This window comes from Gouania willdenowi, chromosome 11 (assembly GCF_900634775.1).
Source record: "Gouania willdenowi chromosome 11, fGouWil2.1, whole genome shotgun sequence".
Classification (NCBI taxonomy): domain Eukaryota; kingdom Metazoa; phylum Chordata; class Actinopteri; order Blenniiformes; family Gobiesocidae; genus Gouania; species Gouania willdenowi.
In genome coordinates, this window is record NC_041054.1 from 20,778,823 (window position 1) to 20,850,911 (window position 72,089).

A 72,089-nucleotide genomic window follows, 5' to 3' on the forward strand; every position below is an offset into this window, starting at 1 on the left:
ATCTTAAAGAAAGGAATTTTAAAAAAATATGTGGAAAACACTGAATTTGGAGAAAGAAAGAAAAAAAAAAAAGGAATTTGGAGAAGAAAAAAATAAAGATTTTATAGTGCCCCACACTCCGGAGTGTAGTGAAAGTTAACAGATAAATATAAATCTTCAACATGTGATTTTCTGTGTAGTGTTTTACCTCTTTTCGCCTGCCAACAAATCTGGCTCTTCTTGGATCATTATCTTCAAACACCTGGAGACAAAACACGAGTTATTCGTCAACTGCAGTAATAGACATCAATACGGAATTTATCTTAACGTGTTTTTGAGGAGACATGGTGCTCTGAAAAAGAGTGAAATCATTAAAGATTATAAAACTAATACAGTATCATCTTATGTCCGACAATGGAACCAACGATGCAATCTCAGGCTAAGCTAAGGTTAGCTAACTGCGGGCCATTTACATGAAAGCAGTGAAACAGTTGTTCAAACCTGTCCAGTGTGACCGATGGGTTCACCGGTGCTGTGGGCCTTCACACTGAGGTGTTGAGCGGGCACAGAAGCCAGCCTCATTGTAGAAACCAGCAGCTTTGCATTTGTGAAGGACAGAAGTCTACGTAGAGCCGCCATGTTGAAAGCAACCGATTCCCAAGATGCATTCATTTGATTCGCGCATGCGTTGAAAGGATTCAAAAAATCAGGCACGTGAAATCATGCGTCGACTGCTGCCGCCCACTAGAGCGGTGCGTCAACAGGACGGCCATCTTGGACCAGTGGCAATCACTCCTACAGTTTATTACATCTATAGAGGAATGATCTGCTTACACTATTAAAGTTGTCATAAATCACTCAATTCTCAAGCAATTTTCACGGGGTCTGTTTGTAACAAACGTCAGACATAGATAGATAGATAGATAGATAGATAGATAGATAGATAGATAGATAGATAGATAGATAGATAGATAGATAGATAGATAGATAGATAGATAGACAACACTCAGATGTGCTCAGGTTTTTATTGACAACATTGTTTAAGGCTATACATTGCATTTGACTATTATTATTATTATTATTATTATTATTATTATTATTATTATTGATTGTTGTAGCCAAAGAACTGAAATATTCAAGGATGTGTGTGTGGAGATTATGTGTTAAGTGGTATAACCAGCATTTTAAATATATCCAATTACCTTGTATCATAGCTACATCTAAGACGTTTTACATTTTTTTCAACAGTTTGGAAATGGGTTAAAAAAAAAAAAAATATATATATATATATATATATATATATATATACACCACCATACTACCAATGTCAACACGACAATGACAATTGTATATGTTTCTGCTGGCAAGTGTTAATTCAATTTGTATAGCGCAATTTACAACAAAGTCCTCTCAATGTGCTTATCAAAATATAAAATTCATATTAAGAAAGAAAAAAAACCAACAAGATTCACATGAACGAGCATTTAGCCATCTAACAAAATCAACCTCATAAAAACCATTAAAGAAACATAAACAATTATTTTATATAGCCTCCATACTTTCCCAACAAGATATATCTCATGACATGACAGCGCATCTACTGTTTGTGTTGGAAACACAGAAACACGGAGAAAATGTAGTTGCAGAAAGGGGGGTAAATATAAGTAAATATGGGCTAAAATTGTTCAAAAATATTTTTAGTTTCTTGAAGGCATCGAGCGTCCCCCTGTCAGACCGGAAGTAGAAGCGGTAAAACAAGAAGAAGAAGAAGTAGTACCGGAAGTAGAAAAACGAGCTCTCGGTTCATACACGTTCGGTACCAAAGACGCGTCCAACAAGGGGCATACTAAGCCGTTTCATACCCCTTGGATAATCGACAAGGTTTGTTCACGTTTTTCTGACTGTTTTGGTGCAATGTAGTGCTTCCTGGGACAGACATTCGAGGCGTAAATGTCCGTTTTTAGCGCTAGCATTAGCAGGTCATGCTAGTCCCCTTGGCTCGTTGCACAGCTGTCCTGTATGGTTTAATGTGTCCGTATTCAAAGCCTGAGGAATGTTCTCATTTATCATCCACCTTAGACAGCCGATAGATGAGCTGTCGTGTCTGGAAACTAAATAATTAAATCAAATTACTGCCGTAAATGCGACTACAATAACAAATAACTTTAAAAACAAAAGGCACTGAGCTGTTTTAATCCTTTTTTCTCCAATAGCCTGGATCTTAAACCAGAGCCTAAATCATAGCGTTATAGTAAAATTATATACATCTCCCTTCAATACAAGTAAGTGGTTGTAAATAACTTTCACATTTATTTTTAAAATGCAATTTAACAGTTTTTCTCCCGAGCATGGCAATAAATGTTCTAGAAATTTTAAATCGAGCAACCAAACAATGAGAGATCCTTTAGCAGCAACCTTTAAAAGATCCTCCACTGTTTTAAAAGTTTGGCCTAAAGTCTTTATACTCATGAGAAGATCTATGCCGAACAAAACACAATATTGTGCACCGTATTCATTGTATTGCTTTTTTTTAAAATGGGACTACTTTACCATTGACATTACGTGATTGATGACGTCACTCGGCCCCACTACCTGTAAACATCCCATTTTTATTTATTGAAGTGAAGATTTCAGCCTGCTTTTTAGATCATTTTGTGCTTCTTTTTCAGTCAAAACGCCAATTTGTGCTGCTTTTGGTTGCTCTAGGTAATCAGGAAAAGTTAAAGATGTCAATATGTAAACCTGTTTTGTTTACCGAGAGGATAAAAACAGTGACCGCAGGGGCCAACAGTTCCAACTCTGAAGCATGATGTAATTGACCCCAACCCTGGTCTACAGTAAATGCAAATATTACAACATTTTTTTATCTCCTTGAAAAGAAAGAAGTTAATAGGATATTTAATACTGTAAAGCCTGATCAATGAACGATGGTGTGTATTGTTGTCTGTATATGTGTAAAACACTTTATGGCTTGTGTTAATGGGTGGATAATCAGCAGCCATGTTCTTTCTCCTGTCTCTCTCTTTGCAGGCTCTGAGACCATGACCCCCCTCCTGATGAAGCACCTCGTCACCTCCCTGACTCGCCAAGTGGTCCAGATGAGTCGCTTCAACCTAAACTTCTCATTATCTCCAACCAGCGCGTACAGATGTTTCTCAGCGCTCACTGTCACATCTCCAAGGACGTTGCTGCTGTCGTCATCCACGGTCTGCTCCTCCTCCTCTTCTGCTCACTGTGGACTGTCACTTTTAAAAAGGTGTCAGAATCTCCTCCTGAGCTTCCAGCCGTCTGTCGGCATGAAAACCAAGTCTGCCCTGAAGAGGCGCTGTAAGGACTGCTTCTTCGTCGTTCGCAGAGGACGTTTGTTTGTCTTCTGTAAGACACACCCCAGACACAAGCAGAGGCAGGGCTGACAGGTTCAGGATACTGGTCTGATGGTTGTGGAGATGTGTAAGATCTGTTCTACAAAAATAAATTGTAAAAAAAAGTGACACCAACGTCTCTAAAGATTCTTTGTGTTATTTGAGCAATGTTGAGGCTTTTACCAGTGTGAATTAAACAATAATCAGGAAACATCAACATCAGGCAGCCCTTCTATACTGGTTATTGTGGGTAAATGGGACCAAGTGAGCTTTAAAATACAATCATGATTTTAAAGGGTTCAACTCAGTCATTTTAATGTTGAAAGTGTCTATTCGTATGGTTGCCGTACCGACAACCCACGGTGCTATTGCTACTTTTACCTAAGTACACGTACGTAGTGTTTTAGGGTTAGGTTATAACCCTATAGCGCAACAATTTTTAGGGTTAGGTCTACGGTTCGGTTTAGTCTTAGTCACGTGACCTAAACTGGCCAATTAGGGGGGCTGCGTACAGAAATGTCGGTAGATTGATACGGCAACCGTACGGATAGCCACTGCCTTTAAAATTTGCTGTGAAAATGGAAACAGATTTTATATAGTGATACATTATATTCATCCATTTTCTGACCCCCCTGCTCCTCTTTTCAGGGTTGCGGGGGTCAGCTGGTGCCTTTTTTCAGCTCTCATTGGGCGTTGGGGGGGTACACCCTGGACAGGGCACCAGTCCATGGCAGGGTAACACACAAACAACCACTGTCACTCCCATTCTCTCCTAATGGGCTATTTAGAGCCTCCAATCACCCTAACAGCCATGTTGCTGGATTGTGGGAGTACCTGGACAAAACCCACACAAGCATGGGGAGAACATGCAAACTCTACACAGAAAGGGCTTGAACCCAGGATCCTACTGTGAGACAGACATGCTAACCACTACTCCACTGTGTGCACGCCCACATATTTTAGTCTCCCATATTGTTTATGTGATGAATTAATTGACACTTTTAAAATAATAAGTAATTAATCTACATTTTAAAACTGGCTTTTGTTAAATATTAATTTTGAAAATGTTTACTTTTACATGCATTTTCCTCTGTAATTCAGGCCTTTTCACATTATGTCCACTAAGGGGTGCTAAAGAGTTAATCTTTAACTGCAAAAAGACATTGTAACATCAGCAACATGTCCATCTCTATGTGGGCTGTACCTTAGAAGTGGGTCTAAAACTGTTTTGGCTCAAGTACCCCTTTATTTTATTCCTGAATCCAAGTACCTCCTTTGTTTGACTATAAAATCTATCTCAGAAAACTGTGAAAAACAACAATAGAGCATAATGATGGAATGAATGAGTGTTAAAACCTATTATAAATAATCTAATTTTGTAAATAAGTGGAATAAAAGTGTTTAGTGACTCCTGAATGGGTTCATTTTTATAGTTTTTCATCATTTCCGATTGTTTCCCACCTGGTGTGGGGCCACGACTGAGTTTTGTATTTTCACTTCATGTTCTAATCAAATATATTATAACATGGCACAGCTGTGTGAATAACATGTGATATATTGCATTAAACATAAAGATAAACCGCTCAATTGTAGCTGACTTCCTGATAAAGTCCTGAGGGATCTAAAAATATTTTTATTTTTCATAAACCTGCTTAAGAGTATTACAATATTTTGTTATTGCAATTAAATGGTTTCCATTTCCACTATTAGGGGCACGTGCTGCTGTTGACGTGATACCATAGAGGAAAAGGTTGATTCATTTATCTGACCTGTTTTTTAATCAATATTTAGTGGTAATATATTAAATTGAACAATACAGTCAGATGAGTTGATATTATCTGGGATTATTTGTCTTAAGAATTACTAATGTTCTTTGAAGGTTTTGTAAGAGACATCGTTGCATGTGTTTAACTCAAACCAGTCTGAAGGTGTTTGGCAACAAACAGAGTCTAGGCCAGAGACGGGCAACTTCTATCAGAGCGGGGCCCACAAAAATGTGATTGCCTGATCTGAGGGCCACGTTATCAACATTTAGAAAAATGACCAGTCAGAGCATTAATACAAGCAAGAACAAAGGGTTTTGTCTTTGTAGTCCTTTTGTGTGGGTGTTCTTGGTGTTTGTTTGTGTTTTTTTCAAGTCATTATGTGGTTTTTTTTGTTTTGTTTTGTTTTTGTTTTTGTTTTAAATTTTTTGTGTTATTGTGTTTCTCTGTCCTTTTGTGCATTTTCGCCTCCATTTTGTGTGTCTTTGAAGTCCTTTTGTATCTGTGTTGTTTTTGTAGTCATTTTCGGCCCATGTTCTCCATTAATTGGTCAGACGCTGCAATCTCCACCCCTTTTATGTGAACGCGCACGTACCGAGGCTGAAAAGTCTTAAATTAGCGAGTTGTGATCGACCATCGTAGGACAGTTTCTCTCTAACAGGGAATGTTTGGTTCGCTGAAGTCCTCTAACAGAGATTAATCCAATTGTTTAGAACTCTTACTATAGGCCCTTTGTGTTGAAGAGGTTGTTTAGTGTGTCTTTTTTGCTCTTTTGTTGACATTTTGTGCATTTTGCTGTCGTTTTGTGTGTTATGTTGGGCTTCATATAACTTCTAACTTCATGAATTACAAATTTGTTTTGCCGGCCGCACAAAATTATATCGAGTGCCGCATGTGGCCCCCGGGTTCCCAGTTGCCTATGTCTGGTTTAGTCCTTGACAACATCTGAAAAGGTTAAATGTTGTGACAAAGGAGCAAAGCAGTGTGAAGTGCATGTGAAGCACTTTTCTGCTCCTGTGTGTTGTGAGAGTGAGTTCATCCACAGTCCATTGATTACACTACAAACTACACACTACAAACTACACAACTACACACTACACTACTACACACTACACTACTACACACTACTCTACTACTGTACACTACATTACACTACTACACACTACACTACTACACACTACACTACTACAGTACACTACTACACTACACTACTACAGTACATTACTACACTACTACACACTACACTACTACACACTACACTACTACACTACTACTGTACACTACTACACTACACTACTACAGTACATTACTACACTACTACACACTACACTGCTACACACTACACTGCTACACTACACTACTATTGTACACTACTACATTACACTACTACTACACTACACTACACTACACACAACTACACTACACACTACTACACTACTACTGTACATTACTACACTACTACTACACTACACACTACACTACTACACTACTACTACACTACTGCTACACTACACTACTACACTACACTACTACTGTACATTACTACACTACTACTAGACTACTGCTACACTACTACACACTACACTACACTGCTACACTACACTACACTGCTACACTACTACACACTACTCTGCTACACTACTACACACTACTCTGCTACACTACTACACACTATACTACCACACACTACACTGCTACACACTACACTACACTACTCTGCTACACTACTACACACTGCTCTGCTACACTACTCTGCTACACTACTACACACTGCTCTGCTACACTACTACACTACACTACACTACTACACACTGCTCTGCTACACTACTACACACTGCTCTGCTACACTACTACACTACACTACTACACACTACACTACACTACACTACTACACACTACACTACACTACACTACTACACACTACTCTGCTACACACTACTCTGCTACACTACTACACACTACACTACTACACACTACACTACTACACACTGCTCTGCTACACACTACTCTGCTACACTACTACACTACACACTACTACACTAGCTCAGTGAGCAGAGTTAGATGAGGAGCTGATAAACCAGTCAGCCACACACTGTGTAGATCAGACATCTGTGGCTTTGAGCTTCACAGTGTGTGTTTGCACAGACGGCTGTAGTCAGCAGAAAGTGATGGGTGGATCAAAAAGGAGAGGAAACCATTTCAAAAGTTGTTTTAACGCAGAAATGACTCTGAACACTGGAGCACTGAATCAACTCTTTCCAAGGTGACAAAACTGTATTTCAGTATTTTTTACATTAGAATTATTCGCAACCCTGAAAAAAGGGGCAGGCGTGTCCAAAAATGGATGGCTGGATGATAATGATTATGATTGTTATAATAATAATAATAATAATAATAATAATAATAATAATAATAATAATAATAATAATAATGATAATAATAATAATAATAAATGCTTATTTGCCAATTAGCTTCTGATTATGGGAGAAACTTTAATCATGATTACAGAGATAAAACTACCGTAATAAGCGTAGTTAGATCACACAGAAAGTCCCTCTAGACAGTCAAGTGCCATAAATTCAGTACAGTGTGCTTCGCTTTTGGCCTTTCACAATAAGAGCCACTGCTGCAGACTTGTAATGAAGAGATAACCTCAACTCCTGTTTTCTGTGATACTGTTATAAGATTAATTTCCTTTTTAAAAAAGGATCTAGAATTTTTAAATAAAATAGTGGTAAGGGTGAAATGTATATTGAATTTAGTCACGTAGCAGGGATAAAAATTTAATTTTTTTTTTGTTTTAGTTTTTTGTTATTGTTTTCTTTTGTTTTGAAACCCATTACCGGAAACTCTACTGTTTGTTGATTGTGCTTGTTTTGATTTTAAAGTCCCCCTCCTCTCTCCGAGCAGTCAGCATCCGCCTCAGCGGCAAAGGACGAACTTTCTTTAAAGCCTAAACAAACACCTAGTGACACAACTTGGCGGAACAACTGGAACTTTAATTTTGCTTCTTTTTTTTTCTGTCTTTTTACAACAATTTCCTCTCGGTTTCCTGTTTGTCAACAATGAAGTCTTCTTACAGTCGCGTGTCAAGAGTGGAAACAAACCCCTTCATCCACGAGCTGAAATTAACCCTGGCAGAGAAGATAAAGGTATCACACGCATCACACAACAGCTGTGTGTTATGTTTGTCACGTGTTACATGTTTTATTTTCACGTGTTACTGTTTAAAAGGGGAGCGCGTGTGTTGAAATCGTCGCGTTCTCACATGGAACGACCGCCTATCACTTCTGACGTCACGTCACACGCCTATAATGGTGTAAATAACAATAATGAACGACACAAAACTTTAACATTTGGCCCATAGATGTGTTTATTTTATACGTGTGTCAGGATAATTAGGACTTTAAAAGTTTATCAGACATGTCACGTGTCATGGAAAAACCTAAAGAAGGGGTGTCTTACCTGTCATGCAACAAGTCATCTGATTGGTTTTCAGGATTTCCACTTGACATGCTCACTGTTAACGGTTAATACTAATGATAACAACTAGGGCTGGGCGATTTTGCCTGGAAAAAAAAAAAAAAGAAAAAAAATCTGTGATTTTTTTAAAGAAAAATTGGAGTTTCGATTCGATTTTCAATTTTTTTTTCTTCAATGCACTTAAAATTGACTGCAGACATCAGATTAAAAAGCATAGAATAATCCCAAAATAAAAAAGTAAATGAGGCTCTGTCATTCAACAATTTCAAGCTGGGGCCTGCTCACATCCGCGCTACAGTAACCCACAATATATATATATATATATATATATATATAATGTGTGTCATAAAATCAGGATTTTTAGGCTGCAACAAACACAGAAATTGGCCGTGAAATCCTGGAGGGACTGTATAATCATTTAAGTACAGTAGAAGTAAAAGTACCCATGAATATAAGTACCTGAGTAAGAGTAAAAAAAAAAAAACCTCATAAATAAACTACTCAAGTAGTGAGTAACTTCATATGCAAATTATTACTTCCAAAACAAACCATCACTCCCTGAATGAGAGGCTTGGATGCAGTCATTTAAAAATAATAATTGTTGTCTGCGTAAAAAATAAAATTGACACAAAAGAATTTTATATATATATATATATATATATATATATATATATATATATATATATATATATCAAAGGGAGTTTTTTTCTTCCCACTGCTGCTTATAATTGCTCATGTGAATTTGTTGTTTTTTTAAAAAAAAAATTATTACAAATTTTATATTTTGAAAGCTCTTTGACATAACTTTTATTGTAATTGCCGCTATATAAATGAAGTTGAATTGAATTGAAACCCCGCAATGTTTTAAACTCAATCTGTCTCTAGTCTAATTATGTTCCAATGACCAAAATAGGAAGCCTTGCTGAATATTTGGTAAATCAATTTATATTTAGGGGTCCACCTCAAGGTTGACATTTTTAAATATGTCCCATTATGAGCGATTTTTTTTTTCTCATTTATTATAGCATTTGGCTTATTTGTTTTGCTGGAATAAAATATATATATTTATTTAACAGAACTACTTGATTTGTGGGCTTGTGCACAAACTATTGTCAATATGACTTTTGACACCACAGCATCAAACAGTGGACATGTGTCAGCGACATGTACAGTATAATTGTCCTGGAACTCCTCTTAGGCTATAAATGCAGCACTAATGACACGTATGTTATCTCATAGGGGCAAAGTCACAGATGCGCCGTCGACCTTTTTTAGCACCAAAATGTCAAGGTCAAGGTCACGTCAAGTGTCGAAAACCGAAATCTTCCATATCTCTATGAATATTGATTGTACAAGTTGGATGCTTACATTTATGGATGCTTACACTGCCTCATATTTGATACACACGATGACTGTCCATCCATAAACAAGACTCAATGTAAAAAATTACGCCTTGCGTTCTCGACTGGCGCCATTTAGCACGCCATAATAGAAAAACCGCTATAATTCTCATGTACACGGTCAAGCAGCTTCGTATTTGATACACATGATGACTGTCCAACCCTAAACAAGAATCAATGTGAAAATTACCCATCATGCCTTGCGTTCTCAGAGTGGCGTTCGACGCTAACAGTTCTAGCGGAAAGACGATATATCGTGTTGACTTCAAAATAATGTTGGATGAATCTTATAAGAGGGGAGCAGGTCGCTGATGGAGAAAAACTAGGCTGTGATCAGTGGGAGGGGCCTATGATGTCACTGGAAAATCCTTTGCCATCACATTCTAAATGCTGTATCTTGGCTATTTTTCAATGGATTCGCATCAAATTCACTGAGAGTGATTTTTAACTAATTTCCCCTAAAGCTGGGTTTTTTCGACCGGCGCCATTTAGCACGTCATTATAGAATAATCGCTATAACTCTCATTTACAGCGATCAAACAGCCTCATATTTGATACATATGATGGCTGTCCAGCCCTAAACAAGAATCATTGTGAATATATATATTTATATAAATGACCTTCGCTCAAGGTCATACTTAAGGTCAAGGTCAGTCTTCTGTTTTTCCTGCAGTATTATTTTATTATTTAATTAGTAAAAAGAACAACATTAAGGGGCATTACTCAACAACAAAATACACACAATAAGATGTCTTTCACATGAACAATTCTTACAATTCAGAAATGTGTACTTTTAACCAGCTTAATGATATAGAATTTTTTTCCACAAATTTTGCAGTTTCAATTTTTAATTGTCAAATACGTATTCGTCTTGCGAATACAGGTCTTGCCTAGTTATTCTTATTATTATTCCTATTAATAATGATAATGAGCATCGGTTACTGGTATATCAAAAATAAATGAATTACCATCCCTAATTTCCATGTTGACACATTAGTTTGGATGCAGGAAGGTAGAATGAGGGAGACACATAATATCTTCCAAATGAATGCAAATGTATGTGTCTTGATGTAGATTATTCCACAGTCTAACACCACAAACAGGTACACATACCTTTCAGAGTTGAATGGATGGCTTGTTGTTTAAAGCTATTATTCCCTATTAAATTGTATTTTCCTTGAGTGTTATTTGGTAACATATTTTTCCTGGCTTAAAACAGAATCTGCACAAGGTCAGACAAATAGTAACGTCTACGGAAGCCTGGTTGGTGCTGTGCTGCACGTGGCCTGCAGGGCTTTATTTGAAAACCCCACATATACATGTTCTCTGAATGTAGGTGACTGGTTGCTGGTTCCCTGCTACTTATACAGTAAATACTAAGCACTGCTAACCTGGAACAGCACGCAAGACCTGCAGTTTAAGTGATTCTCTGGTCTTTTGGTTCCACTTATTGAAATATATCACACACCTGTCAATGGTCATGTTTGGTTATTACTTATTGTACTTGTTGTTGTAATTGTAATATCAGTAAATAACTTTAATAAAACCACAAACATCTACCTTTAGATGTTTAACATCTACTCAGATGAATACAATCTTATGCCACCCTATAAGTTTTCTTAAGTATATATTATGACCTATTTACAGTATTACTGCCACATGTGTACATGCTGTCCTGAATGTCCCTTCAAAGTCAGACCTGTATACAAACTGACTATTTGCGTCTCACATATTTGCATGTGTTCTTTTGCAACAACTCACCAGCCCTCACTGGGAAGTGTACGCTTTGAAATATGACACATAGGCTGTGTTTGTTATGGCACACTCCTTTTATACACTACAAACCCAATGAGTATATACTGTCTACTATATATTGTAATTATGATTCGGATGATGACTTCCAAGTTTCCCAAGATGCATTTCAAACCTATGAAGACAAATACCTGAAGCACACTGTGGCTAAACATCTCCGTTTGTTCTCGAAGCATTTTAAGTGAGAAAGTGACCAAGTAGAATATCAACATGTCTATGTGCATTTACGATCTGAGAGTAGGGAAAGTGTAACGGCAGATGTTCCAGCAGAAGTCTCTAACGCTGCTTTTGGCACAGCGGTTACAAAGCAAGAGGAAAATTGAAGACCGAGATGGAGAAGTAACAGAATAAAGGCACAAACGCGTTCAGGAGGAACAGACTCCGCGGAGGTCTCTCTGACTCTGTATGTGCGGCGGACTGCGTGTGATCCGCTTTCAGTCAGCGCGCAGTCAGCCCCACATACCGAATCAGACAGAGAGAGAGTGATAATAGATGGGATTAATAGCTTAGAGTAAAATAGGATAAATTGCTTGTAAACCTAAGAGTTATGGAGTTTGAAAAACTGATTTCCCAGTCTTGAAAAGTCATGGAATATTTTAAATGAAATAAATGCATTCCATACAATAACACTATTAAAGTGATCCACATGCACTAATATATTCCATAAAATTAGGGATGCACCGAAATGAAATTTTGTGGCCGAAGCCGAATAAAATATAAACGCTTGGCCGAATATCGAATGCGGTTGTTTTTTAATAGTGCATAAATAGCCTAGAATGAATTTATTGAATATTCGGACATTTTTTAGATATTCCAGTTGGCTTTGCTTTTCAAAAAAAGCACAACAAGGATTTTCATTTATATTAGCCCTTCAAATAAAACAATACATGCATTCCAAGTGCATTAAAGGGAAGGTATGATGAATAAAAAATCACTTTATAATGGTTTTGCTACAGTGATATACATCCCTTTAGCCTTATTCAGAGGGCCAAAGTTGAAAAAGTTCTGTTTCCTCCCTCCCTTGTTATTCCACATTATGTAAAAAGTCAGCTCCAACTGGGCGAGTTGGATTTTGCCCACGTTGGCAGGTGACGTCACCTAACACGCCTCCTAGAATGTGAGCTCCTCCCTCTCCAACTATCTAACAGCTAAAACAACACTGCGGTTTAATATAGAATATATATTGTACTTTATTGCCATATACTGTATGTAAATACAAACTGCACTACTGGACGCCCAAACTGCACTACTTTTTTTTACTGTCGATGGTGTTGGGAGTCACTGCTTGGAGCCACGGAACCACTGTTCACACACATCAGCTGTTAGCACTCCGTGCTAATACTACACCAGTGACACCCGACATCGCTTGTGAATTGAGGAGGAAACAATGGGGTTGTTTACGGATTCGTGGCTCACAGCGCTAACAACGGGCTCGGTGACGGACGACGGAGAGCGGTAAGCGGAAAGGAGAGAGTCTGGCTGTGTTGTGTGTGGAAAGGAGCTGCTGCTGCTGTGCTCCTGCAGCAACGCACACACACTTTTACGACTCAAAATCACTGCACTGCCTTGCTTTTAACTCACTAAAGCAAAGGCCGAATGCGGCTTCTTTTGCAATATTCGGCCAAATATATTCGGCCATCAAATATTCGGTGCACCCCTACATAAAATATCAGCCCATGAACTCTTTGATTCAGCAGCTATTGTAGCCTTTTCTAGTGTTGATGTATTCAGATTCATTTGTGTGTGTAAGAGATCTGTTTATATTTTAAGTTGGGAATTGTTTTATTTATTTATTGTTTTCATTTATCGTAATTTTTATTGTTATCATGATATGATAATTTTTTCAGTCTATATCGCCCACCCCTAATGGAAAAATAAAAACGTGTGAAGTGAAGCTGAGGTGTTTTTTTTCCCTCTGACCACGTGGATTTAAATAAACACATGAGCATGTGAACGGTATGCATTTGTCTTGGCACTTCCTTCCTTGTCTGATCCTTGACCAATATGGAAGCAACTCACATTACTGAACGCTGACTGCCTGTGGACAAAGTACCTGCTGTGATATTCCACAGTGCTGTGGTGTTTTGAGAATATCTTCGCTGTAGCTCGGTTTGATTTCCACATGTGACTAATAGACATGTGTGTGTGATTCAGATGGTGGAGTCATTCCCACAAGTTTAGATATTTCCTGAAGTAAGCCTGTATTTCCCTTGGTTAGACTTCTCTGCAAGGTGGCGCGCAATTAAAGTTAAACCTTCCTAACATGATTGTGGTTGTACAGATGTAAAAAAAAAACAACTTTAACTTTTATTTGATTGCCTTAATGCAGTGGTTTTAGAGGTGTCCCGATCCGATATCGATATCAGATATCGGTCCGATATTAGCCTGAAAACGAATATCGGATTAAAATTTATGGATTTTCCGATTTTTTTAAAACATTTTTATTTAATTGTAGAATACTGTAGATATTATGTTGACGGTTAAAATGTATGTAACCAATTGGTTAATAATAAATGGGTCAGTTTTTCTCATACCTACTGTTGCTAACTATTGTTCTCTGTTTGAGTAACATCTCTTGATCAAGCCTTTTCTAACATTCCACACTAGAAAATAAGTCATTGTTATTTTTTTATTAAAGAAAAGGGAGAAGAAAAAAAAAAAATTCCAAGAAAAAGGATTTATAATACATGCTGATATCGGATCAGTATCGGTATTGGCCGATATGCAAGGCTGCAATATCGGTATCATATCGGAAATGAAAATGTTGTATCGGGACATCTTTAAGTGGTTTCCAACCTTTTTTGGACCGTAACATAGGGCTGCACGATTATGGCCAAAATGACAATCATGATTATAATCACAATTATTTATCATTTTAGGTAAAAATCTGTATTTCTTTTGCACTACTTAAAAACAAAACAAAACATATTAACAGTTTCCAGTGCAAAATTAAGCTTTAAATAAAAATTATACCAAAAACATAACAACCCTGGATCAGCCTGTCACTGTGAATGTTCATGGACATAATATTTTCATTTAAATGTTCACCTGCACTACTCATCAATGCACTACTGCACTATTATCTTATTATTATTATTGTATTATTGTATTTTTATTTTATTTTATTATTACTATTATTATTATTATTATTATTATTATTATTATTATTATTATTATTATTATTATTATCTTGTTCTTTTATTTAGTTTGCACATATTAGTCTAACTACTCTTATATTTATGTTTATACTTCTTTTTTTCTTTATTTTTCTTTATTCTAGTTGATTGTTATTATTTAATGTTACACTATCTGAGAGAGCACAGGTCACCAAAACAAATTCCTCGTGTGTATTCATACACTCTTGGTCAATAAAATTGATTCTGATTCTGATTCTGATTCTGATTCTGAAAAAAGAAATTAACCCAAGAATTTAAAACGTACTAATGGTTAACTGAATAAATGCACTATTACAGTGTGCTTTAAATGAAATGCAACTCATTAGAAACAATTACAGCTCACAGCTCTCATCGATCTACCAAATTACTCAAATCTGCTGCTGACTAAAGGTTAAGAAAGTGCCTGATTTGATATGCAGCATATACCACATTTTAAATGTAAATATTGTAGAAGATCAGATTATTTTAATCGTGGTAACCAAAAATCAATTAAAATTTGATTATTTGTGCAGCCGTACCGTGACCCCCATTTTGATATCACTGATTTCGGGCAACCCGAAATCAGTGATATCAAAGACTTTTTCTCCTTATAATTTGTTTTTGATCGATATGCAACACAAACAGAGAAGCCAGGATTAGTACACAGACAAAATGCACCAGCTCAGATATTTTTATACTGCATTTCATTTATTTTCTTCCCTTTTCAATTTCTTTTCTTTAAGCTGCATTTATTTTGAACGAGATTTATTTTTGAGAAAGTGAAAATATACAATACAGCTATAAAATTGTTTGTGTTGTTTTCATTTGAAAAAAGTTAAATTTTAAAATGTATTTTTAATCAGTCATTTTATTTTTATTTATGTCAGTTACTAGATACTGCAGGTGACCCCATGTGACTCCACATGGGTTCATGACCCCAAGGTTGAAAAACACTGTCTTAAAGTGATACACAACCTATTACATTAATGCAATTTAAATGGAAGGTCTATAGCTGATTGGTAAAACTTTGTTACTAATTAGAGTAATAAGAAAAAGATTTTATTCTTCATATATTACATATGTAATATATTCAGTGTTCATATATTATGTTCTGATCTCACATTGCGGTAGAAGGATTTTAACATTACCAGAAAATGAGATACTGGACATTGAAAATACTGGTGGCCACAGCATTGGATGCCACTATCAGCCAGTTTACAGCCTTCCAGCTAAACAAGGAATTTAAGACACCTTAAAACAGGTAAGTCTACATTACCACAGGGCGATTGGATGCCTTTAACCTCAGTTGGAGTTACAAGAATGTAGGGAGTACTTCCTTCAGTAATCACTATGTCGCAGTTTGTCCAACATCTAAATGGCATCTCTTTTCTACTAGTAAAGTTTACATCTAATAGTCTTTAAGTTGAGTGTTTTTGTGATTTGGTTTAGGGTTCCTTCAATGATGCTGAATAGATTTCATAACATCTCCTGCCTAAACAGAAAAAAAGTTTTCTGCAATTATGTAGCTCAGTGCACACACACAGCCACTACCTGTATTTGCAGTGATAATAATGGCTGCATTCCTCCACCTATCATCATTCAGCACCGTTCCAGCTGCTTGAATGGCAGCCTGCCTTAGCTGTGTGTCGTTGTGTACACATGCACATGTACACATTTCATAACATATGTTTCGATGTACGCCTTTGCGTCATATCTCAGAAGCCCTTTCTCATAAAGCCAACCCTGATTGCAGGGTTCCCGCAGACCCTTAAAAAGTCTTAAAAGGCATTAAATTCATTAATCTAAAAATAATTCAGCCGATGGTCGATATCTAAAGCAGATTTTGGAAGCCGATATTTGAGGTCGATAAACTTTAATTTAAATGGGACATATCATGCTAAATCCACTTTTTTTGCCCTTAAATGCATTTTGTTGTATATTTGTGAGTGTTTAGAAGTACAGAAAAGTTAAAATGAATCTCTTCAGGTGCTCCGTTGATATCTTTTTATCCTGTTTTGGTCATATTTTTCAATCTGTTTCGATTTTTCTATTCTCCATTACGTTTTTTGAACAATAACGTCACAGTATTTGCAGCAGAACTGCCAAATTAGGACATCGACTCCAGGCCCAACACTTCGAGCAATCCGCCATTTTTATTTCTCGCTGCGATTTTGTAGCCCAAGCTCAAGGATGCCGAAGTTACGAGAGGATAAGTCAAAATGTTCGGTTGTTGGATGTAGTAACCCACACGCTTCATTACAACGTCTCCCAGCATCAGAACCTTTTCGAAGTGCCTGGTTGAGCTTCAGCAACCTCCCCCAGTATAAAGAAGGATTTGCCGAAAGACTTTGTCTGATTGAGGGTTCAATTCCTTCTATCTTTGGAGACGACGAACAGAGCACTTCGGTAAGCTGTAAATAACGCTAAAAAGTGTGATGATAAGACGTCCCTGTCATTGTTTTGTTAGCATTAGCAGTTGCACGGTCTTCATATGTTAGCGCTGTGTGCTCGTTTTAGGTTCATCATCTTCATTTTCATCTCGCTCCGCCGGGTCCGACTCTGGCTCGAACATGTCAGGCTGGATGGACGAGTCTTCTGTTGTTGACATTTTGTAAATAACGTGTGAATAAAAAGTTTCTGCGCCGCTAGATAATCGTATCTCTTCTATCAAACTACAAAAATGGCCGAACAGGGTGGAGTTGAACCGAGTGTCACCTCTGCAACCTGCAGAGGGGGCGGGGTATGAAGTGTCTCATTTGCATTTAAAGAGACCTCACCAAAACGAGTTGCTCTCAGAAGCACATCAGAAAAGGGTAGAAAATGCTGTGAACACCTGATTATGCATGAAAAGAAAAATACAGAAACCGTTAGAATTTTGAAAAATACTGTGATATACATTTTTGGCCACACTGGAAAGGCCAGCTCTAATGGTCTTGAATAGATCTTAGCAATTCAGAACTAATTTATGGAAATACGGTAAAATATTTTGGAAAAGTTTTGGAAATTGTGGAAAAAAATTGTGGGAATACATTTGTTTTCAGTAGTTTGGGGGTTTAGTTACTCTTTAAAAACAAAGTGTACATCAACATTGAAACTGAATTACAGTTGAAAAGAAGAGGCAGCACTAGAATTCTACTCATCAGCTTCTGTCTAACGTTGTTTTTCGAATGCTGTCTGTCAGCTTTCAAAGCCTCAGGCAAATGTTGAATGCAATTTGAATGACATCATTGGCCGTTTTTTCCTCGAAAGATACTCATGTGTAAAACCCAGAAACCTCAGCTCTGTATATTATTATAGGCATTATATTACAGGCCTACTAACTGACATAGATATAAATATTTAGTTTGATTTATAATCAGCTGTCAATCCGTTATTGCTCTCATAAAGCATTGAAAACGGCTCCGCCCCACCCCATGTCGATCTCATGCCACCTCCTGAGAAAATGTCAACAGATCCTCCCAGATGGATTTGTTGGACTCTTGTTGGATGGTGACGCACAGGAAGGGGGTGGGGAGGGGGCGGTAGTCACGGTGAGGGGTTAGAGCATCATAAATCACTTCTATTGCTGTTTATTTATTAATGCAGCATTGAAGTGTGCACCTGTGCGCCTACATATAGAGAAAAGGATATTAAAGGACAGGAATAATGAGAGGGTGGAGATGAGTCCCTTGAGTGGTGACCAACAGCCCATCAATGCAAAGGAGGAGGGAAACAGTTGTAGGAAGAGCAGCATGATAAATGGAGGTGCAGCAAAGCAAAGAGACAAGGAGAGCAGGAGACTGATGGATGGATGGTTTGATGGATGGATGGATATGAATGGGGGTTCCTTTGGGACAGAGGATTATAGTAAAACTGTCGAGGATGGTGATGATATAAAAATAAGGGCACATGATGTAAATGCAGAATGAAGAAATCATGCAACAAATAAGGAGGAGGAATCTGCTTATTCTGAATTTACAGCAGAGGATTTGACTTCGTGGTGCGTACGTACAGCTTCCCTGTACGTACGCACCACATCTCTCATGGGACTGATTTGTCAGGTGACTCTGATTGTGGGGCAGTTAACTTTTAGTTTTAATGACAAGCATGCCACCAATTTGTTACAACAGATCAGATCACTTTAAGGTCTCAGACAATGTTTTACCTTGTACATTTATTTATTATCTTTCCTCTGGCAAATTAGGCAGGCTCACAAACAGAAAATCAAGAAATCTGGTGAATCACCAACATATTTTGCACATTCAAGAGACTTAAGGGAGTTTTCAGAGGCCAAGGCCGAGACTAACAAATCAGGACCTTTTGTGAAGCGTTACCAGCCATGGAATAATTCTCTTTCAAGCAGAGGTATTGTAATAGGGTACCCGAGGATCCCTAAAAAGTCTTAAAAGGCATTAAATTAATGAATCTAAAAATGCAATTGATTAATCATGCTCTGTAATTAATTAATCTAATTATTCTCTTTTTTAATCTCACCTAAAAGTTGCTGAGAAATGCCCTAAACTTGAGGTATTTTCGTTTAAATTACATTATTGTGGCAGATCAAAACATTGATATATAACAAAGTGTCTTTATAAAGTCATTTATTGTTAGTTTTTAACAGACGAGAACAGATGCAGGCGTAGACTTTTACATTCCTCAGTATGTGAGACTATAGTCCCCAGGGCTACCTGTCATATTGATGTGTACTTCTGTCAATCTCCAAATAATAGAACATACAAATGAAATAAAACGTCATACTGTATGTAGCGCTATAAGTTAGCACATCATAAACAGAACATAAACACACCGAACTTGTTGCTTTCTATCGCTCCTTCAAATAATGATATTTATCCAGTGAGTTTGTTCATTTGTCAGTTGCAGCATGTTGCAGTTAGCACTGTCCGACTGTCCACGCTAGCTGTCTGTGCTAGCTGTCTGTGCTAGCTGTCTGCGCTAGCTGTCCATGCTAGCTGTTTCTGCTAGCTGTCTGTGCTAGCTGTCTGTACTAGCTGTCTGTGCTAGCCGTCCGTTCTGTCTGCGCTAGCTGTCCATGCTAGCTGCCTCTGCTAGCTGTCTGTGCTAGCCGTCCGTTCTGTCTGTGCTAGCTGTCTGTGCTAGCTGTCCATTCTAGCCGCTACATTTTGCACAACTTTTGCACACAACTAGGCTTTAGTTTTTTATCCTGTGTTTTTATGAACCAAAATGAACGCAAACTAAGCCGAGCAGCTCAGCAGTCTCCCATCTTGTATTATAGTTTGTGCATCAGTATTATGGGTATACCGGGAACTCTTGAAATAAGAAATGTTCTGCACTGTTTGGAGTGCCAAAAAAAAAAAAAAAAGAAGCCTTAACGGCGTAATTTTTTTAATCACAATTAACGCATTAAAGTGACAGCCCTAAAATTAAGTTCCTGTAAAGCAAATTCTGACATTTTCTTCTAAACACATTAAATAGATCATAAATCCATCCATCCATCCATCTTCATACCCGCTTATTCCTGTTTATCAGGGTCGCGGGGGTCTGCCGGTGCCAATCTCCGGCTCTCATAGGGCGCTGGGCGGGGGTACACCCTGGACAGGGCGCCAGTCTAGGTCATAAATGTATTCCTAAAAACATGTACAAAGCCATTCAACCATTTAGAATTTAATTGTGGAGCGAGGCTTCAAAGTCTGTGTTTCAAATTTCTGTGTTCAGGATTTGATGGGCGGGTCAGAAATCATAGCCACGTTAACGTAACGGAGTCCTCATTAGCATAAAACCGACCCTTTAAAATGTACAAGAAATTAACCTTAAAAAAACCCAATATCATAATGCGAAGACGTGTATTAGCATGTCACAATTAGAACTTTATGTTTGCTTCCTTTATATATTTTCCATCATTTGCATGTGTGTGTGTGTGTGTGTGTGTGTGTGTGTGTGTGTGTGTGTGAGTGCACAGGGATTAAAGCTGATTTGAGAGCAGAGGAGAATTGCAGATACCAGTCCGTGTTGAGACACAAACAATGTGCACTTGTCCAAATAAGACGAATAGCTCAAGACTATCCGGTTTACAAAAGATAAAAAGCAGCAGGAGTCAGACGACATGCTGCGGCAAGTCTCAGTGGGATTAGCTGAAAGAAGATCTGACTGTTTAGTTGGTTTAATAAAAGAATATGTAGAGAATGTCATAGAACATAATATTAAAATAAAATCAACCTTTAAATTGACCGTGGCTTGCTGAAAGGCGCAAAAGAAAGGCGTGTCTAAGGGATTGACATGTATTACGATTCTTCTTAAAGTGACAGATGGATTACGGGTCATTCCATGTCATTTCACAAATGGCCCACGTACTTCTATCTCAAGAAATTCTGTACATTTTTTGTTTGATCAGATTGATTCTTTTTGAGATATGGCCAATTTAGTGACGGGGTATGTGCCGATTTTCGTGCTTCCCTTTTTTTTTTTTTCCATTTTCAGCTTCAAATATTTCAGGAACTACACCACATAGGAAACTGAAATTTAGTATAGTAATACAGCTTCAACTACTCTCTCAGAATATATAAAAAATATCTGCTATAATAATATCTGGTGGACATGACAGCCCCTCAGATTTTAAAAAAAAAGTTTAGAGGCTCGAACATGTTTGGGTCTTCAGTAAACAGCTTAGCATATGTCTAAGCTCCCTGTAATTTCATCAGCTTTCAGCTATTTACATAGACTGTTCACATCAACAATGATTAGTCACATAAATGCATCAGTTCTTAGGTGACAATCTCTTGAAATCCGAAAAAAAAAAAAAACAAAAACTGATCTCTTTTAATTTGTAGTATAAAAAATGACTCTTTCTTGGGATATAAAACCATTTGGAGCCCAACTTTGGGCTATTTTCACTACTCTCAAATATTGAAAATCCTTTACATGAGGTCATTGTAACTCACCTCTGTGTCTTAGAATCATCACATACCACACTAATAACCTGAATGCACAGCATGACGAAAACCTGAAGGCATTTGAGCGTCACCTTAAAAAGCCACACGAATTTTTGGGCAAATCTTAGGTTGTTTTTTTTTCTCTCTTTGCAGATAGCACTGATGTCTGTTACAGTTTTTCCTGTTCGGCTGCTACTGGTTTCCTTTCTCATGCTGCTGGCCTGGCCCTTCGCCTTCATCGCGTCCCTGGGTCGGTCGGAGTTTGTCATTGAGTCACAGTCTTGGTGGAGAAGGTGTGTCACTGAATGTAAAGAATGCTCATGTGCTACTTAGACACATGAAGTTACACGTGCACGGGGAAAGTGTGGTTTAGAACAGTGTTTCTCAAATGGGGGAATGCGATGGCACTACAGGTGGTACTTGAGAGAAAGGGAAAGGAAAATAGACAAATGAAAGCTTGAAAAATATGGGGTTTTATAATGTTAATTTTTAGTTAGATAACCACAGTGAATATTACCAGCAACTCACAAAACGACAACAAAAACCAACGCATTCTCACTCCCACTTGTCACATATCGACGTTCGGGAGGGTACCTCAACGGTCGGCCCGTGGAGGTACAAAACAATTGTTTTTATGACATTTCTCGTGAGAAATTTACTCATAACTTGTGGTTATGGTTCGGTTAGGTTAGGTTTAGGGTTAGAAGTCTTATTTTGAAAAGTTGCGATGAAAGACGCAACACCAAAAGGGTCATTCCGGAACGTCGATATGTGACGAGTTGGGAGTGAGACTGGGTTGCAAAGACACACAAAATAAGAGAAAAATGTACTGAATAGTAAAAAGATCAGACAAGCAACAACAAAATGACATCAAAACACACACAAAGAGAAAAAAAATACTAATACCAGCAACACAAACACAACAAAGACACACTAAATGAGAGAATAAATACACAAAATCACTACAAATACCCAAAAATAACAGATAACATACAAAACTACATAAGAAACAACCAAACGACACCAAACACACACATACTGAGATAGAATAATTTGAATTATATCAAAAACACACAAAAACTATAACAAAAACTGACAAAATATGAGAAAAATGTACAACAAAATACATAAAATGACACCAAAAAGATAGAAAGGACCTTGATTAGAACATGAACTGTAAACACAAGGGTCAGTCTTGGTCCCACATCAGGAGGGAGATGACCATACATGATAAAAACTATAGAAATAAGCATGTGCGGAAAATATGTGTTATCACTCATTCATTCCATAATTACGCTCTATAGTTGTTTTTTCAGTTTTCTGAGCAAAATGTAGTAGTCAGACATAAGGGGGGTACTTGCATTCAAAAGTAAGAGAAAGGGGGAACCACTGGTTTAGAACAAGCATAGAAAGACTTTGTCAGCAACTGCTTTAACGCAGAGTCTGTTCTCAGGTTTGTAGACGTGTGTCTACAAGTGATCATGAGAGCCATGTGGTTCTGTGGAGGCTTTCACTGGATCAAGGTGAAAGGAGAGCGAGCGGCTTCCTCGGACGTTCCCATCCTTACCATGGCCCCTCATTCATCTTACTTTGATGCCATTCCAGTCACCATCACCATGTGCTCTATGGTCGCCAAAATGGAGAGCATGAGCATCCCAGTCTGGGGTAGTAAGTCGGACGGAATTTCATTGTTACTCACATTCCTGGTGTGTGCCAAAAAGCTCTGCGAGGCAATGATATGTGTGGGAGTTCAAAACCATTACACGAAAAGCAGTAGCTTTTTAATCAAAACACAACGTTTAGTTACCCACGATTTTTCATTTCAATATTTCCCATTTCCGTCACTTTACACTTGTCCGTTTTGTTTCCGTGTCATCCTCTTTCCCTATTTAGATACTTTACTAGCTGTTTAAAACTAGCCTAAACAGGCTACTTAGAGTTAATGGAGTCAAATACTGTTTTTGCAGGGTTCCCGCAGATCCTTAAAAAGTCTTAAAAGGCATTAAATTCATTAATCTAAAAATAAGGTCTTAATTGTCATTAAAATGTCTTAAATCAATGTTTCAAAAGTCTTACATTTTAACACATAATAAGTATGATTTTATGATTGGAATTGATCTCACATTTCAAAATAAATGGTAACATTCGTTATTTTAAAAAACATGTATAAACAACACGGGAAATGTAAATTTAACAAAAATTGCCTCTCCAACAAGGATTTTCTTGATGGATTGGTTGTTAATTTATGGATTTCTGGCTAAATTTGTAGTCGCCTTATGTTTTTGGTGTGATTTTGATTATTTTAGCATTTTTTTGTGTATTTTACTGTCATTTTGTGTATATTGTGTGTTTTACTTTGGGGGCCGCCAGTTGCACGTCTGCACTAGTCTAGAAAAAAATGACCCTAACTCTATGTAATATATGTGGCGTTTTTTTTTCTTTGGCAATAAAAAGTCTTAAAAAGTCTTGAATTTATTTTGACTAAGCTGTAGGAACCCTGTCTTCACACTTCTGACTTATGGAAGATGTAACTCGTGTTAGCTACAATGCTAGCCATCTGTTTTATGGGAATAAGAACATGAAAATGCGTGATCATGTCCCAAGACATGTCAGTGAGGTTTTAGTTTGTGTCATATAGAATTCTGAATGAAATTATGACCAAGTTTGACATATTGTTTTTTTTTTTTAACACTTTTCAATTGTTTCTGGGAAAATTGCGTTTAGATGTGACATTGTCCCAAAACATGGATGTGAGGCATTTCTGTGTCATATTTAGGCCTGATTTTAAAAATAAGTTCAGGTTGCCTTTTCTGGTTCAGAATGGGAATTCTGTATTTTTCATCAAAATCAGAGACCCCAAAATACCAAAATATCACCAACACATGAGAAAATATCAATCAGTTCCCATGCTGGTACAAATGTAACCGTTCACGCATCTTCCCATCATATTCAGCCCCATCCTTATAGAGAATAACACTTTGATTTTGAAAAAAAGAAGCCAAAAACATCTCTCCATCGCGGCTCGTGTTGCAATGGTTAGTGTCACTCTAAGGGGCGGATTCACTAAAGGTTTAGGGGTATTAAAACGTCTCTCCACGCGCTAATGAGGGGTACAAACCCCAGGAAATCAGGACCGCGCGTCTTCTGTGTGTCACAATACGCCCACAATCCATTTAGCGCATTTGCCTCTGATGAATATGTAAAGTAGGTGGATCACAGAATCGGTGCAAAAAAAATGGGAGGAGGAAATGCAAATAAATTACTGCAGTGGATGCAATGCAATTCATCAAACCTGGAACTGTTTGCGGTGACTGTTTCTGCGCCGAACAGTCACAATTTAATTAGTAACTGTTTTTTTTAAAATTGCAATTATAATTACAACATAAATGTAATTAATTAGCAATTACGCAATTCCAATTATAATTGACTCCAACCTTGCATCCTGTTATGAAACCCTGCCTCTTTGTACTCTCAGCTCTGATTGGCTACATCAGGCCCGTCCTTGTGTTACGGTCGGATCAGGACTCAAGAAGAAATACTGTAGAGGAGATAAAACGCAGAGCCCAGTCAGGAGGAAAATGGCCTCAGGTGAGATACAGTATGTGATTGATGTACGTAAACGCTGGTCTTCAGCTCATAGCACTAGAAATCCTAATTGTGACAGTTTGTTTACACCCACAAAACAAGAAACTGCAGTTCATTTCAGTTGGTTTAACATGTGCATAATGTCATTATTGTTTATCTGTTCCAGATTATGATTTTTCCTGAGGGGACGTGTACCAACAGGTCGGGTCTTATCTTATTTAAGGCTGGTATGTGCTCAGTTTGTTATTGCTTTAAGCTTGTCTCTAAGCCAAATGGAAGGCTGTCGTCTTTTTACTTTTGGTCCTCCTGGACCCTAAATCCTGTGAGAAACATCTCGGTTGTTTTTTTGTTTTTTTTTCAAATAAAAAAACATTTTTCTCTCCAATGGACACATAAGTAAGCTCATAAAAAAAGAAGATGTGTATTTATTGATCAAAGGTAAAAACTTTGGCTTTTATGTCGAGGTGACACACACTGTCATAGCTTGTTTTTAATTCCACAACCTGTCAGTGTGTTTCTTACTGTGTTGGACAGGGTTGGGGTCAATTATAATTGTAATCGCGTAATTAGCAATTATTTGCAATTATGTCATAATAATAAATGTAATTGTAATTTAAAAAATCTGTTGCCGTCATAATCGTAATTAAATTGTAATCGAGTTCAGATAATTGACTTTGTAATTGTAATTGCCATGAAAATTGTGTAAATATAATAATGTAAAATATAATTTAACGCAAAACTGGAACCATTTACAGTTGTGTGTACAGTTTACACATATGTAGTACAGTTAATAAATATGTTTCATAGCAAGCTTTGCACATTTAACCATTAATTAATTAATTAATAAATTATTCAAAACCTATATTTCATTGATTTGAAGCACAAACAAGGTAACCAATAGATAGGAAATAAATTAGATGATAGATACATTGTTTTTAGTGTTTTTACAGCTGATTTAGGACCAGTTATCTCAGAGATGCTAACAGCAAACACAGAGGAAGGTTACGTTTTATTAGGTTATTTATTTCCGCTCAGTAATTTTGATTCTTTGTAATTGAACTGAACCAAAAATGTAATTGACTCCAACCCTTCTGTTGGCTATGTTCACGCTCTGCTATTTCTAATATACTTTTATATATAGATATATATCAAGATATATCTATATTTTTTTACTTGTTTTTATTTATAATCACCCCGTACAATCACAAAACAATTGTATTTAATTTATCACAGAATTCAGTCCAGTGTCCTTCTTTACCAATGTTTCCATATTTGAGCATAGATATAGCAGATGAAAAGCACAGTTACCGTAGATGTATTGCAGGTGCGTCCTACCCAAGCCATCCTCTAAAGAAGACACTACAGACTATTGTGCAACTGTTTGTTAATAAATGAACCTGTGTGGCATTTTTCATCAGCAAATTTAACCCAGAATTGTCTTTCTGGTCAGACTTGATGGAGTTAAAAATATCAAGATTAATATTGTATATTGCCATTTAGAGAAAAAATATTGAGATATGAGTTGTGGTCCGTATCGCCCAGCCCTGCCTGCTAAAGCTAAACATGGACCACCCAGTTTATGGAAATATGAACTCGAGACAGAGCATGGGGGCGGGGCATTCACCGGTACATTCATAGACTGTAGAAAATACATACATAGCACTGCACAAAGGATGCTGAAATGCTCACCTTTGTGGGCGTGTCTGTTTACATGTCAATCACGGCAGAGAGTTTCTTGGAGGCGTGGCTTCTCCAGCTCAGTGCCGTGGGAACGCGTCATCAAATTGGAGCGAGGTGTTTGTGCTCACCCTGCAGTAAGAAAGGAGCAAATCACCCTCTAACTAACGATTGAGGGAACCTATGAAAAAAAACACTTTGAACATGTGTTTGAAGCCCAAATATCACTTTTATCATGTTTAAAGCACAGAAAAGTTGATTTAGCTTAACATGGGTTCATTAATTTCCTTTTCAGAAGGTGAAATCGATCGTATCATCATGTTACATCAGATTATTTGCAATAATTAACATTTCCCTCTCTTTGGTCTCCTGTTTTTGAAGGCAAATGCGTGTTGTTTCCCCAAAACATGCACGTACGGCTATAATCAGGGTCATATTGCCATGTTTGCTTGATTTTATTAAATAAATAGGTAAATAAAGAATAACAATATCGCCTCGTCTGTCGCTCCCACATCACCAGCTTGTTGTACAAGAGACCAACTGTTTATTTGCCGATGTCCTTTTGCCACCTGGCCAAAATAAAGCTTTACAAAAGTTTCCAGTAATGTTCTTATTTCTTAAAGTCTTCTTACTGATGCTGTCGCTTTTAGCAACTTTTGTGGTTGCTTTTATATCTTATGTATCCTTTTATCTATTCATGCCCTCTCAAAGATTTTTGGCTGGAGTGTTTAGTTTTTTTTTCTTTCTTTCTTTTAACTAAAAAACACATCAATCATTCTAGTAAGAACCGTGTATCTTCATTTAGGCTTGTTTTTCTCTTTCTGGTAGATCTTTTGATCTTATGCCGCTGCAGCTGGAATGATGAGGCAGTGCCTGCTCATTTTTTTATTTTTTTATTTTTTTATATATATCAGCGGAGCACTTTAACATAACCTGCTCAGGAGCAGCTTAAGCATCCAAGTTACCATGGCAACATGTTCAAATTTGAGCTTTGTGTCACAGAAAACCTTATAGATACCTACAGTAGCTAAGCAGAACTCCAGCTGTTTCATAACACCTTTATTTACAGTTCAATAGAAATGTTATATTAAAGATTGTCCAGCAGATGTCACTGTATTTTGCCTTTTCAATTTCCAAACATTTCCAAAAAAAAAAAAAACAGTTTCTCAAATAATAATATATAATAAATCAATCAAATGTTATGTATAGAACACTTTTCATATATACAATATCATTCAAAGTGCTTTACATCATTAAAACCTTGCATACAATATATATAAAAAAAAAAAAATACCCACAGGAATCCACAGGAAACCCCACAATAAGATAAAAAAAACCACAAAGTGTTAAAATAAGGACAATGTATATAATATTTCACTTGTATAAAATGCAAAATTATCTTACAGGCTAATGGGATGTATCATAGATGTATCATTTTGTGATATTATGATATTCAAATGCTCTTTTGAAGTGTAAATTGTTTTTTTTTTTTTTTAATTTATGTCTTCCAGGGGCATTTATACCAGGACTCCCAGTGCAGCCAGTTATACTACGCTATCCAAACCAACTGGTAAATCTTTACACGCAGTCGTCTCACCTGTGATGTAATGTTCATCCACCTCAGCAGCATGTCCCTCTCATGTTCAATGACTTCATGTTTAAGTGGAGTGATATTTCATCCTCCTTTTGGACACACACACACACACACACACACACACACACACACACACCACACACAACACACACACACACACACACAACACACACACACACACAACCACACACGCAGTCAATAACAATTACGTTCTCAATTACTAAAGTTCAATCACAGTAACTGAGCCTGAAATAAATAACCTAATACAAGTTAACCTTCCTCTTGTGTTAGCTTTCTGTTAGCATCTCCCATGGTAACGGGTCCTAAATCAGCTGTAAAATACACTAAAAACACATATTTGTCATTTAATTTATTTCTTATCTATTGGTTTCCTTGTTACGTTTCATAATTAATGAAAATATAGGTTTTAATATTTTTGGTGTGGGCGTCTGAGCCTTGTTTTGTGTCAGTATTCTCGATTTCAAATTTTTTTTATAATGGTAAAACGTGGAAAAGCTCGATATGAAACATATTTTAGTAATTGTTGACTACATACTGTATGTGTATAACTGTACATAGAACTGTAACATGGTTCCCCAGTTTTGTGTTGAATTATATTTTTACAATTGCAAAGTCAATTATCTAAACTAAATAACAATTTAATTATGATTACGACTGCGGCAGATTTTTGAAATTACATTTATAATCATTCCATCCATGTAATTCATAATCAATTACACAATTACAATTATAATTTACCCCAACCCTGGTCGTCGCTGCACTGAGAGCGATGGGGGTTATATTGTAATTAAAGCACTCAGTGACAGGATTTTAGTTCATTATACTTTACTTAAAGTTTTCTACATAAAGGCTGACATTACGCTGTCATTAGCATGAATAAGGTGTCATTAAGTGTCGTTATTTACCCTAACCATAACCCTTTATTACCCTAACCCTAACCCCAATAGATCCCTCCACTTAACCCACAAAATGCCAACATAGCTTCAAAGGTGTCATAATTTAATGAATGACACGTAATTACATCTTAATGACACCTTATTCATGCTAATGACAGCATAATGTCAGCCTTATGTATAAAATGTCAAGTAAAGTGTTACTGAAGTTTCTCTCTCAGAATCTCTACCTTTACTGCTGACAAATTTGTTTACATGCATTTTAATGTCTCGTTAAGTAAGTAAAGTTAAATAATTCTCATTCTTGTTCTTCTAAAAGGTAATATTTTGTTAATTTAAGGGGTTCACATACCTTTACAACAAAGTTGAGCTAAAATTTCACAGAAAGTCACATTAAGGACAGGAACAAAATCAAAACAGAGTCAAATAAATAAACATCTCACTCCTCTGTAAAGTGCAGGTTAAAATACAAACTAATTCACAAAATTCTGAATGATTTCAGCATGGATGCAGGCTGAAAGTGTCTTTATATGCAATATTAAGTAAATATCAGTAATTCATTCAAGTGGGGAAAAAGCCACGTGTCACATGCATGTATTGAAATACTTTTCTTCATGAGGTTGTGTGTATGGATGTTCTGAGATGTTTCCTTCCCTCTTGTCCACAGGATACTGTTACATGGACGTGGCGAGGTCCTGGAGCGTAAGTGAACATACGTGGCTTCAGCCCGTTTGGTTCCTTCCTGGTCCAATATTTCCACTTCTTTGCCCTCAGGTTGAAGATCCTATGGCTTACTTTGTGCCAACTACATAACCGGATGGAGATTGAGGTGAGGCTTTGTTTACCACTAATAAGTTCATGTTACTTAAAAAATAAATTATTCAGTCAATAAAAACTGCACTAAAAAACAAATGGTACCATTGCTAAATGTTGTGCTCAGGAGTCAGAATCAGTAGTAAATGACAGTTTCAGTTCAACAGCAGTGTTCATTTTGTTGATTAAAAGTTTTTGTCATAGTTTTCGTCAACTGCACATTTGACAAGTGACAATAACTAGAATATGGCTAATTTAAAAAACAAACAAACATGTGAACGAAAACTAAACGAAGACACAGTCGTCAACATCCCACGCCAGATTGGTTGTCATTATGACTCACAACCTTTTCCTAAATGTCCTAAATCTAAGAACTTAGATGTATACATAAGAAAATATTATCACATCAGAATATAAAATTACTATTTTAAACTGTTTCTAAGAACAGTTGTCCCCTTTAACTCGGACGCTCAAACCTACCGGTATATCCCCCTTCCACACTTTGTGGCGGGGGATTATAATATTGTTCTTCATGGACAATCACAACTAAGTTTATTTTTTGGAAGCTATCCAATCAAACTCCTTTTGTTGCATGAAAGGCGGGACAAGCCTTAATACTTCTATATCAGGTGGATAAACAGTAATTAAAGCTTAAAAAAAAAGAGCTAAATTATGATTATAGAGTACGACTAAGTAAAAAAAAACATGCATCAAAATATAAGATTTTTTTACAAAATGTTTAAACTTTCAGCCTGTATATTTTAGGCAACAAAAATCTTAATGTTTTTTAATTGACTATAACTGAAACATCCCCTGATGAATCCGTGTACCCTTCGTTCTTTTTTGTTTTAAATAGAAATACAGCAAAATCCAAAACCAGACAAGCAGCACTTTTCTGTTTCAAAATTAAATTTTGTTGTGTTTGTGTGATATTTGGATATTTAAGAGAAATGTGGACGAGAGCTTCATGTTTTAATCTCACCACACAGTCGACCCACAGACTGGGTCGGACTTTTTCTCCTTGACAAAAAAGGAGCAACGCATTAAAAAATAGAAGTTAAAAAAAAGGATGTTACGAAAAACATGCACATGATATGTGATTAAATGGACCAGAAGTGGTGTAATGAATCTACTGGTGCTTCTTTTTCTTGTGATCAACTTTCGTGTGTGTTGACAGCTGCTGTTAGTGGCTGGCGGTGTTTATAATTGTGCAAAATACATATTTTTACAGCCCTCAAAATAGCTCTAATTGTTTTTGCAAAAGTGTCAAATGGTAGAAGTTCTAACATCTATTGTTCCTCACAGTCAATAGTCAGTCGCCAGTTATTTGGATGCTATGTGGACCGTGAGCAGCTTGTGACTGAAACATCCACAGACTGCATGAAAACAGGAGCAGGACTAAAACACTGCTGTAATAAATCTTAAACAGTCCTATTGTGTGCGGAAAACGGGTCCAGAACCTGTGGAGGGAAACCAGGTGCAGTGGACTTCTGTTCTTACTCTAATTTCCCCCCTAAATATCCAAATATCTCACAAACAGAACAAGGTATTTTTTTTAAAACAAAAAAACGCTGCTTATCTTGTTTTCATGGTTTCTTCTGCGTTTCTGTTAATCAGTGGATAACAGGATTTTATTTTTCCGTTTTGTTTGTTTGTGCAAGCCAATAAAGAGAAACGTCTTCAGTCATTTACTTAAAAATTAAATCATCTTGAAGCAACAAGAAGGAGAAAAAATATAATAATGAGGGGGGGGATCAATTAAAAAAAAAAAAAAAAAAAAAAAATCTTGTTTTTGTAGGTTCTGTATTTCTGTTTTGATTTTAAGTCAGTAAAACTAAATAACCACACTGTTTATTTGTTATTTTGATTTGGTTTTAAAACGGAATAACCAAAGAACAAAGGGTACACAGATTTTGATGGCTGAAATTAAGGTAGCACTTTAGTGCTGAGTCGCCTCTTTCTCTCTCTTTCTCTCTTTAGTTCCTACCTCCATACACACCATCCACTGAGGAGAAGAACAATCCTACTCTATTTGCAGACAACGTCAGAAAGCTCATGGCTAAGTCAGTGCGCTGCCACCTCCACCTGTTGTATTGATAATATGAGGAATAAGTGAGAGATGGTGAAGTTAGAAGCGTTTCCCCCGGTGTTGACAGGGCGTTGGGAGCTCCTCTGACTGACCTGTCCTTTGATGATTGTGACATCAGCCTGTCACAGTCACATGACCCACTGTGCATCGTGGATCTCAGCAGCCTGCTGGAGTTCAACCAGCTGATGAGTCGCTTACGGTGAGTAAAGGTAGGCTGGACTTTACTAGAAAGTGCACATAGACTGACATCTATTGGTGGCAGGAAGTGAACACAGCCACGTTTACGGATACAAACATGTCGTATATTTGCTTTGAAATATTAACTGGAGGGAATCTTATTGAACCTTTGCCTCAAACCTGATTAGGAAAGTATTTACTTCTGTCCACACTGGTCTAAATGTTTTATTTACACGAGGCAAGGCACATTAATATGTATCACACCTTTCATACACATGGCAATTCAATGTGCTTTACATGATTTAAAAAGTGCAACTTTTGGAAAACATTAAACAGAGTTTAAAGATCAAAAATAAAATCATTAAAACAGAGTTTAAAAATCAATTAAAACATTGAATATAGTTTAAAAATAATTGAAAAGGGTTTAAATGTCAACAAATCAAATAAAAATATTGAAGAGTTTAAAGATCAACAATAAAATCAATGAACTCATTAAACAGAGTTTAAAAATCAATAAAAAGATTGAAAAGAGTTTGAAATCAACAATACAATGAATAGAACGTCTCCCTCTCAGAAAAGGAGTTTTTAACTTAAAAATGTTCACATTGGATGCTGATTTCAGCACTGCTGACAGTTTGTTCCATAAGATGTTTATAATGTTTTTTTATTCACAAAGGTTGAGCATTAGAAACATGTTCAGTTTATATAATTTTACGAAACAACTCACTTAAAGCTCGTTTGTGTCCCTGTTCAGAATACGTTTGAATAAGAGGCGTATTTGCAATATATTTAGTAGGGATGTAACGATTCACTCAACTCCCGATACAATTCGATTCACGATACTGGGTTCACGATACGATTCTCTCACGATTTTTTCATTTACAAAATGGGACTGTAGACAAATTTTTTTTTTGGGAAAAATACTGTATTTTCATTGTCAAAATAATTCCTTGATAAACTATTCAAAACAATGCAATTTAACTAAAAATAAATCTTGAATTAAATAAATAAAGGAATAATACAAATGAAAATGAAGCCTATTAATTTAAATTCTGGTTCTATAATAAACAATGCAAAAAGTGCAACTGAAAATGTATTTTGTGCCTTAACAATTGGACTTTAAAAAAAAAAAAAACCGTCATTGCACTGATTTACGTCATATTTGTTTGGACCAGCAGAGGGCGCTGGTAACCCAGTGGTCGGTTGGCATGCAGATATCTTGCAGTGAAGAAGAGAAGCTATGCTAGCAGACAGAGCTAATAGAAAAACGTGACTTTTACAGATATTCAAGTAATATTACAGATATTCTTTCAGTGCTAAAGGGGTAATGAATCATTTATTAACATATTTAAGAGTAGAAGGCGGCCAGAAAAAAAGTAGTAGCAGACTCCGCCCGCCGCCAACACTTCCGGATAGCGGTTAAAAAAGGTACTGCGATTCAATTGTCAGAAAATCGATATCAACCGTGATACCTATGAATCGATTTTTAACTGCCTTACGATTAATCGTTACATCCCTAATATTTAGGAAGGATTTTGCATTTTAAGGTTAATATTGTGTTTTACTTCAGTTAATAAAGACGTGTGATTCCTAGTGATGTTGAAGCAAACTTTAAGCAGGGTTTTCTGAATGATTGTTGCAGGTTAAGAGCAGGAACGACGCTGCAGGTGTTGGAGGAGCAGGCGAGGAGAGCCAGAGATCTGCAGGGAGCACGACTGGGTTTGGAAGACTTTGCAGAGTTTCTCAAGCTTCCAGTTACAGACACGCTTCAACACGTCCACAGCCTCTTTGATCAGGTAAACATTAGGAAACACAGTGTCTCATCTTCGAAACAAGGTGAAAACAAGATGTGAATCACACTGTTTAAGATGAGCCTCAAGTAAATATAGAAGCTGTGAATCAAAACTCACGTTATATATAAAGGCACTACTTCTCCATCTGCCTGTGACATATTCATTGATTAACAGCGTTAAACAGTAATCTATAACTCCTGTCATGTTATTGTTACATGTTTAGTTTTTTGTCATCACATTCAATATTTTCTTTATATTTACTTATAATAGTTTTCACTTTTCACGCTTTTTTGTTTGCCTTGTGTTTGTTGTGAGTTTTTAAATTAATTTATACTTGTTGCTGCTTCTAAAAATAATAATAATAATTTAATATAATATTTTCCTGATCAAGTTCTTTTATTTGCATTCAGGCAAACTGTTACTCAAAAACAATCATATCATTTCAATATATTTTCAGGACATCTCATGCACTTGGGTCTCAAAAATTATTTATTATTTGTTCAAATAAATATTATGTATTCAAACATATTTTTTTCTTCTGATGCAATGGTTATTATATTGTTCATGTTAATAATGAAAAACTAATGAACTAAATTATTATAAAAAAACATTTTCAATGAAAAAAAAATCACTGAAATAGTAAAAAAAACAAAAGAGTTTTCAATAAAAAAAAAGTTCACTTCAATCAAAAATAAATATTTTCAATCAAAGACTGTTCAAAAAAAATATCCAAATGATTATTTTTGAATTTTTAATTGAAAATGTTTCTTTTTTTATTGACATAAAATGAAAATGTTTTGTACTTAAGTGTTTTTTTTATATTTGGGCCATATTATGGGTAGTACATTTGTTTCTTTATTATTCAATTAAAAAAATTAAATAAATAAATAAAAAAATACATTTTCAATCCAAGAAAAAGTGTTTGAATGCAACACAAATTTGAGCATTTGAACACTTTTTTTCTTTGACACAAATCTACCTCCATAAAAGTCTCATAAAGAAATAAATATATATATATATATAATTATATTGTAAGAAAGGGTAGCCTTTTAAATTAAAACAGAGATCAGATTTTTTTTTTTTTTTTTAACATTCCCACATGCAGTTATGGGCTAATGAAAATAGTAAAACAATTTATTTTGATCAAATTTCAAGAGACTGTCAGTCAAGAACCAATGCATTATATGTGACTAATCATTAGTCACATATAATGTCTCAGGGAGCTGAGACATATGAAAAGTTGTTTACTCAAGACCCAGACATGTTCTAGCCTCAAACCCCAATAAACTTTTTTCCAAATTTGAGGGGCTGGCATGTCGACCAGATATGATGTATAGCAGATATTTCGATATATAGAGAGGAGGTGGAGCTTTATTACTATACCAAATTTCAGTTTCCTATGTGATGTAGTTCCTGAGATTTTAGAAGCTGAATATGGAAGAAAAATAAGGACGAGCAAAAACCAACACATACACACCTCATTAAAATGTCTCAAAAAGTTTTCATCCAATCAACCTAAAAATGTACAGTGTGCCTAATGAATATTCACGGAACAATAAGTAAAAATCTTTTGAACCAAAGTATGTTGGCCAATATGACCCAATAGATCTCAGTGATTTTTTTACTTTTATTGTATCTTATTGGACACTGAAGAAATCCACTTTCTTTCCCTTTGCTTTGATAAATCACTGACACCCTTTATCCCCAGCACAGTGATGGACACATAGACACCCGGCACTATCTCGTTGCTCTTTCTACCATTCATCGACCGTCAAAGCCAAAAGAAACCCTTAAAATGGCCTTCAGGGTGAGTAATTACTGTTTTTCCTTTCAGCTTTGATGCACACTTCCTAATATTATACTCAAACATGTATGTGTGCAGATGTATGAGAACGAAGACAAGGGAGGAATCCTAAAGGAGGAGCTGGCTGATATCTTGGAAATCATGTTGGGAGTGAAAGAAGTGCAACTCTCAACACTCGGATGCTCAGAAACAGGAAGGATCACTTATGGTGAAAACACAATCATTTAATAAAACAAATATATATTAAGGCTGCAACAACATATTGATAAAATCAATCAAAATCAAGTATTTAAAGTGTTCGCAACAAATTTCATTATCGATTCGTTGCGTTGTGGGATTTATGTCACTGACCGTGAAGCAGAGCCGTTTGATTCACCTGCACCACGAGTGTTCGTGTATGTGCGCAGAGTGTTTGTGTGTGTGCGCAGAGTGTTTGTGTGTGCGCGCAGTTTGTTTGTGTGTGCGCGCAGAGTGTTTGTGTGTGTGCGCAGAGGGTTTGTGTGTGCGCGCAGAGTGTTTGTGTGTGTGTGCGCAGAGTGTTTGTGTGTGTGCGCGCGGAGAGTGTTTGTGTGTGGGCAGAGTGTTTGTGTGTGTGTGTGGCAGAGTTTTGTGTGTGTGCGCGGAGAGTGTTTGTGTGTGTGCGCGGAGAGTGTTTGTGTGTGCGGAGAGTGTTTGTGTGTGTGCGGAGAGTGTTTGTGTGTGCACACCACGAGTATTTGTGTGTACGCAGAGTGTGTCTGTGTGTGCTCGCGCACAAGTGTTTGTGTGTGCGTGCAGAGTGCTTGTTTGTGCGCGTACGACTTTGTTTATGCGCGCACCACGACTGTTTGTGTGCACGGGCAGGGTGTTTGTGTGTACGCAGAGAGTGTTTGTGTGTGCGCGCGCACAAGTGTTTTGTGTGTGCGTGCAGAGTGCTTGTTTTGTGCGCGCATGATTGTTTTGTTTATTCGCGCACCCACAGTGTTTTGTGTGTGCAGGCCGCAACGAGTGAGTGTGTGTTGGAATGTGTGCGCGCGCACGAGTATTTGTTTGCGTGCGCTAGTGTTTGTTTGACTTGCGTGCGTGCACATTGGTGCGTGAAAGACCACTTATTTCAGTTTAATCAGGTTTAAGCCGGGTTTTGAATGCGCTTTGTAGATAAACTGTGATAGAAATCTGATTAATCGATGATGAAAATAATCGTTAGTTGCCAGGTCTATTATATTACTGTATAGGATTTTTTTTTAACAAGGTTTTCCAATTATTCAGTGGCATTATCCAAATGAGACTGTGCTGGAGATGATTGACGCATCTGCCAGTGTATCCCCCTACTTATCTGTGCTGTCACCATCCTCACTTGATTTCCTGTTGGCTTCAGTGAAGAAGATTAAATACCATCTGTTAGATGGAATTGTTATATCCACCATCTGCCTTTTTCGAGAAAACTGTCAAAAGCTTCTTGTACAGCTCCTGTTTGTCTGAGAGGCAATTCCTCTTTTGTTTTTAACCATTAAAGAATGCCAGCACACATACCATCTGCACAAATCTGCTGAAAAGCAGCAACAAGCAAAATCTGACCTGATAATTCCTCACAACGATCGCTATTAATTCACTAATGTTTCAAAGTACGAGGTTCAGAGACATCTAGTTTCAACATGTTTGCAATCAAACCTCAGCATAAAAAAGCATGTTTAAAATCATAAGAAACACCCGTTTACCTGTGTTTTTTGTGTGTTTCTCCTCTTAGATGAGTTTTATCATCCACATCCGCAGAGTTCATCCACACTGGATTGGATTGACTTTTTAAAAACAATCGCCAAATGGGCAAAAGCAGGAAGTGCACAGACGACTAGGAGGCTGATCTTCATCTTCATCTGAGGCTGTGATTTCTCTAGATTTGCCTTTAAGTGTAAGGTAGATAACGCTAGAAAAGATAAGACGCTCTGCTCCTTCTTTTGCACTAATATATGGTTGGTTTTAAAAACACACTTTCTAACAGATAATCATACATTGAGGAGTGCAGACGGTGACGGTTATTGCTGAATGTAAGCATTTTTATATAAAAGCAAAGAAACAGTTTTGAGCTGCACAAACAAAACCAGACCATGGTTTTAACCAGGATTGGGCTCACTTATAATTGGTAATCGTGTAACTAATATTGATCACAATTATGGCGTAATATAATCGTAATTGTAATTTTTAAAAATCTGTCACCCGCTGTCATCGTAATGAAATTGTAATATAATTGAGTTTGTAATTAACCATGGAAATTAACTAAAAACGGTCAATTTACAATTTATGAAACGCAAAACATGTGTATGGCTTACACGTACAGTAATGTAGTTAACATATTTAGTTTTTCCACTACCTGTCCAGTGAATTTTCACACCCATACATGTAGTTAAGGTTAGAGTTAGTTATTGCTGTTGGACTTTTACATAATATACTATAATAAATGCACTAATATAAATGTAAAAAGGCTAAAAATGATATTGTACACATAAACACAATCATCACAAAGCTATATGAATAAGGTTAGTAAAATTCTAGTTGAACTTTTGTAATTGAGAACATAATTGTAATCGAAACTAACGGGAAAAATAATATTCATTCTTTACTCAGAATTGGAAAAATTGCTGGTTATTGTAATCGTAATTGATTTGTAATTGAAAAACCTAATTGTAATTGACCCAACCCTGGCTTTACACAACACATTTTTGATATTTGTCTCCAGAAAATGATTTACAGAAAATTATTGACCAAGTTTTTGTATCAGACACTTTATTTATTTGTTAAATACATTGATAATGGCTTGACCTGTCTCTAGCGCCACCATCAGGCCAAAACTTTTGAATTAGATTGAATTTATCATGAATAGTTTTTCACCAGGGTTGGGGTGAATTACATTATTCAATTACAATTACATCTTCAAATATCCATGTTCAATTACAACTAAGTTAAGTTTTTCGTGTGACCAGCATTTTTTTAGTTACAATTAAAATTACAATTATAATTTTTCCACTGAAAGTCAATTGCAATTACATTCTCATTCTCAAGTTCAAATGAAATGAATCACACTTACTGAGCCTTTAATAAATAGCCCTGTTAAACCTTTCTGTTAGCATCTCTAATGATGGATGATGGGTCAGTTTTGTTTGTTCTTATTCGGTCTGGTACCCAACCCTAACTGTATATGTGTAAGACATAGACCTCTAACAGGGTTCCCCAGTTTGCCTTTAATGAAATTGTAGTATAATTATGCCATACATTGTAATGAATTATCATTTACACCATTACAATACAATTGATCCCAACACTGGTTCTCATCCAAATCTTCTGACATTAACTGACAACATTAATGAGCACAGTAGTATAAACCTACTGGTTGTGGTGAAGATATGACCTTTGACCTTTCTTCTTATGACCTTTTTTGTATCATATTTAAGGTTATTGACTACAAAGTCCTCTGTATTCTCCTCCAAATTGACCCCAGGCAGACACTAATGTGTGCAATACGTGTTCAGCACATTAAAGAAATATCATCATGATAATGTTATGCTTTTTCAAATCCATCAAACCCATGAAATTAGGAAAAGTCATGAAATATGAAGCAAAAATAAATAAGGTTTTCTAATGATAAACATTGACCCCAAGGATAATAGCAGGGTTAACTGACCTTTACACTGACTAATCTATAATGCATATGTCTACCCTGAACAGAGCTAGACTAGATTCATTAAAGATAATATGTACGTAGTTAATATCTAGTAAACTACCTCATCATACTGTTTGCTTTTTGCTATTATGACGCAAGCTATTGTCATTTACCTTCACCATGTATTCATTCAGAATACCAAACATATTCATATCATATTACTGTATAGATGAAGGTTTGGATGTGATATCAAAGAGCACACTTGTAACAGCTCATCAACTGCCATATTTGGTCAGTAGGTGTTATTTCATGCATGCTGTAGAGAGATTATGAACTATAAATAATGTGAACATTTCTCTGTGTACTCTTACTTTGACCGTTTCACTCTGATGAATGTTTATTGTCAATAATCAGGTAATTTTTTTTTTAAATATGTGTGTTTGTTCAGAATTCCAAAGGTCTCTATAATGTCACAGATGTAAGTTGATCTAAAGTAAAAAAAACAACAACAGAGAAATCAACAAAAAATAATGCTGCCATGTTTTTTTTTTATTGCCTCCACTGTCCACTGTCCTTCCTCATTTTTCTAAAATAATAAAAGCATGTTTACTTTTGTATGTCCTTGTGTTTATCTTTCCCACTTAAATAACATTATTTATTTTATATGAGTTAGTAGGAGTCAGGGTTGAGGTTAATTACATTTTCCAGTTACAATTACGTTTTTAATTATCCTTGTTTCAATTACAATACCAGCATTTTTTTCCATTTACAATTAAATAAAAAAAAAAAAAAATGTATCCTCAGAATGTCAATTATAATTAGGTTCTCAATTACTAGAGTTCAATTACAATTACTGAGCGAAATTAAATAACCTAATAAAGGTTGAGTTGTGTTAGCTTTCTGTTAGCATCTCTTATGATAACAGGTCCTAAATCAGCTGTAAAAATATGCTAAAAATAAATATTTATCTAATTTATTTCTATATTTATAAGTGGTAAAATGTGGGAAAGCTTGATCTGAAGCATATTTTAATAATTGTTAGCTACATACTGTACATAGAACTGTAACAATGGTTCAAAAGTTTGGCGTTAAATTAAAAATTGACAATTTTATAAAATTGTATTGACAATGACAAAGTAAATCATCTAAACTCAATTACAATGTAATTACGATTACGACAGCAACAGATTTTTTAAAATACAATATAATTACACACCATCATTGTAATGAATTATCAATTACGCAATTACAATAATAATTGACCAAAACCCTGGTAGAAGTCGTCGCTGCTGCGATACACAACTTTTTCCCACTCGGTGAGGCTGTACCATTACATATTGTTGCCTTTGATGTTAATATCTGCACTCTAGGGTTTCTTTGATATTTAGTTTTCCCAACTTTGATCACACAAAAACAAAACAAGTGTTTCGTTCCTGAGTTTCCTCTGCTCAGGCCACATGGTGGAGCCATCAGCCTTTGTGAATCACAAGTAAGCTCATGCACCAGTGCCCACCTGATGGACAGGAAAAGCATTACCTCATCCCTTCCTTTCATTCCTTCAGGTAAAAATAGACAGATTAAGGCTGGGCTTTGATGAGAGGAACCGACAGAGGAGGTGTGGAAACAGGGAGAGAGCGATAAAGATGGAGGGTAGAGACTAATGGATCGTTCTGCTCTAAATCCAATTCCTAATAGCTAGAGGGAGGGTGGGTGGGAGGGAGGTGGGAGAAGAAAACAGTCAAAGAAAGAAGGAGAGGGAGAGTGAAGATATCAAGTCGACAATTAAGACTTGCCTTGGGGGTCTAAAGAAGAAACTAGCTTTTGTTGAGAACATATAAATTGCTCATTGAGCAGAGCCTCACTCAGATACTCCTGCCTCATAGCAATGAGCATTAAAAGACAATAACACATAGCAGCACATACTGTAGCAGGGATGGAATGTGTGATCCATCCTCAGCATCATCCTGACCAAAGCCAAATCCCCTCCACAGTAAACACATGATTGTAGTCACAGAAACATCACAATGCACCCCCCTGAGAGCCTTTGTGCTTACTTTACTTTTCAGGGTCAAAGTTTCACTTCAGAGCAGTTCATCTTATTTATTTTTGATGTGCAGGCCAAGTTGGTCATTAGCCAGTGTTTGTTCTTCCTTCGTATGTTATTTTGATGCTTTCACAGATGAAATCTTGTGTACTTGTGTTGAATAATGCAGTTATACCCAGGGACACTATGGTGTAATGTAAGATTCAAATATTATTCACTTTTTAAAAAAATGCCAAAAACAGAATATTTAGTATATATCACATAAATGGAGGTAGATTTGTGTCTTTATTATTCAATCAAAAAATAAAGCATTTCAATGAGAGAAAATTAAAAAAACATTTTCAATTAAAGAAAAAAAAAAGTTCAAATGCATTTTTTGAGGCTCTTTTTTTTTGCATTAAAAACACTTTTTTCCTTGATGAATTTTTTTTGCATTTTTTTTTTATTAAAATGCTTTATTTTTTAATTTAATAATAATAATAATACCTATAATATGGCCCCAAATACAAGAAAAGATGACTTCAACTTCAATAGTAATAATAAAAAAAGCATTTTCAAACAAAATAAAAAGCTTACTTTAATCAAAATGAAATATTTTCAATCAAATAAAAAATGAATTTAAATTATTTAAAAGGGTTTTTTATTGAAGTGATTTTTCTTTTGATTTAATTATTATTTTTTATTGAATAATAGACAGTTCTACGTCCATACAAATATACCATCATCATATATATCATTGAATAAAATATGGACCATAAAACAAGTTTTCACCTTCTACAAGTGCTATTTTTGAATACTGTTTCTCCCCATTCATTAACACCAACATGTGCTTTCACTTTACCTTGAAGTTTGTAAATGTGTTGATGTTCCCACGGAAACAGTTTTCAAAAATGTGTCACTCCAGGGTGAAATTTACAATAGACATTAGCAGTGGCTGTGATATTTACACCCCTGTAGCAGGAAGATCAGAATAGATGAAAAACTATTATATATATATTTTTTTTTTTTTTTTTAATTTTGTGATGAACTAGTGCCCGGTCCAGGATGTACTCCCCACCTAGCATGATAATTAATGAATGTTCCTACCACTTGGTTAACTGTGGAAAAAAATAGCTAATGATTCAAAGTAGAAGAAGAAGAAGAAATAAGAAGAATACGATATGTAAATAATACACACAGCAAAGATAGTGGATCAAGGACAGTATAAATATTTTTGACATATCGTTTTTGTCGACAATTTTTTCGTGACAATAACAAGACTATAATTTAAAAAAAAATAAAAAAAATACATTGAACGAAAACCATTTCAAATATATTAATATTTTCGTCAATTAATAACAACTAAACTATAAGTTTGTCACATGGGACGAAATCCAATCAGAAGTCATGTGATCAAATCTGTGACCATCAAATCTGTCTCTGTGTATTTACAAACATTAATATCGTCTCATACCAGGTTGATAATGGTCACTGAATCTTCAAAAAGTTGATATTTTAACTGGCTATATCTGTAGCAGAATTAGCTGACTAGAAACTTAAAGCAAAACTAGTAAGTTGTGCTTAGTGCGCCCCCTAAAGGTTTCCTTTTGATTATCCCACAGTCAAAAACTCTGCACCCCACGCCACAGCTACATGCTCACCTTTGTTCTCCCAAGACGATAGCAACTGATCACTGAAAAATCCTAATACAACAGTGACACTAAGGGTGCTTTCACACATACAGTCCCATGTGACCATGTGAACAGGATGAGGAAGAGAGACAAGTAAAATAAATGAATGATGTGGGAATAATACGGAAGGGAGTGTGGACATGTGTGTGATGTGTTTGTTTGTGTGATGATAAAGCTGCTCTGAAATGGATGGATGGATGGATAGATAGATAGATATTTGTCTGTGTGCGTACCTGTTGCGCAATCACACACACCGTCGTCGTTGCGGGGCCATCATGTGTGTGGTTGCTGTGTGTTGCTGCTGAGCTGTCACTGCATGGAGTTGCTCCGTTCCTCAGACAAAGGTCTTCTCTGCTTTTTTTTTTATTGGCTCCGCCATGATATTCAGTTTGAGAAAAGTTAATTTGTAGACAACCGTGTGCAGCCACAGGTCTGGTCATAATCTAGCATTAGTTTGTATTGGGTTGCCATAAAGCAGTACGTCTTGCCACTTCCACTTGGCAGGGAAAGTTGCAAGTGTGGTTTCTGGCCAGAGACAGCAGGGGGAATGAAAGACCCCCCAATCGCCCCATAAACACTTGTATTACCCTCACAGGAACTATGAGAAGCATTTATTAAGGTGAAAAAGTACTCAGTTCCGCTTTAATGTCATTTAGTTCACTCAAACTAGACTATAAGTGAAATGAAATAGTCCCTGATAACTACATTTTGACTGAAATTCTGGGTCAGAATTTCCCCGAGTAGTTCTGCAACTGCAGCGTCAAATGACGCTGATGCGCATTTTTGACGGAGGAGGAGGAGGCTTGGAGGCTGAAAGAAGACAAGCGTGGAGGCATACGTGGAGGTCTCGCACTTAGAGTGCAAATCGGGCTGCGCTTTTTCATTCAAGTCCGACCCGAACCCCACAGGAATTTAGATATTTATATCTGAGCCCGACCCAAAAAACAGAAGTTAAAATGTGACTGTTTCCTGCAAATACAAGACCTGACCTAAGCCTGACCAGACCCCGACGGAAAATTTTTTTTTGTTTCTAGCTTGTTTCGTCTTCTTCTGTAATCCACAGTTGAATAGAGGAAAGTTTCACTCAAATCGCCAGTTTGTGACAAAAAGTTGAGAAAAACGACTTTCTCTGAAAAAATCTATTAGTGACTTTGAAGCATTTTTTTTTTTTTTGCTTTAGGGACACGTCAACATTGGTTTCCTTCTACAAAAGGCTCTTGATGGCAACATTACTATTATTTGTTTTCTATGTCAGAGTTGAATGGATTCCTTACTGTATTTTGGCATTCCTCCAAGTCTCCCCTGTCATTCTCCACATACGCAACTTCCTCCTCCTCTCGGACACGCCAAGTGTCAGCGGTTGCTCTCGTTTTCTCTCACCATGACGACGCTCTCAATAGTCCACTTAGTTCCACACATGCTCTGTCGAGTGTGAGCTGCTGGAACTTCAGCATCAACTCGCCCATTTTCTGTCTCGTAACTCCTTTCCTCTCCCTCTGAGCTCTGCCCATTACGGGTGATCTCTCATCCAAAGGTGTGCTGCTGCCACCTACATGTCACCAGTTGGTCACCTACATCATTGTGCAAGATCCAGTAGATATTCACCGGAGAGGTTCGTCACACTGTCCTCCGAGCAACCCCAGCCGAAAGACACATTAACGTCACTAAACCAATTCTCGTCTATAGACGTGAACGGCACTCAATGAGTTAGTCAGTGAAAAAAAGTCTGGGTCAGGCTTAGGTCAGGTCCTCTACTTGCAGTAAACAGTCACGTGAACAGCGAGTAAATAAATAACCGTGTCACACTATTAGCTGCGCTGCTAGCTCCCGTGCCAGCTTAGCTGATGACTGCATTTACCTTAAAAGTCCCATGTCCTGCTATTTTTCACCCATCTCAATTTGTTCTAAGAACCACAAAAAATAGTCATTGAGGTTTATTTTCTCAAAAAAGAGTTTTTAGCCTCTGAAAAAATCACTTTCTGAGCAACTCTACACAAACCGGCTCATTTGCGGCATATTCATGAGTGGGCGTGTCTAAAGACGGGACACTAACTTCCTCCTCCCCGCACGATTTTGTAGGGCCAGAGGACGGCCCGCCCTTCTCCCACCCACTCCGTAGCCGAGCTCATGCTGCTTTATAAACACGAGACAGAGCGTGGGGGCGGGGCGTTCACCGGTACATACATAGACTGTAGAAATACATACATAGCACTGCATAAAGGACGCTGAAATGCTCACCTTTGTGGGCGTGTCTGTTTACATGTCAATAACGGCAGAGAGCTTCCTGGAGGCGCGGCTTCTCCAGCTCAGTGCCGCGTCAAATTCGTCATCAAGTGGGAACTCGTCATCAAATTGGAGCGAGGTGTTTGGGCTCACCCTGCAGTAAGAAAGGAGCAAATCACCCTCTAACTAACGATTGAGGGAATCTATGAAAAAAACACTTTGGGCATGTGTCTGAAGCCCAAATACTGTAGCACTTTTATGACATTTAAAGCACGGAAAAGTCAATTTAGCGTAACATGAGCCCTTTAAGGGCCGACATGTCACTATAGAGTCGTATTTCTTTATCCTGCCCTATGCTCCTTTGGTGTTTTATAGATGTTAGTATTTTGGCTAATTCTCTGAGTTTTTCCAAACATATTGATTAAATTATAGACTTAAAAATGTGGTTTGTATCCTTGGACATATGCTACACTTTACAGCTGTTTTCTACCTTTTCATTTACAGTAAGTCCTCCCCTATAGCACAAAGTTAACACAAACAACAGTGAAACTATCTACTGTTGATAATGGGTTATTGTCATTTTATGGTCTGAATAGAATGTAAATCATTATTATTTCCTATGGCCCTTAGATAACCTGAGTTCCACTGAGCTTTAGATGTGACTGCATTCTGCTCAACTATTCCCCGCTGAAGTGAAAAATGTATTTTCAGAGGCAAGTGATTGATCACCCTCTGAACAAAAATGTCAGCTTACTCAGCTCCGTGTTGTGGTTTCAAGTGCTAATCAGCCTATGGAGTTCATTGGGGGGAAAAACACATTAAAAACACCAGCGGTGCAATCTTTATTAACGAGGCATCCCGACTGATGTCTCTGTTTAAACAACTGAACCAACAAACATGTCACAACTATTTAAACTACTCTTTATTCAGGGGATTATTATACAGTTTTGCCACTGTTTCAACTCGAATGAACTCAACATTTTTTTTTCTCCTTTGGACCTAAAAACCTAGAGAATGATCGGCACGCCTGTTATGCTTAAATTAATAATCGTATTAAGTGCTAGTAGTTTCCAATTATCAGTCATTTCTGCATCTGTTTGTCAGCACAATCTCAAATGATTTAATATCATAGTTTGAATTGAAGAGACGCCATGAAAACCAGCTGTCCCTGTAACCGGGATCCCATATTGATAGAAGCCAGGCTTTGAACGTTAATCGAACACACGGACAGAAAGTTTCCCAGTGAGTTACAGAAAGTTCAGCACACACGGGAGTTGAGATTAATCTGAGTCTCACGTCACAGCGTTTGTCTAATGAAGCAAACCTGAACGGTCTGCTTTAACTCCAGTTGGAGCTCAGCACCTGGGCATATGAATGAGCTCCCAGCTGTGCACAGAGCGTCATCTGTTGAGCTTCTCTAATTGGTCTTTATATCATGGAATAATTCACCAAGCGCTCTGCATCACATATGTTTACCAAATGTTTTTTCTTCTTCTATGCAAAACACTAAACTATCTCCTCATGAACGTGACTTTAAAAAAAAAAAAAGATTAATTCTCAAATCTCTCGTTAAACTTGGTAAGTTTACAATCCATATATCTCACTATATATCTCACTATATATCTCTACTAGGAGTCACCCAAAGTACAGTCCTAGGCCCCCGCTCTGTTATCATCTCATTATCATTATGCTTTAAAAAAAAAAAAAAAACATCCCAGATGAATCAGGAGAATAATGCATGAACTCTCTATAGACCTCTTACACCAGACATAGGCAACTGGCGGCCCAGGGGCCACATACGACCCTCGGTCTAATTTTATGCGGCCCCCAAAGTAAATACACAAAATGACAAAAACACAAAACAAAAGCAAGAACACATTTAAAAAGATAAAAAAAATAATTTAATTATTGCAGGAAAATACAGTAAAAGTCAAGAAAAACACAGAAAATACTCTACACTACAAAATGAACAAAACAACAAAAATACACAAAATGACTCAAAATATTATACACAATTACAGGAAATGAAAACAAGAGTAGACAAAAGGACAGGAAAAAAAATAAATAAATAAAAAATTACTCCACAACCCCACAGTACTAACAAACAAGCAAAACGACAACCAGAAATACACAACATTAATCCAAAAAAAAACGCAAAATGAAAACACAACAACACAATGACTCCAAAAACACATTTTACAGGAAGAATACACAACAGGACTACAGAAATGCACAAAAAATAACTATAAAAACTCTGTCTTTTCCTGTGTTAATACTCAGATTAGTCATTATTCTATATGCTGACATGAATGTTGGATCATGTGGCCGTTCAATTAACAACACGTCCCGAGGTGGTGAAAGTTGCCCACTATCTGTCTTACACCATCAAGGTGGTCTATGGAAGTTTGAGCATGCAGTTAAATCAGTGATATCACTTTTCTTTGTACTTTTCCTTATTTGTGTGGTCGTTTAAAAACGTTTATTTTCATGTTTAGTTTGACGCGTTCGCTGTTTAGACCGGACAGACCTCACCATTTAGTTCGGTTTTACAGTCTCTGTCACCACACCCAACCATTGGTGGTTAGTGACTGTAGTGTTACGCTCTGAGTCACATCTAAGTGTTTACATGTTACGTAGACGGCGCTGCATAGTGAAGTCACCTGATTACTTAGCCGCTTCACTCACGTCACATCTTGCCACGACACATAACTAATGAAAATAGATAAGTTTAGTGAAAGTTAGGCAGGCAGGACACGTGGATGGACTGGTTGTGGCATACATTAACACACACACACACACACACACACACACACACACACACACACACACACCACACACCACACAACACACACACACACACACCACACACACACACACACACACACACACACACACACACACACAAAACTACACTAAAAAAAGAAAGATACAAAAATACACATAACTCCAAAAAACATACATTACAGAAAAATAAACCAAACGAAAAAAATATAAAAATGAGTAAAAAAAACCAACACATTTATCATGCGCATGTCTCATAGAATTAAATCAGGGAAATTGCACACGCTATTTTACTTTGCACCTGCAAATATACCCCTTTATAATGCTACAGAGTATGTTATTATGCCCATAATTGACAACTCTACTTAAGCTCTCACTATATAAATACATACTTCCGACGGGCACTGTACTAGTACTAGAAAATCTCCAAAAAACAATCTATGCTATGCTAACTAATACGGCCCCCATTTATCAACCAGTCATACGTTCAGATCAGAGCGTACAACAACATTCATGCTACAGTCAGATCTCACGTCAGGTCTGAGCTTGTGTACGCAAATCTGAGTGTGTGGATTAGTGGTGCAGCATAACAAAATCTGACTGAGACTGAAAATAATTATTAAAGCAACCTCAGCTGTCATTTAAGCATAAGCGGACATTCGGAGGGGGAACGCTGCTGCATACCCCAGAGAAAGTGTGTGACATTATATTAACCTGATTTGCACAACATTGCATTGGTGAATGGAGTGATGTCTGATGAATGAGTGCAGCTTGAGAAGCCAAAGCTAAACCAGTGGCAGCACAGCCTCCGTGAGGGCAATGGGGGTGACATGCAGGACCTCATTCATCACTTTAACAGGTAAAGTTTACATAAAACTTTCACAAATGCACTGTAGTGTTTAATCAGTAATGTGTCGAAGAATCCTAGGGACAACATTTAGTCATTTAAATATGTATTTTAAGGCTTTTTAAAGGATCTTTTAACGTGTTACTTATTGCCTCCAGCGTGCGGACAATTGAGGCCGATAAACGTCATATTTAAGGATCTCTGCCTTATTAATATGAGGGTTTGGTCGCTGCGTAGCGTACACGGCAGTCGGCATGGGCTAGTGCTCACCAGCCTGACTTGTCCTTGTCTTGATCTAAATGTAAAGCATTTATTTTCCTCTATTCACAGGCATTAAGCTTTTAGGTTATGGGTGAGAAACATTTCATTTAAACCATCATTAGGCATTGGTTAAAGGTAGTGGATGATGTTTTTTGACTTCTACTTTTGGGTGGATCATCAAGACTATTGGTCCTCCTAATTGTTAATCATTCTGGTGATATATTTACGTGAGTAAGTCGTATGTGCTCGTATTCGTGCCCGGTGCACGCCGGGTCCTTTGAAAATGGATTTTCACTGACCGGTGGCGAGTCTGACACCGGTAAGTGCAAATCTTCTTTTGGAAGGTAAGCTTGCCACCCCGATGCCGACTCCAACTTGTAAACAGAGCTGTGCACGAGGAAAACTGGGCTTGTGCACGCTCTCTCTCGCGCACAAGGCGTTCCCTCTTGGAAGCAGGTGAAGGTGTTGCATGTGAAGAAGGCGTTTTTTTTTCTAAACTTTCGGAAAATCGCCCACTATACCTATTAAGTTAGCTATTGAGAATTTAATTCAAACCTCATGCCCGAGTCCGTTCCATTACAGAAATTCTGTTCATGCTGTAACCCTAAACAAATTCAGCCGCCACATTTATTTGTGCATTTAAGCATAAAACCTGGGGGGACAGAGCTTTATCTGTCGCTGCCCTCACCCTCTGGAACTCCCTCCAGAGTCACATCCGCTACTGCACCGTCCTTCCATCTTTCAAATCACTTCTTAAAACTCACCTGTTTCACTCATATTTTCTTTAATCACTGTACTTGTTTTTATGCTGTAAAGTGTCTGAGTGTCTCGAAAAGCACTTTTAAATAAAATGTATCATTATTATTATCATAAACACCGGATCATCTGTACCATGGGATTGGTCAGGTTAGGTACGAATGTTTCATAAATCACGTGAGTTCTGTCGTATAACCAAACCATTTTCCAACGCAAGGTTGATAAATAAGGGCCTATACCTCTATTCATAATTCTCTCAAGCCAAATCAAAGCATCATGCACCTATAATTAATATTGTACTTTTTGGCTGTTGTTTTCTTATTGTAAATAGTATATGTGGTATCATGTTTTCTGTTTACCTGCCTTAAGACAACGGATGAAATATAGCTATTGTGCCAACTCCAGCATATTTATGTTGACGCTGTTTGCCGACACATTGATTAAAGCAGAACTAAGTAACTTTTTCACCTTAATAAATGCTTTTCATAGTCCCTGTGAGGGTAGTACAAGTGTTTATGGGGTGATTGGGGGGTCTTTCATTCCCTCTGCTGTCTCTGGCCAGAAAACCGCACTTGCAACTTCCGTGCCTCCGACCCAGTGGCAAGACGTTCTGCTTTTCGGCAACCCAATACAAACTAATGCTAGATTATGACCAGCCCCTACAAATTCACTTTTCTCAAACTTAGACCATAGCGGAACCAGCAAAAAAATGGCAGAGAAGAACTTTGTCCGAGAAACGGAGTAACTCCATGCAGTGACGGCTCAGCAGCAACACACAGCAAACACACACACTGTCGTCACGGCAACAGGCATGCACACACATTCAAAACCCAGCGCTTCATCAGGCAGCACACACAAATTATCCATCCATCCATTCATCCATCCATCCATCCTCAGAGCCGCTTTGTCAGCACACAAACACATCACACACATTTCCACACTCCCTTCCGATTATTACTCCCACATCATTCATTATTTTAGTTGTCTCTCTTCCTCATACTGTTCACATGGGACTAATGTGTGAAAGCACCCTTAGTGTCACTGTTGTATTATGATTTTTAAGTGATAGGTTGCCTACCGTGTTGGGAAAGCAAAGATGCGCATGTAGCTATTGGGTGATTGCGGGGGCAGCAGGTGCTACTTTTTAAGGGCGAGATTGGGCCAACATTGATGTAAGAATCCACCAAACAAGACAAACCTCAATTCTCAGTTTAATTTGATTGTAATAGCCTTGTTTCAACCCATAGAGGGCAGTCACCCTTACATTTTTACAACAAAATACGCCAAAATGAGACACTACTTTATACTAAATATATTTGTTTTCATCAGAAAAAAAAGTGGTTGTGGGGTTTAGTTACTTGTTTGTGTCTACAAGAGTAATAGCAATAGCAGTTGTATGAAAGAGTTGACTCAAGTCTCTGTCTTTGCTAATTAGCGATTATATTTGGTTTCCACCTGTTTAGCCTGCACATAATCCACTTCTATATTCCCTCCCGATAGTATCATGATCTATAAACAGAGTGATGTGGGAGGAATGTATGAAAGAGAATCTGAGTCACTTTCCATCTTTCCATGCGCCGATCTGGGGACATTAAATCATTTTATCATTCATCATGTCCTTTATGTTGTATGTTTTTTGACTACATCAAATGTCAGGTGAAAGGATCTTGTAAAAGAGAACAAGAACAGACATCCTGCTGTTTAAGTCACATCAATTCAACCATATTGAAATTATTACAAGAAACAAGCACCACAGGCTATGGAGCTTCTTCAAGATCTTTTAGGATGTGTTTTAATACAAATTACATACAAAAAGCAACAATAGTTTACACATTTACACAATAAAGTTTGATGAGCAGTTTTTGGATTTTACATTTAGAAATTTTAGACGACAGCATCAGAGAACGCATGTGCGCAATGTGCCTCACTGGATGCTTTGTAAAAATGGTTGACGGGCTGCACCAGTGTGTTATCACTGCCCTTTATGTCTCCCTTCTGTGTTAATATTTGAAAACGGGGGGGGGGGGGGGGGGGAGAGCATTTGATCAAGGGACCCTTCACCATAAAAGTCACACTCTGCAGTATGAAGCCCATTAGCCGTTAAGACAAGCAGTGTGGAAACACTCGCATTCATAGAGATGCAGACAGCGAGACTACGTGGCTGGAAGGTTCAAGGCAAGTACCAAGGAAATAAATCAGAACTTCGCTGACAGATTGTCAGTGAGCTAACGGGATGTAGAGCCCATCAGGTAGATCCTGTCAGCGGCATCAGTGAGCAGGCTGGGCTTTCTATGGAACAAGGACAATTACAGAGATGAAAAATGTAGATGGGACTCTGCAGACATGGATACAAACAATTTCACAGAGGTTGTTTAAGTGCACACTGTTCCTAGTGTTATCTCCTACTATCAGTCACCTACAATAAAGATGGTGCAAATCTGTCATAGAGTTATATACTGTAATTATAAGATTACAGTTTACCAATAATTTTCCAATTATTTAAATCAAGCATAATGAACTTAAAAACCAACCATCACAGATTCCCAATACAAAACGTGTGAGCATTGTTGCCTCTTGGTGCAAAAATTGAGGGTTCAAGTTCCATTGGTGGCCCCCCGCTTCTCTGTCTGCCCTGCGATAGATTGGTATCCTTCAGGGGAGTTTGCACTGCTTTAAGCTCTATTCCCAATGGGAAAGGAAAGCTCCCGCATCCCCCTGTGACCCTGTACAGGAAAAGTGGGTATAGATCAAAAGATAGATAATCAAGTCTGAAGAAAATTGACCATAACCATTAGAGCCAATATATCTTTGTCACGAGAATGCTAGTTATGTTGGCCCTCATTTATCCACCTTTGCGTGATAACGGGTGTAAATTTGAGTGTACTTTTGGTTGTACAAAAGGGCAAACGTTTGATTTATGAAGCATTTGTATCAGACCAATTGTATGATAAATCAACGCCCAATTCATACCTATTCATACGAGGCAATGTGGGTAAAGGACACAATGACATTAGCTGTGTTTGCCATTACCCTTGGAAATGGACAAAATCTAAATAGCGCAATAAAAACTTGTAATGGAAACACCTGAATTTCTAAAAAAAAAAAACAGTCAAATATCCCAACAAGTTTTAACGTTTTCATAAGGAAGAATTTAAGATGTTTCGATATTGAAATGTGTTGCAAAAGCGCCATGGAAACTTTTTCCCCAAATACACGTCACAGAGCGTGATGTACATGGTCACATGACCACTTCTCTCCGATGGCGCGGTATGTGTAAACAGAAGAGGAGACCGGGACACATTTTAGCATTATACTTAAAATTGATATCTGGAGTTTCTGATAAATCTATGTTTATGTATGATTCTTTTGAAATGCAAAAAAATACCTAACTAGTCTTTTACTATGGTCTACTGCCGGTGGTCATTCATATACTTTAAAGTATATAAGTCCCGCCTTCCTTCTATAGACCCCTATACAAATGGAAACAATCGCGGAGTGCGCCCAGCAAATAGACTTTGACTTCATGTTTTTGAGACTGTCAGCTGTGCACGGAAACAAGGTCTGTTTGCTGTTGCGTCACAACAGCAACCCATTGCAAATTTGTTATGTTTCACAATGCGCTTGCTGAAAAGTAGAGGCATGGCTTCTGGTAGATTGCAGAGGCAGAGGGAGGAGGTATAGCTGTTGAGGGCAGGACACTCAGACTTCCTCTCAGAAACTCCGGATAGCAGCTTTAAACATCATCATTGCCACATTAGACGTGAAACAACAAAGGAATACAGAGTGTTATAAAAACAACGTTCATTGGAAACACATTCAAAGTGCAATTATACTTTGTCGACATTTGGAAACATTGCTTTCATTTTGAAAAGATCTGTAATGGAAAGCCAGCTAATGACTTGAGTAGAGCGGGATTCTAACCCCCCCAACCCTTTGGTTATTGAGATGACCCACTCTACTACTGAGCCAACATTGTTTGGTATATCACTGCCACAAACACAGCGAGAGCTGTTAAAACACACTGGCAGTGAACTACAAGTTTTTGTATTTACATTTACACAAATAAATATTTTCTGTTTAGAGGTGTTTGTTCTTTCTGGCTTTTGAACGATATGGCTCAAAATATAGAGGGAAAAAAACCCATCTATATTTTCGCTTTTTCTTTAGGTTATTAGAAGTTATTGGCTCCCAGAAGTTTCTTAAACCAAGTTCTCTGAAATACTGTAGTTGTAAGCATCTTGTCCTTCTGAAATGTTTCCAGGTGTGGGCTTTGTAAAGCTGATTAGAAAGCAGATGCAGGCTCTAATCTATCACATCCAGTTAACGGAGTCTCATTCCCGGACAGGTCGTCATTTAGCCTCCAGCGGAGCTGTCAGTGGGACTGAGGCCTCTGTGTGCTTGGTGTGTTAGCGTCCATCCAGCCTTCAGCATCACTCCTTTTCACCACAGCAATAATTACCACTGTCTGAGGGTAACCAACAGTGGCGGATCTCATTATGCCATGATATGGGTCGCGTCTGCATATACAGGCTTGCACACACAGCCTATTTACATATGAATGTAGCCAGTTTTGCACGCACACCACCCGCGAGTGCACACTCAACCATCCACCCACACACACACAAACATGGCATTTTCATATAAAAGCGCTAATGTGCGACACACACATACAAACGCACACACACCAGCCTATTCAAACATGCACCTCACACATATGGGCTACTCATAAATTTAGACACTTCCGTCAGAAGGCCCTCGCCAGCCGACAGGGATATGAACCCAATATAGCTTCCCAGAGATAAGCCAGTGACTCTGGAAGCAGAACTAATATTATTTGCACGGTGTCGAACGTTTATCTGGCGCCGCCTGCAAAGTGATGGTTCGGTGTCACTTTTGTTTAATAATGATGTGCCAATAGTAAATGCCTGCTGGCTGGAAACCTATTACAGTTCAAAGATTACCAAATACAATCTAATTTGGAATATTGCATTTTGACAGCCTGTGACTGGAGGAGGTGGGACGTAATGCGATATTTTCTTCCTTTTAAAAATTTCCAATTAACATTTTTAATGCTCAACAAACCAATGGCGACTGCAATATGCAGAGGTGTTTGACTGTGTCAAATCTCCTGATGGGTTTCAGCCAATGAACAGGGAAAATAACTCAGGCACAATGCAAACTTTTGATTAGCTGAACGTGTGTAGGCTCTCCTGTCGGCTGACTTTAAATAGACATTGTAAGAATTGGTATTTACAAAAAAAGACAATAATGGAGAGGGAACACTGTCAAAATGATGATATCCAGTGAACACAGGATTCCTCATTTGTTGTTCTTATCGGGGATTAGCTTCTCTCTAAGTGGAGCATTCTAAACGTACATGACCTACTAATATCATATAGATTTAAATTTAAGCTAAAATTACCACTCATTTCCATATACTTCCACGAGTGTTTGCACTAAGGAATATAAGTACTAAAGAGACCTTTTCCTGCACATTTCCACTTATTACCTGGTATTTCCTTAAAATGTAATAATAATTCAAAACACTGCTTAGCACTTTATTAGAACTAGTCTTTTCACACCTGGAGCCATGAATTGGAATTTTTTCCCCAGTTCTAATAACTTCACCGATCCACCCTTAGGGGAAATTCATTCATGCAGCTACTTGAGCTGGCATGTTTTTAGGTCTGTGGGAGAAAACTGGAGTGCCTGGGGTAATGAAATGTAAGAAAAAACAAGCAGAGAATGGCCAAACTGGCCAGGCTGAAGCTAGTGGTTTTCAAGCTTACGTTTGTTCCTTTGTACCTGTAGGAAAATCTTGTTTTCTAATGAAAAGCAGTATTTAATTTAACATTTATTGCACACATTGACACACAGCCATACAATATGTGGTTTGTTGTTGTCAATCAGAATCAATTTATTACGACTGGCTTTCCTGATTCTCTGCATCAACAGAAGTAAGTAGCGTCAGCGGATGAGACCCATAAGATTTTACTCTTTGAATGGCAGTTCCTGGTCATTGTGTCCTTGGGCCAAACTAACTTGTATGTAAATGAATTTGGTGAGGGGTGAAAAGACTAAGTGAAGAGTGGCTGCCTATCTTCTTACTAGACTGGCCCACGGTGGCAATAGTAGCTTACCATCACTTTTATCACTGAATGAAAATAGGTTGCTGGAAAATGCTTTGAGTGTCTAGTACAGAAATCACCAACCTTTCTGAAACTGTGAGCTACTTTGCAGGTATTGTCTATTCCAAAGGGCTAGCAGTTAGAAAAGCACTTCTTAAATATTTATAATTCCGGCTAGTTATTCTTGTCTTCTTTTTGAATAATATGTTATATTCAGACTACTGTTTTTCACATCAAAGCAGTCAGTAGATGCCTCTGAAGAGGACTGGCAGTTGACAGTCAAAACATGTCAGGAGATCAAAGTAAAATTCTTGAAAAACAGCTGTCTGAATAAATGAAAGCTTAACATATTAAAAATGGGAAATGTTGAGGTTTCAACATGAAACACTTTAAATCTCCTAATCTATGCAATTGTTTCATTTTCGTTGATTTTTTAATGGAAAATCCACCTTGCATTTTTAAGAATATATCATATATTATACTATATATATATATATACATATATATATAAAAACATACCACTGACCATGCACCAGATCCGCAATATACATTTGTCACAATGTTTCAGTGAAAATAGACATTCTAAGATGGTTAATTTAATACTAAAACTTTCTCAGCAGTATTTAACTCCACTAAGTACTAACTATATTTCTCATATGTATTTATCTTTCTGAGTTTGAATTCTGGAAAGTAAATCAGATTTTAGATGGAGCTCATTGGTCCATGTGGGCTACCAGGTGCCTGTGGGCACTGTGTTGGTGACCCTTGGTATAGTAACTAGGAAAGATCTGGAGCTGCATTGCTTGATGTTTTGATTCATACTGCTTTGCTATCATAGTTTGGCATAAAGAAGCCGTATGGTTCTCTGTGGTGTGATGGTTTGTGCAACCGTCTAAGAGGATATAAATGGTTGGTTTAAAACCCTGGTGTTAAACTGCAGATGGTTAGTGTTGGACCAGACAACAAAATTCCTCACCAGGGGCCTCATTTATCAACAGTTCATATGCACAAGTCTGTGTGACGATGTGCATATCAACATTTCCACCCTAAGTATGGCATTTATTCACTTGTACTGTGTGTATACAAACAGGTGTAAATTCATGTACAACTCTTACCATGCACACAACCGAGTGGTAAAGAAACTACAAATACATCGCAGAGAGAGTCACGGAGTGTTCAGCAAAGTAAAAAATTCTGTTTCCTCTAATTAACACAAGTTGTCAATGAATATAACAGTACACATTTTGAATAATTGGTGTAACAGATTATAAAACACAGCTTTGGCAAAACAAGTAAAAAAATAAATAAACTTGAAATCCCCAGATCGAGGGAGATTATCAGTGGTCTTCTGGATCATCCAAATGCTCTCTAGCAAACTTCAGAGAGGCCTGGACATGTACGGGCTTAAGCAGAGGGACACGTCTGGCACAGCAGGATTCGAGTCTCTGGTGGCGTAGTGTGTTACTGATGGTAGCCTTTGTTACTTTGGTCCCAGCTCTCTGCAGGTCATTCACTAGGTCCCCCTGTGTGGTTCTGAGATTTTTGCTCACTGTTCTTGTGATCATTTTGACACTACGGGGTGAGATCTTGCGTGGAGCACCCAGATCGAGGGAGATTATCAGTGGGCTTGTATGTCTTCCATTTTCTAATAATTGCTCCCACAGTTGATTTATTCACACAACGCTGCTTACTTATTGCAGATTCAGTCTTCCCAGCCTGGTGCAGGTCTACAATTTTGTTTCTGGTGTCCTTTGACAGCACTTTGGTCTTGGCCATAGTGGAGTTTGGAGTGTGACTGTTTGAGGTTGTGGACAGGTGTCTTTTATAATGATGAGCTCAAACAGGTACCATTAATACAGGTAACGAGTGGAGGACAGAGGAGCCTCTTAAAGAAGAAGGTATGTACTGTGCGTTATTTGGCCCATTTTGAGCCCATTTTTGGGATCAGGCCGAGTCTCTGCTAAATCACGTGTGCTGCATCATGTAGTATACATGGGGTCACGAGAAGCAATTAACACCTCATGACCAGCTCCCGATCAGCAATCGTATGGTCGCAAGAAAATCAAACCTGTTTGAAATCCTGGTCACCCCTCCACTGTTGAAGCAGTGCCACGGACCGGCTTACCTCAAACGCTCACACTGCACATGCACATACACCGTAGGACCGCTGTAGAATTGACAGACCATACTGCCCACGTCTGTCCAGCCAGTTCCTGGTCCATCACATCGCCGCCTTTTCTTTTTTTTAAGCTGTTTGTGCTGAGATTCGCAAGTGTCTATCCACTTCTGGGTTCTTCTTCTTCTTCTGTGTTAATGTCTCAGAGCAGCTCAGCCTAAAGTGGTTCTCGCATATCACCCATTTTCGGTGAAACGAAAATGTTTTAAGTGTGTATCGCGTACTGATATTAATGAGCCAACATCCTTTACCCTCCGCCATTGTTCAGAAACGTGACCCCAGCGCTGACGATGATAGGTTAGCGTTGGCACTACGTCACCCTGCAGCTCAGCAAATCAATCATTCAGGCCTGTACGATGGTACGTCACAGCCAGACAAGATGGCGCTGAGCATATTCCACAGACATTTTTAACAAACTTTACCTTTAAACTTTATCTTTTGATAGGGCTTGTAATTAAAATTCACTACAGGTACCCTTTAATCTGTGATTATTTGATGCAAGTGTTTGGGATGTTTGTCAGTTTTTTATTTTATTTATGGCTTTGGTTGTGTCTAAAATCCACTGCAAACGTCCGATCACGCATTGTTAATATGTTTAAAGCACTGACGTACAAGGCTTTTAGTGAGGACCATAGCTCCTCTCATAGGTCACGAGTTAGAGCATAAGCGTAAGTTTGCTTCTACTCCAAATAAAGTGGGGTTGAAATTTAAAGGTCCATATCTCCAATATTGAACCAAAGAATAGTTGTTCCCCTTAGATTGATATGATGGATCTTAAAACCACAGAGCCAAACTCTCTAAAAGGAATATACTGGAGTTGTTACTGTACTGTACATAATGGCAACTTGCATTTGAGCATTACGAAGCAACGGACGGTAAATTTTGTTGCCTCCGATATCAACTCATCCATTGCAAATGTGCAAATTGAATCACACATTCATGGGAGGAAAGAACTATGTTTCATGTTGAGACATCAGTGTGGTCAACCGAAACCGTTTTCCAGAATTTTGATGAGCTCATTGGCGCTGTGATCGCCTGCTGCTGCTTCACTCTTAATGGAGCTGCGTGCAGGTTTAGTTCTTTTTAGGAAGAAAATGTTAATTTCACCCCAAAGGCATGTAATGACAAACGTGAGGGGAAAACACAATCGTAGCTGCATTTCTGCAATGCTTTAAATCCACTCACAGAAGCTTCAATGTCTGACTTTTCACTCAATTCACATCAAAAGGATCATGTTTTCTGGCTTTAGTTTCTTTCTTCAAATCATAACACCATTGCTAATGTTAGCACTACTAAAATCACATGATCACATGCATTTTACAATGGGATAATGAAGTAGAAAAGCGGTGAAACGAGATAGGAAATGAGAATTTCTATGAGAGTCTTTTATCTTATCGTAAAGAAGCACAAGCAGAAATCTCCTGAATATGGACTGAACACTCCCACAGTCTAAAGCAATGTTCTCAAATGGGGTTACGTGTACTCCTAGGAGTACGCATTGGCACTACAGGTGGTACTTGAGAGAAAGGAGTGTTGAAAATGACAAATGCAAGCATTAAAAAATAAGGGTTTTAAGATTATTTTTGGTTAAAAATGATAATCATAGTAAAAATTACCAGGCAAACTCACAAAACACACAAAGAAACTAAATGAGAGAAATACACACTGATCACTACAAAATACCCCAAAATAATAGAGAAACATACAAAACAAATAAGAACCAAACGACACTAAAAACACACACACTGATATAGAATAATTTGAATAATATACAACACACAAAAATGCCAATCTTTGTGTAGCACCGAGTTAGTGTGATTCAGTTGCATCAAGCTCCACAGCCTCAGTTAGGATGAGAGGATAAATTAGTGGACTGTTAGTAATGAGGTGTTTAAGTATATATTAGGAGCAAGCAGGTCAGAAAATGGTTGATGGGGTTTAGTGATCGATCTGATGCAGAAAACATTCATAAACACTACTGCTAAATGATTTATTTTCTTTCAGCCGTCTGCGCATGCTGTCGAAGGTCAACAATATGTAGTGAAATCTTTTTGCGACAGCAATGCACATTTTATTATTACAACTAAATAAAAACATTTATTTTATTACAGAACTGTGACCATCACCAGCCCTCCCTAAGGAAGGATAAGAAACACTTTATTAAAGGGAGGATATAAAAAGACAGGGCAGTGTTACACCTAGGTGAGGGAGAAGGGAACAGGGAAGAGGGAGTCAGGGGGTGCGGAAGAGACTATTTTAAGATGGGAGTGCAATGTGATGTAATAGTTGTGCATATTGTGTTGTGTAATCAGTTCAGCTAGTCTGGTGACAAGTGTGGAGAAATGTTTTGAAACTTAGTATTACTATAGTTTTAAGTATTTAGGCTAAAGGACTAAAATATTGTTTCCTGATGCAGGATATTTTAATCCCAGCTATAATTAGTCAATAATGACATACAGTGTTACTTTTCCATCTTGATTTAATTGCTAGCACTTCTAACCACAGAAAGACAACCCTAGGTTTACCTTTCAAGGTGGAGAAAACTGACATTTTTTGAGAGGTTTCATGTTCACTCAATGGTTCAGTGTCTCACCACACAAAAACATTTATATAAAGGTAACAATTTTAAATGAAATTGCTCATAGGAGCGAGAGAGTGCAGTAATCTATTGGCCCTTTAATACATACTGTACAGTTTGAAGTGGGGATAAGATGAATTAATTAAATTATAGTGTGCAACTGTGCATCGCGGTTATTTACATTCATCAGGGTTGATTTAGCTTTTACTACACTGTAGCACATTTCAGTAACATCACACCCAAGTTACCATTGATAAAATGTGTGGCTAGACCAAATGCTATGCAGCTAGAGATAGAAGAAACCAGTGAAACATCACTATGGATTTCTAATATTCAAAGTTGAGAATCGATAACAAATATGAACATATTTTAATTAAAAAAAAAAGTTTTTTTTTTTTTCTTTGTGATTCCTGTATAACAGCAAAAAGTAGGTTCTTAACCACATGGGCTGTTTGGTATCGGCCCAGACATTTAAAATTATGTGATAAAAGGAATTATTTTATTTTCATGAATGTTCCTGGTAATTTAGTTTTGAAAAACTGCCACATCCACATAAACTCACACAACTTCCGCACTGGACTTCGTGTAGAAGTCCAGCAGTCGCCTTCAAGCACTGTTTAGTACAATTGTTAATTCTCTGCTTTTTCCTTATAAGACACAAGTATACATGGCGTATGTATGAAGGCACTGTAACTTTCCACTTTAAAGTTAATCAGCATGAGTTGGTTGGTTATTTTGTGCAAACCAATAGCTGCATTTGCATTCATTGTTGCAACAACTGCCTGGAAAACTGCAACAGAGTAAATGCTAAAATGTACCACTTAAGTCTTGATAGCAAGGTGATCAATAACGCAAAGTTAGGACAAAATCAGTTTTCTTGCTTGCAGACACAGCAGCTTCCTGTTTCACCACAGCAGGCCAAACGGACTGTGCCAATCAGACGAGCCGTGATCCTTCAGCTGCTTCTGTGACTCACACTAGAAATAATTGGAGCATATCAACCCATCTCAAAGCACTGTCACCATGTCCACTCTGCAACCTCCTCATACACATAATGCCATACTTTTAATTAGAACATGTTTTTAAAAGAACGTAACTAATGAGTCCACATACGATCCATCTAAGGATTTAAACATTCAATAACAATTCAATTGTTAAACAGTTAGAGCCAAACAACTGTATAGGACATCTTTGATTCTTTGTGCGTGTGTGTCAGTGAATGACGAACATTACGCGCCTTGCTCCTGTTAGTGTGTGAAAAGACGAAATGAGTCACACTCACAGCTGTGACTCATCTGACTAAAGTAACATGGCGTACTCATACAAACCAAAATACAACTCTCTCCCACACACACACAAATCGTTATTGAAACTGACATATAGCACTTCTGTTCACACTGGTGTGTTACAGTATGTAACTAATAAAGATTTTCAAAAATAATAATCTCTTTCTCCAAAAATTGTACTGAAAATAAGCCCCACAAAACAATAAATAAATCAATACATCTGGTTCGTAACCAATGTAATTGTGATGTTCACATCAAATAAAATAATGATTAGTAACTGAAAGTAGTTTGAGGAGGAATTTGTAAACCTTATGTTTCACTACTGTGATGAAAAACAAATCATGATAAAACAGAGGACTATGTATAGTGACAATTGGAATATCAAACACTGGAATAGCACTAGAGCTGGGAAATCATGGCCAGTTTCCTGAATCGTTTGATTCCAATTATTACGGTTTTTAAATGATTAATCACGATTCGATTTAGTGTTGACTGACTGACTACTTTTTACTTAGATATTAATGAGATGGTTCCGAACTTCAGACTGAAGTTGGGGCGGCTTAGCAAATGAAGCTTTGTCTACATCTGCCACGTTTGCAGTGAAAGCACTTTCACGTTGCACAGGTGCAGTAGTGGTTGCTAACGCCAAACTACAGTATAGTGCAAGACTATAGACCCCTTAATGGCAACATGGCTGGAGGCAAAAACAGGAAACGCCGCTAGATAAAGCATAGACATATATAAATATAAATACTAGCCAGCGTAGCTCAACGGCGGCCATCTAACCTCAGACAACTGATGTCCTGACATTCTGACGCGCTCTACAGTAGCTGTTGGAAGGAGAGTGATCAGCGATGAAATATTGATGGATTTACAAATGATTTGCCTTATTACAAACCTTATTATATGACATAGGATGCTTGTACATGTTGAAATTGACGCTTGCCATTTGAAAATTGAGCAAGTTAGAGTTATTTAAATAATACATGCACCATTGACATCGATGTAATGAGCGGGGCCAGCTGTCTGAGGTAAGATGGCCGCCACGTTGCTACTTTGCTCCCCATTGTCTAAAGTTTCTGTCTCTCACAGACCTGTAACAACTTCTTTAAGAGGCTCCTCTGTCCTCCACTCGTTACCTGTATTAATGGCACCTGTTTGAGCTGATCATTATAAAAGACACCTGTCCACAACCTCAAACAGTCACACTCCAAACTCCACTATGGCCAAGACCAAAGTGCTGTCAAAGGACACCAGAAACAAAATTGTAGACCTGCACAGGCTGGGAAGACTGAATCTGCAATAGGAAGCAGCTTGGTGTGAAGAAATCAACTGTGGGAAAAATATATTAGAAAAGGGAAGACATACAAGCCCCACTGATAATCTCCCTCGATCTGGGGGGCTCCACGCAAGATCTCACCCAGTGGGGTCAAAATGATCACAAGAACAGTGAGCAAAAATCCCCAGAACCACACGGGGGGACCTAGTGAATGACCTGCAGAGAGCTGGGACCAAAGTAACAAAGGCTACCAATCACTAACGCACCAAGCCACCAGAGACTCAATCCTGCTGTGCCAGACGTGTCCCTCTGCTTAAGCCAGTACATGTCCAGCCCTCTCTGAAGTTTGCTAGAGAGCATTTGGATGATCCAGAAGAGGATTCGGCAAATGTCATATGGCCAGACGAAACCAAAATAGAACTTTTTGGTAAAAACTCAACTCGTGTTTGGAGGCGAGAGAACACCATACCTACTGTAAAGCATGGGGGTGGTAACATCATGCTTTGGGGCTGTTTCTCTGCAAAGGGATCAGGACGACTGATCCGTGTAAAGGAAAAAATGAATGAGGCCATGTATCGTGAGATTTTGAGCGAAAACCTCCTTCCATCAGCAAGGGCATTGAAGATGAAATGTGGCTTGGTCTTTCAGCACAAAAATGATCCCAAACACACCGGCAACGAAGGAGTGGCTTCGTAAGAAGCATTTCAAGGTCCTGGAGTGGCCTAACCAGTCTCCAGATCTCAGTCCCACAGAAAATCTTTGGAGGGAGTTGAAAGTCCGTGCTGCCCAGCGCCAGCCCTAAAACATCACTGCTTTAGAGGAGATCTGCACGGCGGAATGGGCCACAATACCAGCAAGTGTGTGAAGACTTGCAGAAAACGTTTGACCTCTGTCATTGCCAACAAAGGGTACATTACAAAGTATTGAGATTAACTTTTGTTATTGACCAAATACATATTTTCCACCATAATTTGCAAATAAATTTATTAAAAATCCTACAATGTGATTTTCTGGATTTTTTTCTCATTTTGTCTCTCATAGTTGAGGTATACCAATGATAAAAATTACAAGCCTCTCATCTTTTTAAGTGGGTGAACTTGCACAATTGGTGACTGACTAAATACTTTTTTGATCCGGGAACCCTCGAATCATGATTTTGGTCTGTGTATCATTTGGTTAAACTCCGGTTGGATTCTGAAATGACAGAACTTGGTTCTGCGTTTCTGTGAGCCTGACTTGGTTTTATCCCAGAGTCTGAAAACATGCTTAGTACTTGACTGGATCTGAGCATGTAAGTGGTGTATTTTAATAAATTTGCATTTCCCTTCTGACAAGAAAACTTACAGTTCCAGCAAACAGATAAACCATTTATTTAGTTCACTATTTCATTGTTGCTAATGTCATTTTAACAAACACAACAGAACAAGGAAACGTCAACTGACCACACTAAAATTAGCATCATTGACAATATGTCTGCAGTGTACTTTTATTCTAATAATTACAATATATAAAAACTACCCAAAAAGACAAATAGCTTCTAAGGTGCAAGTGCATTCTTCATTGACTCGTCAGTTACTTACTGCTGCTATGCATTTCTGCAAACAAAAAATCTGATTGGTGTAAAAGAAAAAAAAAATGAAGATGGGGAAGTGAGGGACCAATAGGTACTGGGTCTTTGTTCGAACTTCAAAATAGAGCACTTGAAGCCCAACTGTTGCCTAGAGACACTGACTGAAAGCAATTACATATTACAGAGGAGGGAGACAAAGGTGATAGTTTCAATGAAGGGACATTAGAGTGTGTGTGTGTGTGTGTGTGAGAGAGAGGTGAAAAAGAAGCTCATGTAAATTAATATGTAGATTTTTCATTGGATTTATGCAGTGCCACCATATTAATAAAGATTGTAAAGAGTCAACAAACACAATCCATGTTATTTTCTATTCTGACAACAATTACAATGTTTTCTTTAACATTGCACTAGTGAACAGCACAACAGTCAACAGTGATTTACCAAAGGTGAACTATGAGCCCCTCCTCAATTACAAAAACAAAACAAAACAAAAAAAGAATTTGAGTAAGGGAGCCATGACTACATTACAAGTACAATTTCTAATTTAGTTTTTTCAAAAGTCTGTGTGTTTTTTTTTTTAAGTGTGTATATATATATATATATATATATATATATATATATATATATATATATATTATGGTCTGAAGTAGAATTTCGTATATTCCAAGTTGTGTCCTTGCAACTTCTCTCACTTAAAAAAGAAAACCGGTGTTGTGCCTAGTAGGACTAGTTAAAAGACTCGTGTCATGGGTCGTCCAGGGTCAGCAACCCTATGGTTTCTGAGGCAACAGACACCTCTGCTACAGTGTCTGTCATTGCCGGGAAAAGAGAAGAGTCATTTCTGTTGCCACGGGCAATTCATCCAATATGCTAACCATCCAGAACAAATACCCCAATGGTCATCAGGCTCATTTACTGAAATCTCAGCACTAAAACAGAATCCTTTATTTTTCCACCATGTTAAAGTGAGCAGGAGTGTTACATGAACTCAGTACTCGTATCATCTTTAGTTGTAGGAAACCTGGGAAAATATGTCAATAAGGAAGTACGTTTCATGACGTATATGATGACGAGTGCAATAACTCTGTAGTGACTTTTTTTCCACTGACTTTAAAGCAAGGCTTCACTGATTCATTATGAGCTTTTACAACCACAACAGTCTCCTGTCGTTTGCAAGGAGAAGATACAATTGCTCTTTAAATTGCTGGAGGTTGCCGACCCCTGCCCTACTTTAAGATGCTCAGCTATTGAGAGCCATTGGTTAAAGTGTTTTGTTTGTTCAAATGCACCATAGTCCGCGATAAATAATGCAACAACCATTAATGTGCGTTCACACCGAATGCGACTGAAGTGATATTACATTCAAATCAAGGTAAATGACGCAACCTCAAGTTATCCCCCCTCAAGCAACGTGACTTGTGTGATTTGAGCGACTAGATGAAGCACAACCTCGTCGCTCAAAGTTGAAAAATGCTCAACTTTTTAAAGCGACTTCACTGTCTGTAGAGCCATGCAGCAGCCCCTCCCTCCCGCTACAGTGCAGATAGCTGCTGCGGAGGGCTGTGCTACACTTTCTCAATTTATCGGGGCAAAATTAAGTGTTTAACTTGTTGAAAGTCTACATTCTGAGTGAACGCATCCTTTAATAACTCTGTAAGTTGACCATTTAAACCGTAAAAGCGGAGCTGTCTATGATAAGTGTCGTAAACATACGACTGGAGAAGATGTGATCAACCCCCTCTCTCTCTCTCGCCCCCCTACTGGAGCGATGAAGTGATGGAGTGACCAAAATGCGCCTTTATCTTCAAGGGACTCATCCTAGGCGATTGACGTGACTGCAGTCGCGTTTGGTGTGAACGCACTTTCACATTTACATTTCAGTGCAGCTTGTTTGATTTTGTACCAAAAAACGTGTGGTGCTTGTATAAATTAGTATCAATAAATGGCTTTTAAAATAAATACTTTGAGTCTGTGGGCCACTGTTTGCATGAGTTAAACTGAATAAGAGAAAAACACAGCTGTCTCTTACTCATTTGGTTCCAGGATTAGATTTTTCCAAAAAACTATACGTAAACAATTTTTGGCAACAAAATGAGCTTAAGTTCAGAATTTCTCTCAACGGAAAGACTAGTGGTTAAGGAAGGGTGCTTGTAATTGGAGGGTCTCCGGTTCGAATCTCAATTCGGGCCATCACTATGGGATGTTAACCAAGCCCCTTAAATTTTGTGTTTGTAGCTCAAGTATATTATTCTTGTTATGCTCCTGCTAACCCAAACAAGCCTTTAGAACTAAACGTTTGTACCCCTGTAGCTCCAGCTGATCTATTTATGAAGCGGGTTGCACGTTTTCTACCTTTGACAAAGTGAAAGGCATTTTCCCCTTCTCAACACAGGAGACTTAGTGACTACATCCCCTGGATCTTCAATCCACCCCTCTTGGACTCCCAGGTGGTTCCTCTTCCCCTGGTCTGTGAACAGCTTCTCCCTCAAGTTGCACTTGGGCCAGAACCAAAACAAGCATCCCCATGCCGTCAGAGCACAACCCAGACACGAGAGGCCGATCCCGCCGAGGGTGCTGAGGTGAAGCCCCTTGTTGAAGTTGATGGCCTGGGAATCCACAAAGAAAAGGTCTCCTTCTCCGAAAGACTCGATTTTATGAGGAGTAGAGTACCCGACTGACAGAGTGGTGACACCTGCAGTAAGAATCAGCAGACCCAGGGCCAAGGACACCTGAAGGGAGAGCGGTAATAAAAAGCTGATGTTGAAATTTGTGCAGTCTTGGTGCTTGTTTTATTGTATTGGTGGCTTTTCCCGTGATCGCACTCTTTACTTCTTGTTATTAAAGGTCAATGAGTTGTTTGTAGGACAGGAAAATCCAATTGCTGCACAGGAAGGCATGCTTGTACAAATACCACCACACCACTATCTGTTCATCATGCAGACAGGCTCACACACACTGCAGACTAGAAGTGTGCCAATACATCGAGATGGCGATTTGACACGTGACGATTTGATAACGATTCATAAATGTTAAAAATCAATTCTTTTTCATAATAATAAATGACAGGACAGCACAGTGATAATCGTAATATCAAAATAATCACTGAATAATCATTGATTAATTGAATTGTAGCACCCTGAATCGTAACTGAATTGTGAGATGGCACACCGCTACTGCAGACTGCACGTTTCTGAGGCTTAGCCCACTTTGTTCATGTGGGAAGCTTTAAATAAACTCCACTTCTTTAAAATCCTTTACCTTCCAGACAGCAGAGCTCCTCTGAAGGCCTGACCACCGGCTCTGGATGGACCCCTGACCCTCCGGGTCTAAGCACTCCTCATAGAAGTGGTGAAGATAGGATCGAACCCCAAAATGAAGGCAACGAGAGCCAGGCTGGAAGCAGAGTGAATCCAGAATACAGGAGGAATAAAACATGCATATTGCAGCCTACATTTCTAAAGTTTGTGTACCAACCTAAAGCTTTAGAATATGAACTGTAATGGACTTAATATGTTAAGGTTTCAGTTATTCAGACAACTGATTTTCAGAAAATTAATTTTGATTTCCTGACATGTTTTGACTGAACTGCCAGACTTCTTCAAAGGCATCTACTGATTGCTTTGCCATTTCCTTGACTTACATGCAATAATTCCAGGAAGTTCAATACAATATTTATTACATACAATATCATTAATAATTTCTCATGATTAAATTCTTTTTAGGACCAATTAAAACTCTACAAATAAAGCCCTATAATCACCGTCCAATATAAACATTGGGTCCCATAATCTAAACAAAAAGAATGATCCAACTAAAACAATAGAAAAAATTAAATGAATGAGTTGAGGGGGCGTGTCCATAACGGCCCCAATATTACTGCAGGGTCCCACATAATACCTCATTTAAATTTGAAAAGCACGTCAAATTCAACAAACTACTTTTGGCTTTTTAAAGACATGCCAGTAAAAAAGGTTTAAAAAAAAACAAAAAAAAACTAGCTTTACTTGACAAAATTTGCCGCTGAGGGTTATACTATATACTGTATATATATATTTAACATATATATATAAATTTGATGCAACACACTCATGCCAGTGTGGATGGCGAAGTGCGCTGTAAAAAAAAAATCCTGGTGAGAATCCTGTATCATTTAGAAATTATGTGACCAGTTGTTTCTAATGTTGTAAAAGCTGTAAAACAAAGCACCTCTAGTTGGAGTTCATGTAATTTTTTTTGTATAGCCATGAAATAGTATATTGCTCAATATTTCTGCTTTGCTAGTTCTTCCATCTGCAATGAAGCTAATTGGATGTAATAAATACAATAAAATGAAACTCGATCCTCCTTCCACGTATAAGTGAAGCGCACCTCACTGCTGGAATACTCTCCTCCTCCTGAGCCGGAAACACAAGCTTTGGGGCACACGGCCATGGCAACGTGAACACCTGCAACACACAAACACATTTGGACAACGGATCAGTGCACACAGTCTACATGTAATCTGCCGATTATCAATTTTCCTCTGCCTGCAGAGATGCAACATAAATCTTGGCGCGTTGTTGGTCGTCTGCCCCAATTATTGTCGCCGAGTGTCAGCGATCGACGGCTCCAGCAGCCCTGAGGTGACTGTCACCACCCACGGATGAGTCAGACATATCCAAGTGCACTATATTCATGTCCCTCTGTTGTTATTCTCTGGAGCCTATGTGATTGATGCACTCCTTTTTTTAGCTTTCAAACAGTTCGTCTGAGCTCGTGCGCGTACGCGCACACACACACCTGTGATCCAGATGACCAAAACAAGCAATGATCAAAGGACAACAGTGGGAATATTGCAATGTGAGGGCATTAAAGGAGAGTGAAATAACACCTAACTAAGTCCAGCTAACGTCATTATTTTTCAGTCCTGCAGAGTGAGAGTACAAATCCACAGAGGTACATGAAAGGAGATGTTGTAACTGACATAAAAGCCTTTTATTTATATGTAATGTAATTTTTATTCGTGCTTTCCATCCTTATAAAAAAAACAAACAAGTGGACATTAGAGATGTAATGATAATCGTATAGGCAGTTAAAAAATCGATTCATAGGTATCACGGTTGAAATCGATTTTCTGAAAATTGAATCGCAGTACTTTTTTAACCAGCAGAGGGCGCTATCCACAAGTGTAGGCGGCAGGCGGAGTCTGCTACTACTTTCTTTCTGGCTGCCTTCTACTCTTAAATATGTTAATAAATGATTCATTACCCCTTTAGCACCAAAAGAATATCTGTATTATTACTTGAATATCTGTAAAAGTCACGTTTTTCTATTAGCTCTGTCTGCTAGCATAGCTTCTCTTCTTCACTGCAAGATATCTGCATGCCAACCAATCACTGTATTACCAGCGCCCTCTGCTGGTCCAAACAAGTCTGAGGTAAATCATTGCAATCACGGTTTTTTTTTTTTTTTTTAAAAGTTCAATTGTTAAGGCACAAATACATTTTCAGTTGCACTTTTAAAAAGAAAAATAACTATTTATGCAGTTTTGCATTGTTTATTATCGAAACCAAAATTTAAATTGATAGGCTTCATTTCATTTGTATTATTCCTTTATTTTTTTCATTCAAGATTTATTTTTAGTTAAATTGCATTGTTTTGAATAGTTTATCAAGGAATTCTTTTGACAATGAAAAATAAAAGGAAAATAGTACCCTATTTCTAGTTTTTTCCCAAAAAAAAAATTTGTCTACAGTCCCATTTTGTAAAATAAATCGTAAGAGAATCGTATCGTGAACCCAGTATCGTGAATCGAATCGTATCGGGAGTTGAGTGAATCGTACATCCCTAGTGGACATTGTTTATTAAACGTGTGTGCCTGTGGACGCCCCCTGCAGCTGCTGAAAATATTTAATTCTTGTTAATTTAAAGCAGGGGTCACTAACATTTCTGAAAGTGTTGAGCTACTTCAAAGGTACTAAATAATCAAAAGGCTTTGATATACACTTTTCAAATACTACATTTTCACAGTTTCACTTTAAAAAAAAGGTAAGATAATAAGGAAAACTAGCAGTAACCTAAAATGGTAAGAAATCTTTCAGCATGCGACACCATTTCTTAATGCATGCAATTGTTTGATTTTCATTACATTCACAGGAAATCTTTATGTTCCTAAGAACTAGCCGCTAACTAACAACTTTTTTAACTAATTGTAAAACATACAATTGATCAAGTTTTAAATATTTTAGAATGTTTAAAAAAACACATCTCACAATCTGCAGCTTCTTTAACAAAATCCTATCGGCAACACTTTTGCCTCAATGTCTCAGTGAAAATAGCATTTAAAGACGATTCATTTAATACAAAACGTATCAAATGCAGCATGTATTCTATTAAAGCTTTGACTACGTTTGTCACCTGTATTTATCTCTGTGAGTTTGAAGCCTGGCTAGTGAAGTTAGTGTTAGAAGAGGCCCACTGGCCCCGTGTTTGTGACCTCTGATTTACAGTATTTACACTAACCTGCCCATAAAAGCAGTTTTTTTTTTCTCCCACATGAATCTTGAGGACGATGGAGTTTGATTTGCAGA

At 37.6% G+C, this 72,089-nt stretch overlaps 4 protein-coding genes across 6 annotated transcripts in view; 2 read left to right on the forward strand and 2 right to left on the reverse strand.

The window, feature by feature from the left end:
• Positions 1-651, reverse strand: part of ndufs6 (NADH:ubiquinone oxidoreductase subunit S6) — a 3,730-nt gene extending 3,079 nt beyond the window's left edge. Inside the window, exons 1-2 of the mRNA XM_028461047.1 lie at positions 481-651; positions 188-241 (exon numbers count right to left, since the gene is read on the reverse strand). Of these exons, the coding sequence (XP_028316848.1) occupies positions 188-241; positions 481-651 (225 nt within the window). The remainder of the gene's footprint in view (positions 1-187; positions 242-480) is intronic.
• A 2,248-nt stretch (positions 652-2,899) lies between these two features.
• Positions 2,900-3,392, forward strand: mrpl36 (mitochondrial ribosomal protein L36). Its single transcript, XM_028461928.1, has 2 exons — positions 2,900-2,909; positions 3,010-3,392. The coding sequence occupies exons 1-2, from the start codon at positions 2,900-2,902 to the stop codon at positions 3,390-3,392; spliced, it is 393 nt and encodes a 130-aa protein (XP_028317729.1).
• A 4,611-nt stretch (positions 3,393-8,003) lies between these two features.
• lpcat1 (lysophosphatidylcholine acyltransferase 1) lies at positions 8,004-39,275 on the forward strand. Of its 3 annotated transcripts, none has more exons than XM_028461041.1 (14): positions 8,004-8,256; positions 21,995-22,134; positions 23,295-23,509; positions 25,317-25,429; positions 25,593-25,653; positions 28,615-28,673; positions 30,279-30,313; positions 30,386-30,440; positions 32,405-32,487; positions 32,581-32,712; positions 34,333-34,486; positions 36,192-36,290; positions 36,366-36,495; positions 38,014-39,275. In XM_028461041.1, the coding sequence occupies exons 1-14, from the start codon at positions 8,170-8,172 to the stop codon at positions 38,142-38,144; spliced, it is 1,494 nt and encodes a 497-aa protein (XP_028316842.1). In that variant the 5' UTR covers positions 8,004-8,169; the 3' UTR covers positions 38,145-39,275. The 3 variants fall into 3 exon arrangements, 2 of the variants coding, with proteins under 2 accessions (XP_028316842.1, XP_028316843.1); XM_028461042.1 differs by lacking the exon at positions 8,004-8,256 and adding an exon at positions 13,044-13,254; XR_003675056.1 differs by lacking the exon at positions 38,014-39,275 and having other exon boundaries at positions 36,197-36,290; positions 36,366-36,407.
• A 26,029-nt stretch (positions 39,276-65,304) lies between these two features.
• nrsn1l (neurensin 1-like) overlaps positions 65,305-72,089 on the reverse strand; it is an 8,447-nt gene continuing 1,662 nt past the window's right edge. The window contains exons 2-4 of the mRNA XM_028461046.1: positions 69,889-69,965; positions 68,779-68,913; positions 65,305-68,249 (exon numbers count right to left, since the gene is read on the reverse strand). Of these exons, the coding sequence (XP_028316847.1) occupies positions 67,869-68,249; positions 68,779-68,913; positions 69,889-69,951 (579 nt within the window). The 5' untranslated portion in view covers positions 69,952-69,965 and the 3' untranslated portion in view covers positions 65,305-67,868. The remainder of the gene's footprint in view (positions 68,250-68,778; positions 68,914-69,888; positions 69,966-72,089) is intronic.

Excerpts from the sequence above, each read along its gene's own strand:
- lpcat1 (XM_028461041.1), top strand. The coding sequence starts at position 8,170 with ATGAAGTCTTCTTACAGTCGCGTGTCAAGAGTGGAAACAAACCCCTTC. Across the intron at positions 22,135-23,294 it reads TCACAGTCTTGGTGGAGAAG|GTTTGTAGACGTGTGTCTAC; the intron begins GTGTGTCACTGA and ends GTCTGTTCTCAG. Across the intron at positions 36,496-38,013 it reads AACAGGAAGGATCACTTATG|ATGAGTTTTATCATCCACAT; the intron begins GTGAAAACACAA and ends TTCTCCTCTTAG.